The following is a 63,681-nucleotide window of genomic DNA, read 5'->3' as shown; positions in this document are numbered from 1 at the left end:
ATCTAATCCATTCAGAACAAACCAATGTCATTTTCAAATGTATTTAATGCATTACAATGTTCAATGAACCGTAATCCACAGGCCAATCACCTGCTGGAAGCTTTGATTGAATACTTAATTAACAGGTTGGGGGGGGGGTTATTTACTCATGACCCAAGAAAATGTGTCCACGACCCATTATTGAGTCCCGACCCATAACTTGGGAAACGGTGGACAAGGGTCCATTTGGTTCCATGTGTTTCCTTAAATATATGAGGTTCCTTTGAAAAATAACGTTTTATTTCTGTACATTTCTTTCTTTTTTTTATTGTAGGAAACTAAAAGGAAAAAGAGGAATATTTACTGACTGTAGCTGGTCTCAAAAACAAAGCAAAACTGGCAGAAAAAAAGACAACCTCCACAAACTCCTTAGACGGAAACAAAGAAAAGCTCTTTTTATTTTATTAGTTTCATGATCATAAAGTGCTCCAAGGGATCAAAGTGAAAAGTGCAGCAGCAAACGTTTAGGTCATAGGACCATCGTCAGTGCTATATCATCAGATCTAATCATTTGCGGTTAAAGCTTCATTACGTCAGTCCACATCACATATGACCATAGTGTATGTCTGGTGTAGTGTAGTGTAGTGTAGTATGTGATGTGGATTTATGTCTCGTTTCATTTTGCGTAATTTGATTTGCGTCTCGTCTTATCATTTCACGTCACTTCAGTCATGTGCAGGTAAGTCTTCATCACGTCAGTCCACATCACATATGACCATAGGCGCTGTATGTGATGTGGATTTATGTGTTGTCATTTGCGGGTAAAGCTTCATTATTCACGGCGGTCAGTAGGCGAGGCACTGACGATGGTCCTTTGACCCAAAAGTTTGCTGCTGCACTCTTCACTTAGCTCTTGGAGCACTTTATGAGCATGAACAAATGAAATGCAAATATATTTTCTTAATCTCTAAGGAGTTTTCCTTAAATTTTGTGTGGAGTGAAAACATGGCTACCTATTTATGGCCTGTTCATGAATTTTCCATGGCCAGTCATTTGGGATCAATAAAAGTAGGAAAAAAGGCTGTTATTCTAGTCCGGACCTTTTCCTTTAACATGGCAGCCTTGTTAAGTGGATAAACTAAATTGGTAAATGGATGAACTGTGACGGGATAGATGAGGGAGGTCAGCAAGAGTTTTTTTTTTTTGCGCAAATATTAATTTGAATATCTGTTAGTTTATTGTATCTTATCTGTATTTTGTTTTAGTTTTTCTCCTTTTTTATTGTTGTAATGTTAATTATTGACATGTATTTTGGGTTATTGTTTTCCTGTTTTCTTCTTGGTCGTCATGACTTCATAGGCTTGTCAAAATGACATAATAGCATTAGTCTTTGATGGATAATATCATTGAAAATTATGTAATATTTGCACAAAAAATATTTCAGTTGTAATGTATGTTTTGTTTTGTTTTTTGTTCTTCCATTTACTGTATTTGAATGTGATGTTTTTTTTAATTGTATTTATTTGTTTATTTATTGCTTTTTTTTATAAAGGCGCTATATCACTAAACATTACCGTATCTGATCTCAATAGGCTCATTATCTGTAACTGTACAGCTGTGCTGCTTCAGGAATTCTGTGACCAACAGCATAGCTCATCATTGTTGTAATGTGAAGAGACTCATCTTCAGACTCCACCTCATCCTGTAGCACTTAGATGCATTTTGAGCTTGTAGATCTACTATTTTCAAATGGTCAAAGTTTAAATAGGGTTAATGTTTGTATGTTTTGTAGTAATAATCAAAATCTACAAAGTAACTAAAGATTTCAAATAATTGTAGTGGAGTAAAAGTACAATATTTGCCTCTGAGGTGTGGTGGAGTATAAGTAAAAGTACTGAAAATTGGAAATACTCCAGTAAAGTAAAAAATACCTCAGATGCTGGGTTCATTTGTTGACCTGGCATCCTATAGTTTCTATGTACAGATTATTAATTTATTATACCGTTTAGACTGATGCTAGGTTCTTGGTTTACCTGTGATCCTAGTTTACTGAGACACTACACTGTCTCTGCATTCTATGTATGTGTTTACCTTGTTTATTGTGAGTCACTCTGGACAAAGAGTATAGATGAAGATCTACATTGAAAATTGTGAAGTGACTTTACTGTTGAAATGTAAATGAGTGAATGTTACCATGTGATTTGTAAATAACAACATAAAAACAAAGGCTCTGGTGTGGTTCTCCTGGTTTACCGGGATGGGGTTCAATTCCCTGCAGTGCCCTACTCATAGTGTTGTATTTACCATTTTATATGGTCTGTTTTATTTATGTTCACTAGACCATACCCGGTGAAGGGCGCCCTTCACCATACCCGGTGAAGGGCGCGCGTCCCCTCGTATATATATAAAAATTTGCTATATAAAAGAGCAAAATAGGCTTGCTTTTTTCTGTTGCCCTGCAGCAGGCTTGAGTATATTTTTGATGGCATTTTACACCACTAACAACATTAATCAGAGAATCACACGTCTTTGTCACAACTCGTGTTTTGTCTTTTTTACCCAACACAGTACAAAGTACTGGACACACAGATGACACACAGGTCATAGATGACTCAGGTCATAAACCTGGAAATACAGGAAAATAAACATTGTATTACCATATATTCATAGCATATATGATTCACAATTAAACAGCAGGTAATGTAGCACAGTCTATCACAGTAGAACCGAAATAGCAGAAAATGACTACAATACCCATGAGGCATTCTGAACCATGAGCCAACAACGCGTCGCCCCAGCTACCATTAAGTTACAGTGTCCAAGTTACAATACACAAAATACACCAAAATAATAATTTTCAATGGACTACTTGGGTAGCACTGATAATATTAACCACAGTAAGGTTCATAAAGTGTGTTGATGAAACGTTTACATTGTTGATTAAGTCACGATGACGACGTTAGCATTAGCGTTAGCCGCATGCTAGCGCCAAACGTCCGTTAGCTTAGCATCACGCTAACGGCTCATATGAACTTGGTTTGGCTAATAAACATTAATCCCAACTAACGCCAACACAGTAATGGATGTAAACATACACAGACATGCTTTGGACATTATTATCAGGTTGCATGTTGGTGGTATGGGGTTCGTTTGGTTTGGCCTCGTTTTCATAGACCTCGTTGCTTGTTTCTCTCGCGAAACCTGTGGCCATGTTTCCCATTCAACCCGGAAAAAAACCCTACGTCCGCTGCCACTACTGCTCCCGGTTTGGCTACAATGGGAAACATGGCCACAGGCTGACTAAATAAGCGATTTAAACGGGTAGTTTCGCTGGCGACCTAAAATATTATGCAGGCGACCAAACCTTAAACATCCGTGCGGTTTAGAATCTACCATTAGTTTTGGGATACGATGTATACAAAAGGGTAAACAGCGGAGCCTTGGCGGACGTTCGCCCGATCCTGGAAGAGAACGACATAGAACCGTTCTTTATGGAGCTAATGTGCATCGTGTGTGGGGAAACAAATCTGGAGTGTTTACTTTCCACAGCAGAGAGTGGGCGGGGTCTATGGTGTAGCGTCGGCGTCGGTGTTGCCATGTCCGCCGATTGTAAGCGCTTTAGGGCCAATGTTGGTGTTATAGGGTTCGTTTGATTTGGCCTCGTTTTCATAGACCTCGCTGCTTGTTTCTCTCGCGAAACCTGGCACACAACGACGCATGCGCAGTTTGATCGGAGACCCAAGACCCCATCCACCCACCCACCCACCGTCAGCTTACTAGAATTATAGTAGGATAGTGTTGTATTTGCCCTTTATGGTTTTATGTTTTATTCTTTATGTTCATTGTGTTGTATTTACCCTTACATGGTTTGTTTAATTCTTTGTTCATAGTGTTGTATTTCCCCTTATGTGGTTTATTTTATCTTTATGTTCATCATGTTGTATTTACCCTTACATGGTTTGTTTTATTCTTTATGTTCATTGTGTAGGGTTGGGATTCTTCCTTATCATTATAATTGTTGATGACCAAATGGACCATTACAGGTCTGTAACTCTTTAGTGTACAAATGGAACCAAATGGACCCGTTATGGTGGTCCTTGAAATGTAAAAGTTTGAGGACCACTGGTATTGTAATGGTTTATCAGACGTGAAGTCCACACACCAGCTCTGACAGTGTGATGGATAAATTCCAAATGCTAACGCAGCTACAAGCTCTTAGCCTGTCTCAAAGTGGGGTCCGGGGACCCCCAGGGGTCCTTGGGGGGATTTCAGGGGGTTCCCAGCTAAAGTAGTTAAGGTAGCATCATAAACATTTTAACCACTTTATCCATTTATATGTTTATCGTGCCGCGCTGTGAGCTTGGACATCTGCTATTTTTTGAACATTTTCGAAGGCCCGCTCTTGTCCCCAGACGGCCAGGACGCGCTCGCCTCTTTCGCCGTTTCCACACTATGATCCCTGCCGAGACAAAGGGAAGATCTCCCACCACCCAGCTGGGTGGAGGGTTTTCCCTCGAAAAAGTCCGGAATTCTGTGTGCGATCGCTGTGCTGATGTCCAGAAGTGCTTGTCTGTCATAACTCCTTAGACACCCGACGGTGTAGGAAAAAAAGAAAAGGCTTAAAAATACTGAAAAGGAAAAACGCTGCCACGCTGAGGAGTGTGTACGGAAGCAGCCTTCCCCCTCCATTGGCGCTCCCATATAATGATGTCACATGTGTACTTTTTATAGAATGTCATATCAGAAGACAGAGCCTCGCAGCGTAAAGAATAGTTATACCCTTCCAGTCAGAGCTCCTATGTCTTGAAGGACCCATGTCCGTCCCGATAGAGCGAACTCTGAAAGCACAGAGATGACCGAAAGGAGCCTTGCCTTTAGGGAAGTGTGTTGTTAGGCTTATGTTCTAACATTAATCGAGTATTGATTCCAAGTCCTTGGAATCTATAAGCGAATAATAGTTGCCCCTTCCCTACCGGCGTCTGTAAGGTATATGTTGCATTCTGACTTTGACTCTTGCCTTGAAGACTACTGTGTCCGCCGGGATATGACTAGAGAGACTGGGAGACTCCTGTTACTGAAAAACACAAGTTGAAAATAACTTTATACCTAACTTTGGTATCACTTTACAATAATGACCCGTTATAAAGCATTTATAAACGTTTATAAGTAGTTTGTAAACTATTAACAAATCATTAACAACCTGTTTGTTGACATTCGTAAATGATTACTAAAACCTTTATAACTACAGTTACAAATCATTTGTAAAGTATTAGTAAGTAGTGAACTATTCATGAATAAGCCATTTATATACATCTGTAAAAGATTATTAAATCATTTGTAACGACCCATTCTAAAGCATTTATAAACGTTTATAAGTAGTTTGTAGACTTAACAAATCATTAACAACCTGTTTATTGACATTCGTAAATGATTACTAAAACCTTTATAACTACGGTTACAAATCATCTATAAAGGTATTAGTAACTATTCATGAATAAGCCATGTATAATACATCTGTAAATTATTATTAAATCATTTGTAACTGATGTTACATAATATATACAAGCTATTGGTAGCTTGTCCATGTTTAACATATGCTTTGTTAAACATTCATAAAGTATCTATAAATCCTTAGTACATGTTATTATGTGCCCTATAGTAAAGTGAAGACAGTTCATCATTTACAACTGTCTGTTAATGTGTTTGTTCATGTTTAACATGCTTTGTAAAACATTCCTAAAATATCTATAAATCCTTTGTACATGTTATTATGTGCCCTACAGTAAAGTGAAGACAGTTCATCATTTATGACTGTCTGTTAATGTGGACTTTCTCCTTACCTGTTGCAAACTACCTGGCTTTCATGAATGCAGACACCAAACAATTACTAGAATTATCATTCATGTTAAGCAAATGATGCGTAAGACATTCGTAAAGAGTATGTAAACCATTTGTGGTGTTGGGGACCAAAAAAGTCACTACAAAGTACTACCAATCAACTCTAAATTGCCTGAAACGTACTCCTAACAGGTTTTTGGGGGGACGATTTTGGCCTCCACACTTAGTGATTATTTCGGATTTAACTTTCGTTTCGGTGGTGACCAACTTTCGTTTCGGTAGTTTGATTACAAAATGTAAGTTGTGTAAAAAATAATCTGACTATACTAAGTTGTTGTTGTTTGTTTAACTCAGGCTATACTCAGAGTCATAAGTTTACAAAATGTACTAAAGTACAGTGAACGTCTGTGCGGTTTGTCTTTATCACTGAAAATAACGTACATGTAAACTGATGTCATGTGCAGTTGGGGTGAAGAAACACAACCATTTCACTCCTAATAATACCTATTTGATTTGACATCCTGACTTGCTGCTGTAGCTGAGGCTTGAACCTGTTACCTGTGGCTCACTAGTCAGTGACTCTATCCATTCACCTACAGCTGTTTCCTTGGAATCTGTGGTTCTGAAACGTTTTGTTGTCAACCCCCCAAATTGACATGTATTTGGGCAGTGGACCCCAATGTGAAAAGATGTAGTGTCAGGGCCCCCCATGAAAAAGATTTATATTTATGCTGTAACACATTTTTTTAAAGTTATTTGTCTTGTTCGTTGTTCAAGTCAAAGCACCAGGAAGGCTGTACTTGTCAGCCATCTGTTAGCTCAATGGGTTGAGACGCAGTATTCATGATCCAGAGGCCATGAGTTCAAATCCCATTGATGTCTTTCCTATGATTCTTTCCTTTGCAGACTGGCTTCCAGAAGATCAACTGAAAACTACCAGGAAGGCTATATTTGTCATCCAACTGTTAGCTCAATGGGTTGAGACACAGTATACATGATCCAGAGGCCATGAGTTCAAATCCCATTGATTTCTTTCCTATGAGTCTTTCCTTTGCAGACTGGCTTCCAGAAGATCAACTGAAAACTACCAGGAAGGCTGTACTTGTCAGCCATCTGTTAGCTCAATGGGTTGAGACGCAGTATACATGATCCAGAGGCCATGAGTTCAAATCCCACCGGTGTCTTTACTGTGATGCTTTCCTTTGCAGACTAACTTCTAGAAAAACAAGTTAAAACCACCAGGAAACCTGTAACTCTCAGCCAACAGCTTAGCTCAACTGGTAGAGCGTCTGTCCAATAACATGACTTGACTTGACTTGAGTGGGTTCGATTCCCACTCGAGTCAAGTGTCCCCGGTAACTTGAGGCAACGGATAAATTGACTGATATCCTTAGTGATGCTTCCCTTTGCAGACTAACTTCTAGAAAAACAAGTTAAAACCACCAGGAAACCTGTAACTCTCAGCCAACAGCTTAGCTAAACTGGTAGAGCGTCTGTACAATAACATGACTTGACCTGACTTGAGTGGGTTCGATTCCGAGTCATGTGTCCCTGGTAACTTGGGGCAACGGATAAATTGACTGATATTCTTCGTGATGCTTCCCTTTGCAGAATAACTTCTAGAAAAACAAGTTAAAACCACCAGGAAACCTGTAACTCTCAGCCAACAGCTTAGCTCAACTGGTAGAGCGTCTGTCCAATAACATGACTTGACTTGACTTGAGTGGGTTCGATTCCCACTCGAGGCAAGTGTCCCCGTTAACTTGGGGCAACAGATGCTCTACCAGTCGAGCTATGCTGTTGGCTGAGAGTTACAGGTTTCCTGGTGGTTTTAACTTGTTTTCTAGAAGTTAGTCTGCAAAGGGAATTATCACTAAGGATATCAGTCAATTTATCCGTTGCCCCAAGATACCGGGGACACTTGACTCAAGTGGGAATCGAACCCACACAAGTCAAGTCAAGTCATGTTATTGGACAGACGCTCTACCAGTTGAGCTATGCTGTAGGCTGAGAGTTACAGGTTTCCTGGTGGTTTTAACTTGTTTTTCTAGAAGTAAGTCTGCAAAGGGAAGCATCACTAAGGATATCAGTCAATTTATCCGTTGCCCCAAGTTACCGGGGACACTTGACTCGAGTGGGAATCGAACCCACTCAAGTCAAGTCAAGTCATGTTATTGGACAGACGCTCTACCAGTTGAGCTATGCTGTAGGCTGAGAGTTACAGGTTTCCTGGTGGTTTTAACTTGTTTTTCTAGAAGTAAGTCTGCAAAGGGAAGCATCACTAAGGATATCAGTCAATTTATCCGTTGCCCCAAGTTACCGGGGACACTTGACTCGAGTGGGAATCGAACCCACTCAAGTCAAGTCAAGTCATGTTATTGGACAGACGCTCTACCAGTTGAGCTATGCTGTTGGCTGAGAGTTACAGGTTTCCTGGTGGTTTTAACTTGTTTTTCTAGAAGTTAGTCTGCAAAGGGAAGCATCACAGTAAAGACACCAGTGGGATTTGAACTCATGGCCTCTGGATCATGTATACTGCATCTCAACCCATTGAGCTAACAGATGGCTGACAAGTACAGCCTTCCTGGTAGTTTTCAGTTGATCTTCTGGAAGCCAGTCTGCAAAGGAAAGAATCATAGGAAAGACATCAATGGGATTTGAACTCATGGCCTCTGGATCATGAATACTGCGTCTGAACCCATTGAGCTAACAGATGGCTGACAAGTACAGCCTTCCTGGTAGTTTTCAGTTGATCTTCTGGAAGCCAGTCTGCAAAGGAAAGAATCATAGGAAAGAAATCAATGGGATTTGAACTCATGGCCTCTGGATCATGTATACTGCGTCTCAACCCATTGAGCTAACAGTTAGATGACAAATATAGCCTTCCTGGTAGTTTTCAGTTGATCTTCTGGAAGCCAGTCTGCAAAGGAAAGAATCATAGAAAAGACCCATTGAGGCTCAACCCATTGAGCTAACAGATGACAAGTACAGCCTTCCTGGTGCTTTGACTTGAACAACGAACAAGACAAATAACTTTAAAAAAATGTGTTACAGCATAAATATAAATCTTTTTCATGGGGGGCCCTGACACTACATCTTTTCACATTGGGGTCCACTGCCCAAATACATGTCAATTTGGGGGGTTGACAACAAAACGTTTCAGAACCACAGATTCCAAGGAAACAGCTGTAGGTGAATGGATAGAGTCACTGACTAGTGAGCCGCAGGTAACAGGTTCAAGCCTCAGCTACAGCAGCAAGTCAGGATGTCAAATCAAATAGGTATTATTAGGAGTGAAATGGTTGTGTTTCTTCACCCCAACTGCACATGACATCAGTTTACATGTACGTTATTTTCAGTGATGAAGACAAACCGCACAGACGTTCACTGTACTTTAGTACATTTTGTAAACTTATGACTCTGAGTAGAGTATAGCCTGACTTAAACAAACAAATAACAACTTAGTATAGTCAGATTATTTTTACACAACTTACATTTTGTAATCAAACTACCGAAACGAAAGTTGGTCACCACCGAAACGAAAGTTAAATCCGAAATAATCACTAAGTGTGGAGGCCAAAATCGTCCCCCCAAAAACCTGTTAGGAGTACGTTTCAGGCAATTTAGAGTTGATTGGTAGTACTTTGTAGTGACTTTTTTGGTCCCTAACACCACAAATGGTTTACATACTCTTTACGAATGTCTTACGCATCATTTGCTTAACATGAATGATAATTCTAGTAATTGTTTGGTGTCTGCATTCATGAAAGCCAGGTAGTTTGCAACAGGTAAGGAGAAAGTCCACATTAACAGACAGTCATAAATGATGAACTGTCTTCACTTTACTGTAGGGCACATAATAACATGTACAAAGGATTTATAGATATTTTAGGAATGTTTTACAAAGCATGTTAAACATGAACAAACACATTAACAGACAGTTGTAAATGATGAACTGTCTTCACTTTACTATAGGGCACATAATAACATGTACTAAGGATTTATAGATACTTTAGGAATGTTTAACAAAGCATATGTTAAACATGAACAAGCTACCAATAGCTTGTATATATTATGTAACAACAGTTACAAATGATTTAATAATCATTTACAGATGTATTATACATGGCTTATTCATGAATAGTTACTAATACCTTTATAGATGATTTGTAACCGTAGTTATAAAGGTTTTAGTAATCATTTACGAATGTCAATAAACAGGTTGTTAATGATTTGTTAATAGTCTACAAACTGCTTATAAACATTTATAAATGCTTTAGAATGGGTCGTTACAAATGATTTAATAATCTTTTACAGATGTATATAAATGGCTTATTCATGAATAGTTCACTACTTACTAATACTTTACAAATGATTTGTAACTGTAGTTATAAAGGTTTTAGTAATCATTTACGAATGTCAACAAACAGGTTGTTAATGATTTGTTAATAGTTTACAAACTACTTATAAACGTTTATAAATGCTTTATAACGGGTCATTATTGTAAAGTGCTACCAAATTACTAAGTCCAGAGCTCGATGAATGTTAGGGACCAAAAAAAAAGTCACTACCAATCAACTTTAAATTGCCTGAAACGTACTCCTAACAGGTTTTTGGGGGAACATTTTTTTTTTCGTTTCGGTAGTGTCACTACCGAAACGGAAAAAAAATGACTAAGTCCAGAGCTCGATGAATGTTAGGGACCAAAAAAAAAGTCACTACCAATCAACTTTAAATTGCCTGAAACGTACTCCTAACAGGTTTTTTGGGGATTTCTTTTTTTTTCGTTTCGGTAGTGTCACTAACGGAAAAAAAATTACTAAGTCCAGAGCTCAATGAATGTTAGGGACCAAAAAAAAAGTCACTACCAATCAACTTTAAATTGCCTGAAACGTACTCCTAACAGGTTTTTGGGGGAACAATTTTTTTTTCGTTTCGGTAGTGTCACTACCGAAACGGGAAAAAAATGACTAAGTCCAGAGCTCGATGAATGTTAGGGACCAAAAAAAAAGTCACTACCAATCAACTTTAAATTGCCTGAAACGTACTCCTAACAGGTTTTTGGGGGAACTTTTTTTTTTTCGTTTCGGTAGTGTCACTACCGAAACGGAAAAAAATTACTAAGTCCAGAGCTCGATGAATGTTAGGGACCAAAAAAAAAGTCACTACCAATCAACTTTAAATTGCCTGAAACGTACTCCTAACAGGTTTTTGGGGGAACAATTTTTTTTTCGTTTCGGTAGTGTCACTACCGAAACGGAAAAAAAATGACTAAGTCCAAAGCTCGATGAATGTTAGGGACCAAAAAAAAAGTCACTACCAATCAACTTTAAATTGCCTGAAACGTACTCCTAACAGGTTTTTGGGGGATTTTTTTTTCTTTTCGTTTCGGTAGTGTCACTAACGGAAAAAAAAATTACTAAGTCCAGAGCTCGATGAATGTTAGGGACCAAAAAAAAAGTCACTACCAATCAACTTTAAATTGCCTGAAACGTACTCCTAACAGGTTTTTGGGGGAACAAATTTTTTTTCGTTTCGGTAGTGTCACTACCGAAACGGAAAAAAAATGACTAAGTCCAGAGCTCGATGAATGTTAGGGACCAAAAAAAAAGTCACTACCAATCAACTTTAAATTGCCTGAAACGTACTCCTAACAGGTTTTTGGGGGAACATTTTTTTTTTCGTTTCGGTAGTGTCACTACCGAAACGGAAAAAAAATTACTAAGTCCAGAGCTCGATGAATGTTAGGGACCAAAAAAAAAGTCACTACCAATCAACTTTAAATTGCCTGAAACGTACTCCTAACCAGAGCTCGATGAATGTTAGGGACCAAAAAAAAAGTCACTACCAATCAACTTTAAATTGCCTGAAACATACTCCTAACAGGTTTTTGGGGGAACATTTTTTTTTTCGTTTCGGTAGTGTCACTACCGAAACGGAAAAAAAATTACTAAGTCCAGAGCTCGATGAATGTTAGGGACCAAAAAAAAAGTCACTACCAATCAACTTTAAATTGCCTGAAACGTACTCCTAACAGGTTTTTGGGGGATTTTTTTTTCTTTTCGTTTCGGTAGTGTCACTAACGGAAAAAAAAATTACTAAGTCCAGAGCTCGATGAATGTTAGGGACCAAAAAAAAAGTCACTACCAATCAACTTTAAATTGCCTGAAACGTACTCCTAACAGGTTTTTGGGGGAACAAATTTTTTTTCGTTTCGGTAGTGTCACTACCGAAACGGAAAAAAAATGACTAAGTCCAGAGCTCGATGAATGTTAGGGACCAAAAAAAAAGTCACTACCAATCAACTTTAAATTGCCTGAAACGTACTCCTAACAGGTTTTTGGGGGAACATTTTTTTTTTCGTTTCGGTAGTGTCACTACCGAAACGGAAAAAAAATTACTAAGTCCAGAGCTCGATGAATGTTAGGGACCAAAAAAAAAGTCACTACCAATCAACTTTAAATTGCCTGAAACGTACTCCTAACCAGAGCTCGATGAATGTTAGGGACCAAAAAAAAAGTCACTACCAATCAACTTTAAATTGCCTGAAACATACTCCTAACAGGTTTTTGGGGGAACATTTTTTTTTTCGTTTCGGTAGTGTCACTACCGAAACGGAAAAAAAATTACTAAGTCCAGAGCTCGATGAATGTTAGGGACCAAAAAAAAAGTCACTACCAATCAACTTTAAATTGCCTGAAACGTACTCCTAACAGGTTTTTGGGGGGACGATTTTGGCCTCCACACTTAGTGATTTTTTCGGATTTAACTTTCGTTTCGGTAGTGACACAAAAACGTTTCGGTAGTGACACAATGGTGAAAAAAAAATTACTCCACTACAAAGTACCACCAATCAACTCTAAATTGCTTGAAACGTACTCCTAACAGGTTTTTGGGGGGACGATTTTGGCCTCCACACTTAGTGATTTTTTCGGATTTAACTTTCATTTCGGTAGTGACACAAAAACTTTTCGGTAGTGACACAATGGTGGGAAAAAAATTACTCCACTACAAAGTACTACCAATCAACTCTAAATTGCCTGAAACGTACTCCTAACAGGTTTTTGGGGGGACGATTTTGGCCTCCACACTTAGTAATTTTTTCGGATTTAACTTTCGTTTCGGTAGTGACACAAAAACGTTTCGGTAGTGACACAATGGTGGAAAAAAAATTACTCCACTACAAAGTACTCCCAATCAACTCTAAACTGCCTGAAACCTACTCCTAACAGGTTTTTGGGGGGACGATTTTGGCCTCCACACTTAGTGATTTTTTTCGGATTTAACTTTCGTTTCGGTAGTGACACAAAAACGTTTCGGTAGTGACACAATGGTGAAAAAAAATGACTCCACTACAACCAATCAACTCTAAATTGCCTGAAACGTACTCCTAACAGGTTTTTGGGGGGACGATTTTGGCCTCCTAACTTAGTGATTTTTTCGGATTTAACTTTGTAGTGACACAAAAACGTTTCGGTAGTGACACAATGGTGAAAAAACATTTACTCCACTACAAAGTACTACCAATCAACTCTAAATTGCCTGAAACGTACTCCTAACAGGTTTTTGGGGGGACGATTTTGGCCTCCACACTTAGTGATTTTTTCGGATTTAACTTTCGTTTCGGTAGTGACACAAAAACGTTTCGGTAGTGACACAATGGTGGAAAAAAAAATTACTCCACTACAAAGTACTACCAATCAACTCTAAATTGCCTAAAACCTACTCCTAACAGGTTTTTGGGGGGACGATTTTGGCCTCCACACTTAGTGATTTTTTCGGATTTAACTTTCGTTTCGGTAGTGACCAACTTTCGTTTCGGTAAATGGTGAAAAAATAAATTTACTAAGTCCAGAGCTCGATGAATGTTAGGGACCAAAAAAAAGTCACAAAAAGTACTACCAATCAACTCTAAATTGCCTGAAACGTACTCCTAACAGGTTTTTGGGGGGACGATTTTGGCCTCCACACTACGTGATTTTTTCGGATTTAACTTTCGTTTCGGTAGTGACCAACTTTCGTTTCGGTAAATGGTGAAAAAATAAATTTACTAAGTCCAGAGCTCGACGAATGTTAGGAACCAAAAAAAAAGGCACTACAAAGTACTACCAATCAACTCTAAATTGCCTGAAACGTACTCCTAACAGGTTTTTGGTGGGACGATTTTGGCCTCCACACACATTTTTTCGGATTTAACTTTAAGCGCCCCATGCATTGTGGACGCGGCAAAGGGAAACGAGTACAGGATACTAATCCTACATACTTACTGCTAGTAACCCCATTCATACTTTAAAATGTTCATCTTACTGTGGACATGTTTGCCTGAAAAGGAATCTTTGAAATGTTTAATAGTTTTAGAATTGTACTCCTTTAAAAGTTCAGAGATTTATAATGGGGGTCGATGGAAGAATTTGGGACCTCAAAAAAACATAAAAAAACACTTTCACCTAGAAACTCCATTCACAGTTCAGAAATTCCACCTTACTGTGGACATGCATGCCTGAGGTTTTTTCTTTGAAATCATTTATAGTTTGGGAGATATTTAACTTTAAGCGCTCCATGCATTGTGGATGTGGCAAAGGGAAACGAGTACAGGCTACTAATCCTACATACTTACTGCTAGTAACCCCATTCATACTTTAAAATGTTCATCTTACTGTGGACATGTTTGCCTGAAAAGGAATCTTTGAAATGTTTAATAGTTTTAGAATTGTACTCCTTTAAAAGTTCAGAGATTTATAATGGAGGTCGATGGAAGAATTTGGGACCTCAAAAAAACACTTTCACCTAGAAACTCCATTCACAGTTAAACAATTCCACCTTACTGTGGACATGCATGCTTGAGATTTTTTCTTTGAAATCATTTGTAGTTTGGGAGATATTTAACTTTAAGAGCCCCATGCATTGTGGATGCGGCAAAGGGAAACGAGTACAGGCTACTAATCCTACATACTTACTGCTAGTAACCCCATTCATACTTTAAAATGTTCATCTTACTGTGGACATGTTTGCCTGAAAAGGAATCTTTGAAATGTTTAATAGTTTTAGAATTGTACTCCTTTAAAAGTTAAGAGATTTATAATGGTGTTGATGGAAGAATTTGGCAGCTAAAAAAATATATTTTCACCTAACTCCATTCACAGGTCAAAAATTCCACCTTACTGTAGAAATGCATGCTTGAGATTTTTTCTTTGAAATCATTTGTAGTTTGGGAGATATTTAACTTTAAGCGCCCCATGCATTGTGGACGCGGCAAAGGGAAACGAGTACAGGCTACTAATCCTACATACTTACTGCTAGAAACCCCATTCATACTTTAAAATGTTCATCTTACTGTGGACATTTTTGCCTGAAAAGGAATCTTTGAAATGTTTAATAGTTTTAGAATTGTACTCCTTTTAAACGTTTAGAGATTTATAATGGAGGTCGATGGAAGAATTTGGGACATAAAAAAAACACAAAAAAACACTTTTACCTAGAAACTCCATTCACAGTTCATAAATTCCACCTTACTATGGACATGCATGCTTGAGATTTTTTCTTTGAAATCATTTGTAGTTTGGGAGATATTTAACTTTAAGCGCCCCATGCATTGTGGATGCGGCAAAGGGAAACGAGTACAGGCTACTAATCCTATATACTTACTGCTAGTAACCCCATTCATACTTTAAAAATGTTCATCTTACTGTGGACATGTTTGCCTGAAAAGGAATCTTTGAAATGTTTAATAGTTTTAGAATTGTACTCCTTTAAAAGTTCAGAGATTTATAATGGAGGTCGATGGATGAATTTGGGACCTCAAAAAACACTTTCACCTCGAAACTCCATTCACAGTTCATAAATTCCACCTTACTGTGGACATGCATGCTTGAGATTTTTTCTTTGAAATCATTTGTAGTTTGGGAGATATTTAACTTTAAGCGCCCCATGCATTGTGGATGCGGCAAAGGGAAACGAGTAACAATACAGTCACTACCGAAACACCAGTTATGTTGTCAAAAATCAAAGATAGTGAGTTATCAACCAATATTTTATGATAATGATTGGTTAGGTGTATGTGTTATGTCAACAATGAATGTTTAGCAAAGAGAGTTAAGTGATTATGACACAGCCTTGTAAACAAAATACTATGGTCACTACCGTAATAATACAGTCACTACCGAAATAGTGCAGTCACAACCGAAACACCAGTTATTTTGTCAAAAATCAAAGATAGTGAGTTATCAACCAATATTTTATGATAATGATTGGTTAGGTGTGTGTGTAATTTCAACTGTCGTTAATTCTGAAATCAATATAATCAACTTTATACATTTTACAAAGAAATATAGCATTTAATGTTGATAAATCTTAAGAATTCAATATTAAAACATAAGTTAGAATATTCATTTTAATGTATTTAATTGTAGAAACCACCTACATTAATTTTTTGAAATAGTCTGTATACAGGGGAGGATGAAAAAATAAAAAAAGGTAGTGACACATTTTGGGAGAGGAAAGATATTCCAAAAGATTATGAAAATACAATATGATAATTGACTGTACTTTTACTAAATATGTGTCCCTTAGATCTGGTGCAACGTGAATATGGTCAAAGTCTTTCCAAAATAGAATTAAAATTTCACACAATGTCCAACTCTGAATTTGAACCAATTTGGTTGAATGGCTCATATAGGGTTGAAGTGGGTAATGTATCTTTTGTAATAATAATGAAAATCTACAAAGTAACTATTAACTAAAGTTTTCAAATAATTGTAATGGAGTAAAAGTATAATATTTGCCTCTGAGATGTAGTACAGTAGAAGTAAAAGTACTGCAAATTGGAAATACTTGGTGAAAATAGCAGATCTACAAGCTCACAACGCCTCACAACGCAATGCGTTGTGAGCTTGTAGATCGGCTATGTTCACCTTTTGACAATTTGACCAGTTTGTATATATAGTTTAGTTTGGTTTTTAAATGTCCTTAAATTATCACAACATTTCAGGTAAACATACAGGACAAAGGTGAAAAAGGTCAGCAGGGCACCCCAGGGAGTTGAATCCCGTCCCGCTAAAGCAGGAGTACCATACTACCAGCGCCTTTTGCTTTTTGACACCATGTCCTTACCTGCATGTGAATCAGTGTTGATCCAGTAAAAAGCAAGTCATTTTATGTTTAGTTGCGCTCGGGTGTTGCCTCTGAAAATAGCCGATCTACAAGCTCACAGTGCGACGCGTTGTGAGCTTGTAGATCGGCTATTTTCAGCATGCAACCAGGTATGAAATCAGCCATTACGACACCATCAAGGTGGTGACTAAATCAACTGTAGATTTATTCGACTATAATCTTATATTTAGTCTACTAAAACTAGACAAAAACATTTCAGATGACTAAAATATGGAATTCTATTCAAAAGACTGTGACTAAAACTAAATCAAAATTTGCTGTCAAAATCAACACTGATTTGAATACAGTTTGTACATCACAGATCAACAGAACATGAAGAAAAGAACCATCACAGCTCTCCTTCAGTGTTTACTGATCAACTTGTAATCAAAGTATACAACTAGAAAATGTGCTCCTCGGAGCACAAGTCTCCGCCAGCAGAACCGTGCTATCATCTGTCATCAATTGTGATATCAGTTTGTACTGGAATGTACTGTTCTTGATTAATCCTGTCTAAGCTATTTATATTACGTATTGTGATGACACCAGTGTGTCTACATAATGTATTGCTCCGCCATTTCTCAGCCATTTCGTGATTATTCCTGTCTTACCTCGCTTTGAAAGAGACCAAGACTCTTTCAAAGTGACACATCTATTTATAGGCCGCTATACGTCATGCGTCTCACTAGCCAATCAGAGCACACTCTTTCAACGTATTGTCACATGTAACGTGAGGCTTGACCAATGTTAGCTTGGCCGAGGGGGGGGTGGACGGAAAGTGAAAACATAGTCTCCTGGCGGAGACAATAACACTGTGATTCTCACTTTGTGTTAATATAGCATCAAAATCTGTGTAGCCACTTCAAACCTGCATACATCAACCGTTTGAAAATAGCAGATCTACAAGATCAGCAATTGACATGATCTGTAGATCTTTTAGAACGTTTTTCAAAACCTTTTCAGATGGCCAAATATACAGTATATGATTGATTGATTTTTCTTTGTTAAAGTGTCATCCTTCCAAGGAAGCCCCGCCCATACGGACTTACAGGACACTTTTACATTTGACATGAACCGACATAACTCACAAACAATGAGAAAAGGAATGAATATTAACTTGACTTGAAAACGTTTTACAACCACTGCTGTAGCACACATGAACATGTATTCACATCAACAGATCTCTATCAGTCCAAAGCCTTAACTCTGTCTGTATATCTATATATTACACTAGTTGGCAGCATAATATGAACACATTATGCCCAATCATCAAGAACATTCCCTGAAGAAGGCCATAAAGGCCGAAACATGTTGGCTTTTATTGCTCAAAGATGAGCTAGCCTTTATATGAAAGCTTTTTAAACTTTGAAGGCTCCCCCCTTTTCTAACCAAAGAGCACCTTCCTACCATGTATCTAACACAGACTTTAAGAACACTGCAGCCCTCTTAAGCTTTTTTCTTAGATTTCTGTCCGTCACTATTGGTCCAAACTAAGCCTAAACTCTGTCTGTAGATATTAGTCGCCCAATCATGTACTCTAGACATAATAGAAAATATCAAATAAAGTAGTGTGGTTAGAATCAACATATCTGCTATATTGTCTATTGTATAAAATGGCCAATTATGTCCCTGCATGTTAGGGATGGGCAATATTATCGATATCGCGATATTTTATTTCGCGATACTGTATTGATACTCCAGTATCAATATCGCGATTTATTTATTTTTAAATTTAAATTTCAGATACAGGCTTTATGAAAAACATTCAAAGAACCTATCACAGATCTGCAGCTACTCAATATGTAGTGTATATATAAACAATAATGTAGTTGTGATATATGTATATATCGCAATATATCGCAATATGTATCGTATCGCAATACGTATCGTATCGCAATATATCGTGATATCACAATATATCGCAATATATCGCAATATCGTGATATGACCCAAGTATCGTGATGCGTATCGCAATATAATCGTATCGTGACCCAAGTATCGTGATACGTATCGTATTGTGAGATTGTTGCCAATACCCATCCCTACTCCATGTATCTGTCAAGTCCCCAACAACTGAAATGAAATAATGCAATAACATCAAACTTACCATAAGGAAGCAAACTGCCTATTAGACTAGTGACACATTAAAGATCTCCTTACCGGGGGTAGTAGAACCAAACACAAGGCTGTTTTTCATCATCTCTTACCCATACATGAAATGGATTCTTGTATAAAAATAATGAATGAAAAATCTGTGAAATTGGTGTATATTGTTATACACTCCCAAACTAAACAACGCTAAAATAAATACATAAAGCCAAACTCATGTAGATTCACAATGTCAGCTCTGAGAGGTTTAAAAATATTATCATCCCTCTCTATGTTAGAAAAAAACAGAAAGTAAATAACGTAAAGGAATTAGAAGTCATTTTAGCACCTACCTACAATAGACAGAATATCTATGTAGAATGTTCTCCTTTACTTTGTATTGACCATGGGTTGTCATAGCAACACATATGATGTCGTAATAAAATCTATACTATATCACACCCATTATTAGTATTATTGTCAGGTGTGGAAAAATATAAATAATTCACTTGAGCAGAACTCCCTAAACTGTATGAAATGTCCCAAAGAAAATGAAAAATGTTCATAAAATATTCATCAAATATATGCAACTTCAACAATAGTGCAGAGAAAACGTAGGCCTACAGTAGAACTACTAGTGATTTATCTGGCCTGGCTGAGGGAAACCAAGGTTATGCTCATATATATAACAAGTCAATCCACCATAAGAAGTGTCCATGGCACAGTCACTACAAAGTGAAGGAGAACATTCTACATAGATATTCACATTTTACACTTCATGTTCCCTTTATCGTAGGTAGTAGTGGAAAAAGTACTCAATACTGCAATGTGGAAGTACTCTGTTACAAGTAAAATGTATCTATAAAATGTATAAAAATGTACTTAAAGTACCAAAAGTAAAAGTACTACAATGTTTGAAAATAGCAGATCTACAAGCTCACAACGCGTCGCGATTGTGAGCTTGTAGCTTGTAGCTTGTAGCCTATGTGTGTGTACACAGGCAGGTAGCATAGTTAGCATTGCTAGCATTCTCAAACCAATCTAAAGGCAATTTCCAAATGGTAAAATATAAAAGAGCAATAACATCATCAAGAGAACAAGATAATAATAACACAGCACACAGTTAGTAGAAGTAACTTTACCTTTACAAATAATAGGTTGTTGGCTTGTGTCTGATGAGCTGTATGTAAACACTATGGAGACAAATCCATAGATATATAGAAAGGCTAGATGGCTCAAGGGGGCGTCGCAAGCGTAGCTCAACCGCGGCCATCTTGCAACAGTCATTCATAACATTATGTCTATGGTGCATGTACTTTGAAATAACCATAGCGTGCGCAATTTTCATCCGATTTTCAAACGGTTTGGTGTTTTGTAAACACCAAAGATGTAGTTATGATACTGCATACTAATAATTATAATCATGTTTTTTTTTTTAAAGAAAAAAAGAAGTATGCAGTATCATAACTACATCTTTAGTGTTTACAAAACACCAAACCGTTTGAAAATCGGATGAAAATTGAGCACGCTATGGTTATTTCAAAGTACATGCACCATAGACATAATGTTATGAATGACCGTCCCAAGATGGCCGCCATGTGGCAATGTCGTACTCCATTGGCCAGCAGCGCCGGTGAGTCATCTAGCCTTTATATATATCTATGGACAAATCCACTGATCCACTGACTGTTGACCTCTATACCTCTATGGTTGACCTGGATGTGACATCATACACAAGGACCAAAAGACAGCACGCGAGCGCCATCTAGTGGACTGGCTGTATTCCAATATTTAACAGTGGTTTATAACATAGACATATAAAGGTAGACCGACGCCTCCTTCGGCTCTGAAGCGTTCGTATCTCGGGCGCGCTTCCTTGTTCCGCAGGGCTAGCCCATATAAGGCTTGGGCTAGCCTTCCACTTCCTTCCGCTTCAGCAGGGCAATTTGGAAACTTCCGTGTGCGTCACAGAAGGGGGCGTTTGGTAGGCCAATCAGTGGCAGGTGGACGGGTCTTTTCTTAAGAGGCGGAAAATCTATCCTGACGCAAATGGGCGTGGCCTATATGGGGAGTTGCGTCATGACCCAAGGAATCTAGGGAAAAAAGATTTTTATTTTACGACCTACGGTTCAAGAGTTATAGGCCAAAGCGTAAAGGGGGCTTTTATAGCGCCACCATGAAGCCGACTGGTGTACTTTTCTTTTTGATAATTTCGGACTAAATTATGCACCTCCCCTCCAAGTCTTGTAACTCTAGCCCTTACAGTTTCTGAGAAAAAAATACTTGAAATGAGTTTTTTCATTTTCCCATTAAAGTGGATGGGGAAATTGAATGCACTAATAAATTAATATCAATTAAACTATGTAACCAATCTCTTAGCAAAATACACACGCACGATTCCCGGTGAAGCCTGTCATTTTGACATATGGCATGTGGGATAATGAGTGTCCTAGTCTCAAAACTCTGCAGCCGCACTGAGGCCCCCGGACATTACCTGTTTGCTTTCTAAACTCGATCTAGCCTTTGATTGCCTTTCAATAAAACCATATTTGATAGACATAGGTATCACCTACACGTTACTGATTATAGGGAATGTTATATTATTGTAATCCGTTGTTTATTTCCTGAGCAATGGAATTATGTTGCAGCTAAAACTCTTGGGGTTGCAACATGGCAACCCTGTTTGCCATGTTGCCATGGAGACCTATGGAGCTTTATGATTGGGTAGTGGGAAAGGCCTCACGTGATTGGCTCAGACCCGGACGTGCAGAGTGCCAAAAATAAAGTTTTGCAACTTGTAGAAAGTTTTGCAATCTGTAGAAAGTTTTGCAATCTGTAGATAAACTATCGTTCATTGTAAATATAATTCTACAATTACAACATGTTTAACACATGTTACAAACACACAAAAAATATATATAGCAAAAAAGTTTAAAATCTTTTCTTATGGACATTCTTACGAATAAAAATCTTTTGCTTACAAAATAATATTGGCACTAAATTGAGCCCATAAACACGTCATATATATGTGTATAGACCCCGTAACAGACGACGTCACACTGGTTGCAAGCGTCATACTGGTTGCAAATGAAACCCATTCTGCCAGGTCTCGCTAGGGCGCGCAGCACTAGCCAACACACAAGAGGGGGCTGGGGTGCCCCCCAAAACAACAGGTTGAAAATTGATTGCATGAAACAATCACCTGTGCATCCAGTCTCAATGTTGGTAAACAAATAATTGGTTTATATATATATGTCACAGGGTGATTATATATATATATATATATATATATATATATATATACACACACATATATATATATGTGTGTCAGACATTTTTTATAATATTAAAAAAAATCTGTAATATATTATCAAACATCTAACAACAATATGTGTTATCAATAGTGTTAACAGAGTGACAATGACATATCACATGAGTCATTGTGAAACAATTATGATTCATTGTCACACACTATTTCAGTAATATAATTAATTTGATTATATCTTATTGCATTTATTTCATTTTATTTGAATGCAAGGTCATTAAAATGAGTCCATATTCAAACACATGTGTTGAATTAACTGTGGAAAAACTTGAAGAACAAGGCACTGGATTAAGTAAGCGTGGCTGTTAGCCTGCTCCTGACCAGGCTAACTTCACAGCTAAATTGCCATAGTAACTAATTAAGGTAGGCTTGCTTCAATTCTCTTTTGTGGAATCGGATAAGGCTAAACTTAGCCAGGGTGAACTGGCTAAACTAATCTTCAAGATAATTCAGCTTTCGTGGAACCGATTCAGCCCTAATCCTGGCTAAATTAAGCCAGGATAGGTGTTAATTAAAGCCAGGCTTTAGCTCTAATTCACCTTTTGAGGAACAGGCCCCAGGAGACACTGTAGGTTCTGACAATTCTACAGTCCTCTCCAGGCCCATAAGGGGCCATATTTCTTCACTGTATCCCCACTGATGAGACCATCTTCCCCATACACCTGATGGCCAAGCACAGTCCCTGAATCTGGAGCTTATCAAATCTGTACAGGGGAGAGTGACAACCCAGGACTCCCTGTACTTCCTTACCTCCACACCCACACCCAGGACAAGTCCCCTCTACCCATCTGAGGGCCAGACAGATGGGTAGTTCAGCACCCCTCAGTCAATACCCCTAAAAAGACAATGCCCTAAATAAACACGATATGCCTTCAGCAGTTTAAAGGTTCAAATTCAACCAGGACATTTTCCCAACTTTTATCTGACTCTTGTGGTCTGTATCTAATCTTTCAGTGAACAGCCTGCAAGAGACCAGAGAAACTATGAACCATGGTGGAGCAGTGGATAGGATACAGGCCTTGCACACAGAAGTTTCTGAGTTCAAAACCAACAAGGAATATTTTCCAACTTTTACGTGGCTGTTTCACCTTTATCTAACCTTTCAATGAAGAACATGCAAGTGAACAGAATTAGGATGAATTACAGTGGTGCAGTGATTGAGATACAGGGTTTATAACCAGAAGGTTACTGGTTCAAATCCAACAAGGACATTTTTTGAACTTTTACCTGACTCCTGCACCTTTATCTAATCTTTTAGTGAAGAACACGCAAGTGAACAAAGTCAGTAATAATCACTGTGGTACAGTGGTTAAGATACAGGGCTGACAACCGGAAGGTTCCCAGTTCAAAACCAACTAGGACATTTTTCCAACTTTTACCTGACTCTTGCACCTTTATCTAATCTTTCACTGAAGAATGTGCAAGAGACCTAAAAAAGTATTAACCATGGTGGAGCAGTGGTTAAGATACAGGCCTTGCACACAGATGGTCCTGAATTCAAAACCAGCAAGGACATCTTTCCAACTTTTACTTGGGGCTTTTACCTTTATCTAATCTTCGCCAGACCCAAGGGGTCGGCCTACATGAGGCTTTGTACCTGTTTTCTCCATACATGGGCATGCTCCCTTTGCCCTTAGGTCCCAGCCATAAAAGTCTGTCCCCCTTTCGTCCATACATGGGCATATTTGTACCTGTTTTCTCCATTCATGGGCATGCCCCCTTTGCCCTTAGGCCCCAGCCATAAAAGTCTGTCCCCCTTTCGTCCATACATGGGCATATTTGTACCTGTTTTCTCCATACATGGGCATGCCCCCTTTGCCCTTAGGCCCCAGCCTTAAAAGTCTGTCCCCCTTTCGTCCATACATGGGCATAGACACAGGCTGACACGTCATGTGAAGTCCGGCTTAGCCGTGACGTAGTGCTCTGATCTTAGTACTTATTCTGGGTCTGGCAGAACCAGGTCTCCTGGTCTTGTTTATTTTTTATGGGGGTTTTATGACCTCAAATACACCCAAAAAATCTGAACTTTGAACATTCAGTAGATTTTCTGTTGTCTGGGGTTTTCTGAATAATTAGGCTGAAAAGTAATCTGAGCTTGGCCCTTGGGCAGTGAAGTCACAGGCCATTAATCCTGCCCACTCTCCTCCTCACCCCACCCCTGCCCTATCCTTTCCTTTGGGGGGGGGCGGAGCAGAGGCGATGATTGACAGGCAAAATCCCTCAACAGCGACACCCGCAGGCAAAGATTTCTTTTTTCATTGCAGTTGAAAAGGCTTTAGAAATGTGAGAGAAAAACACCTGCCATGGATTAATGGAGTGAATTTTTTTGTTAAAAGTTTTTATACACGTTTGAAGGATCATGACAAAGACTTTTAATGTGTGGTAAAACTGAACGTCATGAAACCTTTGAACAAGCACATTTTCTGAAATTCTGCCTAGACTATTGAATGACCTTCACAGTACAGTAGATAAAAGGATGTGTAACATTACTGTTTGTAGTTAAAAAGCCAAAGATCCTTAGTTTACAGTCGTTTTAGTCAGCTAAAGCAGGAAGTCTTCATATTTGAGAAGCTGGATGCAGCAGAATTTGAGCAAATGTCAAAATGAAATTGAGAAAACATTACCGCAAATGTAATAACATTCATGAACTGAATAATTAATATGTTGACACTGTTTGGATCCTTTCGGCTGTTTATTCATCTGAATTCTGCATTTGCAAACAAAAAGAAAAAAAAAAAAGAAACGTAATTTAGTGTGACTTTTGTGCCTGGACAAGTGAAAGAAGCCTATACAGTATATACTGGGATTTGTTCAGATAAAACACGGAAGCCTTCCACTACAACATGGTGGTGGCACCCTCAGAAAGTTCTAGATCTCTGTAATACACACTTGCACACGCAAACAGATTTTATAGAACTTTTGTCAGTGTCGGGTCCGGGGTACAAGGAGCACAAATGGACTCTTACGGGTCTGTACCTCTGAGAGTGTATAAATGGAACTAAATGTTGGTTCCATTCGTACACTCTCAGACACTCTCACTGAGGGATTTACGGTGTAGATTGGGGTCCCAAAGATATAATATGGTATGAAATGGGGGTCCATGGCCTAATGCATATCAAACTGGGGGTCCTTGAAGCGAAAAAGGTTGAGCATGACTGTTACAGGAGGTTTATAGAAAACCCTTAGAGCAAATCCTCTGTCAGAGCCAGCACCATTACGAGCCTGTCTCCACCTGAACCCTACTGTATGTAACAGATTAAATTAGATTTAAATACATGGATGGCACACCCAATTACATTTTTGGGATGGATAGCTGTCATTAAAATGAATATACTCCCTAGAATATTGTGTCCTATGCAAATGATTTTGTAGAGAGCGCTGAAATAGACAGTGATGTTACACAGATCTGGGAAAAAAACTGTGGAGCTTGCACAAAAACAAATTTCACCCACTGTTTTACACCTGTGATGTGACAATAAAGATGATTCTGAGGTAAATAGAGAAAATAGGCAGCTTAGACTCTGTAAAATGGGAAAAAAAAGATCACCCATTATCCTTTTATGAATACCCACATAATGAGTGGAGTAATCAAGAGATTCCACTTGATTATGAATTATTCTGATCACGCATGCTTTGGGAAGACAGGGTTGCAATGGCTTGTCTCTGTGGAGGAGTTGGGTGACATTTTCATATCTATGGATGGTGACAGACAGGGTACGCATGCAGGAAAAAAATACTTCAAAGCGGGTAGCTTTCTTCCAACATGACTTCTCAAAACTTAATCGAGAGAGAAGCCAATCTATGAGTTTATAGACCTGCCATTGAAAAAAAACGTATGAAAGTATTTATTTTGCCTGTGACCAAAATCTCCAGGTTGAAAGTGGTTAAGACAATAAATCTGCCTTCTCCATCACACCTGCATCTACTGAGGACCCTAGAGTCTAGATCTGCAACTATCAATCATTTCTTAGATCTACAAGCTCACAACACATCGTGAGCTCATAGATCTATTTTCACTATATATATATATTCCTTTTTTTTTTATTTAAAAAAAATTCACCCATGACATGCCCACATTTTTGATCGATTACAAATCGATTTAATCAAATTATCGATTACTTTTTATAGTTTATGAAATATTTTAGTTCATAACTGTTGCACCCCAACTAGTCTGATAGAGCAAGAGTGGAGGAGGAGAAATGACCGGACAAGATGGGTCTAGACTTTCACCAACAGAACAGTGCAGTGACAAATGAACAGACTGATAAGAGGGCATACTGAATGGCAATCAGGAGAAGAGATGTGAGCTGCATGGGCAGTCGTAATTAAGAAATAAATGAGTCAATGTGTAGCTGCTGTGGCATTTACACACTGATAGTAGAGGAAAAAAGTGAATAACAATAACATTATATATTATGTGGGATGAGAGTGATAGCCTCAGGGGGAATTAAAGGAGGATAGAAGATCGACAGGTTGAAATAAATGCTAGAGTACTAATTGGAAAAACCTTGACTTTTAACCGTATTTTGCTTTAGAAGTAAAATGACAGCACAGTTCCCCTCTTACTGCTTGCAGCCCATCAGAGACGCTGTTAGAAGAACCTCTTCACGCTATTTGAAAGTTAATTTCTCATGATTAAAAAAGGCTGATTATCAATGCTTTGAATGAACACACAATGTAACCTTTCAGTGTGTATCAGGTGCCACTGCCTGTTAACGTCAAAACATGGTAGAAATGAATGGGGAAAACCAACTGTCCTAAAGCAACCTGGAGGGGTAATGTCTGGCTTATACATGTGATGCATGAAAATCAGTTGTCTAAAAACTTTGTCTTAATTCTGTGATATTTCGGTGCCCTTAAAGACAGCATTTATTCTTCTTTCCTCATTTAGTCATCCCTAGTTGAACCATGGTCATTAGTTCAGACATGCATGTATGATTAAAAAATGTAGATTATTTTTGAAAGATTTTACAAAATCGGGACACATCAGCTACATACAAATTGCTGATCTAGATGTTGTCAAAAAAGTTGAATAATGGCTGATATATCAGCCAAACCGACACAGGCGTCATTTCATAAAAAAAACTAGAGGGTGGGAAAAAAGTGACCACTTAAGCCCGATTGAACTTGTAGATCAGCTATTTTTGAAATAGCTGATCGCTTTTGTAATGACATGCCCAAAATAGGGTGGCCTGGGTCAAAAATGATTAATGAATGCATCTTTGCAGAAAGAAAAGTGTCAATCTAAAATCAATCTGCAAAAAACATTCGAAGGTGTAGGAAATACGAATAAAAGACCAAAATGTTGACACCACTGCAAACCGATATCGGTCTGGCTCTACACATTACACCAGGACCAGGCTGAGTAAACTCTTTCCTGCTATGGATGATGACCCTACTTTAAGTGTGTCACCTCTTGAAGGCAGGTTTACCAACTAAACTAAACTGTGTAGGCACTATTAAGCCGATTAGGGGAAAAAATCACTGGGATTCAGCCGTATCATCCAAATAGTTTTTTTTATTACAAAAGAACACTACTCAAGATTACTAAAGATACACACAACTTTACCACCAGCCTTGGCTGGGGATAACAAGCCACAAACTAGCGTGGTAGCATAACATCAAACCCAACCATCCTCTTTGGAGAATGACAAATAAAAGAGAGACATAATTGTGTGTTGACCGGGCAGTCAGACGCTGCCGTTGGCAGGGGGCTGGGCTGCAGCCTGCAGGGTTCTCCGGGCCATCTCCAGGGCTCCTTCCTGCTTCTGGTTCCCGCCAATAAAGCCTCCGGCATGGACGAAAATGCAGCCTTTGATCCCACTGAGCTTCGACAGCTCCTCATCCCGAACACCCCGCCACTCCTCCAGCAGGGGCAGCCTGGAACAGAGAGGAAGAGGATGACAGATGGACATAGTGATGTCACTTTTTGTCTCCTGCATGCCAACACATACGGCCCTACTGTACCACGCGCTAGAGCACAACAAACAAGAAAAACAACCTTCAAATGTATTGCACTCATACGGCAAAAACAACGCTAGAATCTGCTTTAGCCACTTTCAACCTGGCGTCCCTATGTTGGGCATTTCATACAGTAACAGTAAGTGAACATTTTAAAAAATAATGTCCAAAAATGTTCAATAGCCAAAATAGAAGATCTACAAGCTTACAATGCCTTGTGACGGGTATAAGTCTTTTGCACACCTACAAAGGCGACAGGTGCGTAGAAGACCAAACGAGGGCCCCAACATACTGGGGGGAAAAAAAGATAACCTGATGAAGGTCTAACAGACCGAAACGTTGTTATTCTCATTAAAACGTTTTAATTGCATTTGAAGACAGTGTGCGGGAGTTTCTTTCGGCACTATTTGTGGTACAAATATAGGCCTTAACCACTTAAACCCCATATGGGTAACCTCAGGGCTCAACACTAGTGTATTTCTGTTATTGTGGGGAAAGCTTTCGCTGAAAATAGCAGATCGACAAGCTCACAATGCTACGCAACGCGTCGCAAGCTTGTCGATCTGCTATTTTCAGCGAAAGCTTTCCCCACAATATGGATGCTGGGGTTTAACCCATTTAGACCTGAGGCCGATTCTAAAAACGCCTTCTAAAACCTAACCTAAGTATTCTGAAAACGCTCAAATTCTTACTAAAATAAAATATTATGTTGCTATATGCATAGCAACAACTAATGAGATACAGAGGTGGCTCCCGTATTGATACAAATGATGTCTCTCACTTGCACTAGAGACTGATTCTACATCTGTTGCTATAAATACCTGCTGCTAAGTGTTGTCTACACTTGCCCAAGAGACTGTGATATTCTGCCTAATTTATTTCTAATTTGACCATGAAACTTATGTACAGTATATCTGACTTTGAGTCTTATCTAACTTCGTTTCTGTTAAGAATTGTACTATATTATTAATTAAACTAATGAGCTGATTGCTCAACTGGTGGCAACCTCCCACTGAGTGTCCAGTAAAAACACAAGATTGACATCCGTCATGTACAAACATGACTAACCAAAACAAACAACAATGTTGAATTATCAGAAATATAGGCTACATGAAATACTAACAAATATTTGCAGAATCAAAATAGCAAAGTGATTAACTACAGCAAACAAAAATACTCAATTAGTTGCAGGCACACTTGGTAAAATAGAATGTCCAAGGGGGGAAACATTTTAACAGCAGACTCTAATCAAGCATCAGGCACTGATTGACCACACCTGGCTTGAGGGTCATGGTGACGTGACAACCGATTGTGTCCCAGCTTCCATCAATGGAACTAATGTAGTATATATACTTTAAAGTCCTATTCTATTCATCTGCATCACAATGAAAATATATATAAATATCATCAATACAATCTTAATGTTTTGTCAATTATTTAGGGGCCCAATTGCAATATCCTGATGGCCCCGACCCATAGTTTGGGAATGGCTGTTCTACAGGATAACCTGGGATGGAAAGCATGACAATCCGGTAATCCCTGTTAACCTTAAAAGAATCCACCGATCAATAGCGCCACAGTATGACAATAGAAAACAAGCTCCTAGGAAAGGTCAGTGCTGGTAATGAGGGAACGCGTGGGAGGGGGATGGTGGTTGTTGTGAAAATGATGACAAGCCAGGAAGATCTGATTGGCGAGATGACCAATCTAAAAATAAGCTCACAATTAGTAAATGAGCGTCTCGTTAGAGAAAACTATTGACGGGTGCTCTCACAGCAAAAAACATTTAAATTAGTCCCTCATAAAAACTGCTTTCACAGTCACTTGTGTTAAGGCATGTCGGCACTGAAATTAAGCTAACGATGCTGTACAGAAGTGGGTCATTGTCAGATGGATTCTGTTCCGTCTTCCTCTCCAAGACAACAATAAGTATCAATTGTGTAAAACCTATGAAAAGGTGTTCGTTTTTAACCTTCCATTGGCTTGCTGAATCACAAGCCATGACACCATACCATATCTGACTCGAGTGACTTCACAGATGGTCTCTTTCCGATGCTGGCCCTATACTAAGTGTGTGCCCGCCAACAATATCACAGAGAGCCAAAAAAGAAGAAAAACACACAAGGGAAAAAAGCTAGGTTTGATGTTTACCTGGTGTCCTAGTTTGTAGCGCACAATTATTTTCTTTGCACCCTATGTGACCATTTACCCTGTCGCTTGTTTACTAGGGTTCATGCCAATTGCTCCTGCACTTTGCAAGTCCCTCTGGATAAGAGCATCTGCTAAATGCCTAAAGACTAATTGTGAATTTACAACAGTGAAACATTGAGAATCAAAAACCAAGGGTGAGTATCTGGGGGTGGGGGGATAATTTCACGCTTGAGTCGAGCCAGCAAATAACATTGGATCCGCCTCAGCCAAGAAACAACCCCTACCCTCTCTCCCTTTCTCACATTTTCATAGCAATGTGACCCTAAAAATATACTTTTTTCCCCTCCAGGTGCAGTAGCAGGTACAACATAACAGCATTCCCTCGTTTAGAATGGAGCTGGCGCATGCCGTACAGGGAGGGAGCAGCCCACCTGGAGAAAAAGCCATCTGGAGAGCTCCTACATCTCATTCCATCAACAACCCCCATGCGAGCATCTTTGAAGTGCTTCACAATCCAAACAGGTACCTGTCTTTTTAGCTGGAAGCGAGGTCACCCTAAGCGGCAGACAGCACTTGATGAGATTGTCCAGTAGAGTGGAAAAGCTGGCCAACGAGACAGAGGCAGTAAATGCAGGCTACATCGGATTTATACTTAGTTGCTCGCTGGTGTTGTGCAGCGAAAATAGACGATCTACGAGCTCACAAAGCGTTGCAGTGTGATGCCCTGTGACCTTGTAGATCAGCTATTTTCGTTGCGCACGACACCGCATGCAACAAAGTACATCAATCCCTTTAGAAGGGAAGGCGGGAGAGATGGTGCGGAAGGTGAGAGGTGGCCGAGAGAACAGAGAAATGTGAAAGAAATGAGATTACTCCAAGTGTTCGGAAAAAAGAGAGCAAAATGGTGAAGTGAGAGAGGGTCGACAGCAAAAGGCAATATTATTTATAGATGGACACTAGGTCTGCAAGTATTAATTACTTTCTTAGCGATTATTCTATTGACAAATTACAATTGATTTCTTCTAATTCACTAAATCGATTAGATGATTAACCACAATTTCTTTACATTGTCAATCAAGTGTCGCACAAAAATAGCTAAAATGGCCGATCTACAAGCTTGAGTGCTATTTTCACTTCTTTTTTTTAAAGCAAATAAAAAAGAAAAGAAAAGTTTGATGGAAACAGGGAAGGGTCTAATAACGGCCTGGTTTCCCTGTAAATCTCTGATCTCGCCCAAATAAGGATTATTCATTCATAAAATGTGAAAAATATTAACACACAAAAACAAATATTCACAATAATGTGAAAATATATATAACTAGAAAAAGTTCTCCTCGGAGCACAGGTCTCCGCCAAAATCTAGGAGTACTGTCAAAAAATGTGCTTTACAAAAAGCAGCCTCCTGGTGGCGCTATAAAAGGCATCGTGATAATTTGTCTTTCGCTGTGACGCCATGCTGTGGAAAACACGCCCATAGGCTAAGCTCTGCAGGACGTGCTGTGATTGGCTAGCGAGACACATGATGAAATTAACTTCAAACTTCGCAGACGCGCTGTGATTGGCTAGCGAGACGAGATTAGGTGTTCACAGACAGACGGACACACACACAGACGGACGGACGGAGGGTAAAACATACTCTCCGCCAGGCCGAGACAATAAAAATATAGGGATTTACTTCCTTGTGTACAAGAAATTAAGCGCTGATCACTCCAGTGGTTTGCCACATTAGTTACGGACACACGAGCGCGCGCACGCATGCACTTTTAGACGGCTCACACCCTTGGGTGCCATGCCGGGGAAAAAAATAGATTCGAAAGAGATGGAACATAATTCTGATGGAGTGGGAGTCGGGCGCGTGGGGGGAGATCATGACATGAAATGGAAACAGAAATCCTCTGACAGAGCAGCCATTGGTCAGGCGCAAGATTGATTCAATTTGTTCGCAGCCTCCCTGCTGAAGTGTATTATGTACCCAAGAGGACCATACCCATCTTCAATCAATGTCTCTTCAGCGCACAAGAGACATGTCAATACCAGGATAAGAGCAGGGACAATTAAAGAGGGGAAGAAGCAGTACCAGCATCAGTACTGTGGCACTACTGAGCATAGACTTGGAAACCAAATGCTCGTAAGAACGAGGGTTTGATATACAAGCTCAAGCTATATTGTTACCCTTCCTTCTCCTGGCTTGTCCATTTGGTTCCATTTGTACTCTCTCAGAGTACAAATGGAACAAATGGATGGGGGGGGGAGAAGAGATCCAGAGAAACATGTCCGGAAGCCATTTGAAGTGTTGACGGGTATTTCTTAACAAGCACTGAGCCTATATCTGTTTCAAGCTAATCCGATGCATCCCAGCACAGCAGCAACACAGCAAACAAATATGAATTTGAACGTATTTTTAAGTTAAAATAAAACATAAATTAGAGTTGAAGTGGTTAAACTGATTATGACGCAAATTAAGTCATTTTGCTGGGGACCCCCTGGAACCCCTTCAAGTACCTCGAGACCCACTCATATAAACAAACATTCACCATCCACTGGGATGCACAGGACCGGATGGAGCTGTAGTGGGATTTACAGCAGCCATCACAGCTAACAACACAGTAACTACAAGGCTCCAGAGGGACTCTGATGATGTCATAAAGGGGGACACAGAGAGTGAAGCAGGTAAACAATGTCCCTATGGACGGGGGACGGGGGTGTGTAACCAACGGTGACATGATAGGTGATGACAATCAGCTCATGAGTCACAGCATCCTTTTGTCTTTCCTGTCAAATCCCTCCATTGTGTGAAAAGACAGCTTCTTTAATATGGTTTAATGAGCTTGGGCAAAAGCGAGACTAAACTAGAAGAAGTGCTCACCACTTTTTAAGCACAGGTGTCCGCCAAGTCAGGTGGTTTATTGTGGGCCAGCAATGTTTGGAATTCTACAAAATTTGTAGGAGTAATATACTTTTTTTTTTCACAAACTCTGCCTACTGGTGGCGCTAGAATAGAATATGTTAAAAGGGTGGGAATCGGACGCTTCGTTCATGATTTGTGGACCACTCCTGCAAACTTTAGAAGTCAATATTAGCCAATCAGGATGGAATATGAAAAATCTAACAGATCCGTCTTGATCACATGACTATAGAGATCATGTGTACCGTGTACTGATTTGCGCGAAATTTGGATAAAATCAAAAAGGAGTGATATAAAAAGAAATGTTTTACATAAGTCGGCCTACTGGTGGCGCTATAAAAGGCAGATGTTAAAGATGCAGGGCAAAGGTCTTTCCTTGGCCTCTAGGGAGTGCGCGTACAAAGTTTTACACAGATCGGTGCAGTTATAGGTAAAAACAATCAGGATGGAATATGAAAAATCTGAAAGACCCGTTTTGTTTAATGACTATAGAGATACTATACTGATTTGCGTGATATGTAGGAATACTGTCAAAAAATATGTTTTGCTAAAAATCAGCCTCCCTTGGCACTATAACCAATAGCCAATGTGAAAAATTTGGGGCAGAGGTTCTGTTTTGGCATCCAGGAGTGTGATCAAGCCAATGGTGCCGGAGATTAGCTGGTCACGGACGGACGGACACACGTCCGAACTTTCATGGGGAACAATGGGTTTGTTTTGTGCCATTCAATTCATGTATAGGCTTCATTTGGATTCAAGTAACATCAGTTGAAGACAACACAATGTGTGTGTACATTAGTGTGCACGTGTGTGATCATGTGTGTGAATAGAAAGACAATGAAATGGTATATTTCAATTGTGAGTGCATGCAAACACCTTAAGCCTAAATACTTTGTTCTAAGATCGTGTCACATGCCAGAAATACTGAATGCCAACTGTAAAATGTGATGCATCTAAATTAGATTACAGTCTGCACCACTTCATCAGGTGATGTGAGCCAAGATCTACAGTACCACATACACATACATGTGTATGTGATAGTATTACTGAAACCATTCGGCAATACCCTGGGTCTATTTTTACACTCTAAAAGTTAAATTAACACTGATGAATTTTACTGTGAACATATTGAAGATAATTGTACCTGATGTGTACAATACATATTTGTGCCATTATGTGCCTTTTCCGTTTAAATACACTGGATGTCTTTATAGTACTGTAAACAGTCCTGTCTCTCAGTTCAACACTGATTTGGAAATGACACTTAAAACTCTTGCATTTCATAACCATAACAGACAGACATGTGCATACAATTTGAGAGTTTTGTTTACTGGTTTTATCCAACAGAACTCTATGGGGGAATTATTCAGACTCCAGAACAGGAGAATTGGTAGTGTGAGGTTTGTTTGACACCTTAGAGACTTATTTACTTGCTGCAGCACAACTACAGAGTGTATTCTAATCACATCAGGGATGCACAAAAATATATTTTAGCATTTAGAACCCTGAAGTAAAGCGTCATGAACTTTTATTATTAGCTTCACCTGTTATTTCTGACATTATAACAAATATGTTTTAACCAAACCTTATTAACTGATAGTATTCCCACTCTGTGGAAAACAGCATATGTATCTCCTCTGCACAAATGTGGTCCTACAGATGACCTCAATAATTATAGACCAATTTCTAAAATCCCTTGCGAAGATTTTAGAGCACCTGGTCAATAATCAACTTAAATCTTTATTGCTAAATAACATCTTGAACTGCCACCAATTAGGTTTTAGACCTGGACACAGCACTGCGTTAGCTGCTCCAAAAAATATTAGTAAGGGGGTATCTCAAGGTTCCATTCTAGCCCCATTCTATTTACACTTTTTAATTAATGATTTTAACAGTGGAGTTGTAAACAGTGCATAACATCTTTACGCAGACGTCATCTACTCAGTCGCCCCCCTCAGTTGATTCAGCCTTTCAAAACCTTCAAACTTTCATTTAATTCAGCCCCAAAAAAAATACATGGTCTTATCAAGAAAACATTATGCTACTCCAACTATCATAACATAACCAACCACTATAGAGGGGAATCCTATTGAAAGAGTCTCCAGCTACAAATACCTGGGCATATGGATAGACAACAAACTATCCTTTAAAACTCACATCACAGATGACACTTTCCCTATAGAAACACAGCTTGCTTTGATTCCAACAGTAAAAAGCAGTTGATACAAGACACTAGTCTCTAGATTATGGCGATATTATTTACATGCATTCTGCTCCCTCCTCACTAAAGCCACTTGATGCAGTCTACCACTCAGCCCTCCGGTTTAGAACTGGAGATGGGTTTCTTACCCATCACTGTAAGCTTTATGAAAAGGTCGGTTGGCCATTGTTGGCTATGAGATGAGAACAGCACTGCACTGTTTATATCTACAAAGCCTTACTTAAGACATTGCCTAATTATCCTAATTAGCCTATAAGAACCTAAAGTTGGCCTTCACCACACCCATTCTCAAGATTAGTTTGTTTTAGAAATTCCTTTGGTTAGTTCTGACCTGGGTAAGACAGCCTTTCGTTACTATACAGTACCATTCCATACCATGTGGAACTGTCTACAATCGGTTTTCAAACTGGAGAACATGATTTCTCTTGATCGCTTTAAAATACTTGTGAGGAATATCTGAGATCTAACTGTACTTGTACATTCTGAAATGTCTATTATCCTGTAATGTATTTGTGTTTAAATTGTATGCTTTGTTCACTGTAATCAGGGCATCATTGGAAAAGAGCTGGCTCTCAATTGACCTTCTTGAATAAATAAATAAACGTGAAAGAAAGAAGAAAAAGAGATTTGGTGTAGAGGGGGAAAAGGAGGGGGCCCAAGTACAGACCCCAGGAGGACCCGGTCAACCAAGTATATCGTCGCTGTTGGGCAAAAACCTTGTACTTCCATGTTTCAAATTAATGCCCTGCTATGCCCTATTAATGCAAGAGTGTCGCACAAGAGAAGTGAAAATAGCAGATCTGTTGTGAGCTTGAAGATCGGCTATTTTCGCCATTTTAAAATGCTGTTAAAATATTTAAAAAAAAGTAGCAGTTTTGGACATACAAGGTTTCCACCCGACAGCAACAATATTGCAATGGCTTGTGTCAAAACTGTTGCATAATCTACCTGTTCTGGAAGGTGTGAAGTCCGGCCGGGACACACTGGACCCTCCATTGTCCATTCTGGTCTGGATAGAGGACAAACTTGATGGGGGTCTCCACACGAAGCTCCTCCTCCAGGGCAAACAGGTGCTCCTTCCAGGGACAGCCTCCCTGGGAGAACACCACCACCTCTCCACTGGGATCCACCTGAAGAAGAAGAACACATATGTCAACCACTCCAGCCTCATTTATACTTTGTTGCAATCCGGTGATGCAAAGGCCTGGAAAAATTACATAATCAACTGATTGCAATTATTTGAGCTAAGCGCAATTGTTTTTGCATAATCATTAGAATCGTTTCCATTCATCTACCAAAAACACAAATTGCAAGAATTTAAATGACAATTAAAATGTCATGATCTGACAGCCCTAGCCGCTCACAGAAATTAAAGGATTTTCAAGCTAACACCACAAAGTATGAATTAATCTGGACTAGTAACCCATACAATCATATATGAATATCATTGTGATGTTGTTAACACTTTCCATCAAGTGTTTATTAATCACAGCATAATTATAACGTGATGGTAGATGAAGTGTTATGTTTATTGTGTTTATGGTTAAGTTTAGATTAATATCACACACCATATGCACTTATGCAATGTCCACCAGCAATTAATGTCATTGATTCTGCCCCCCCCCCCTTTTTTTTTTATTGAAAAGTATCGATTCTGGTACCGTTTCGGTACCGGTACGGTTTTAAAAGTATCGGTTTAGCACCGGTATCGGATAACACCCTTACATACGATAGTTATGCCCTGGCCTATCCTATCTAAATAGCCTGATAGAGATGTATGAGTGGTATATAAGTGACCTAAATAAAGCAATTATAAGCATTTGTTCATGATGATATATGCCACAAATAACTTATTTATGTGTGTTTTATAAATCTGCAACTGTAAACACATCTGGAATTAATAAGACTGCATGATCGCCATGTATTATAAATGTTGATAAATCATGTGCATAATGTAGCAGTTTGCACTTCTCAGAGTGTCCTGTCCAGTACCTGATGTCTCATCTTTATTGCCTCCTCCACCACTGCACGGGCCGGCAGCCAACCGTTCTGGTAGAAATCCACACGGTCCAGAAACTCCGCCCCTACCAGCGCCATGGCCTTCTTAAAGCCCTCCTATAGAAACCATATGTGACATGGAAGACGCACATAGAAGCAAAGACACACATGCATGTCACAATGAGTACAAGGTGGCTGGGAAGTGCCATATTACGAAAGGATGCATTAATACTTGAATGTATCAAGTATTAATGCACCGACAGAGAAAGTACATTGTTGCATTATTATAAAACTGAGGTAGAGCACTAAACCAACATTTGCTTTTAAGTTATGGGAAACTTTAAACCTAAAACCAATTGTACACTATCTTTTCTGTGTATTTCTCCATGACATGTTGATGTCTCAAAGCAATGATGCCAAGCGCATTGTCTTACACCGACTTTGATCTCCTCCCTTCAGAACAATGGGATTTAGGTTGAAAATCTGTGAAGTGTTCCTTTAACCCATTAAAGCATCCATGTCATTTTATTTTTTACACACACACACACACACACACACACACACACACACACACACACACACACACACACACACACACACACACACACACACACACACACACACACACACACACACACACACACACACACACACAGAGAACACTTGCTGGGCATTGCTGCCGGACACACCTCTGACGGTGCCATAGTGCTGGCTGCAGGGTCATCAGCCATGAGCCACCCTTCACAGATGTTTCGCTCCTTTCATCCCGGAACATCTCTCGGTGGTGGAGCAGCGACAGGGACGTCTCCCTGCCGCTAGCTGAAGGATCCTCATTCTACCCACACTCTGTCCCCTGTGTTATTGCTTTTGTGTCTGTGGAGTGAGTGCCAAGGGACTATGCATGGCAGGGACGTCCATCTCCCCGAGTCAAGCGTGGGCCTGACCGCATACCAGAGCATCTCAGGGTGATGAGTAGCAGCAGGAATGGTTCCCTACTGATCCCTGTCTAAGCTCCTTGCTTTCCCCACACCTTGTCATTTCTCCTGAGCCACAGCCAGAAGCTCCCTTGTTCTGCCTCCTCTGCCAGGACTTTGAGGGCCTTCTTCAGCTTGGTGCCTTTGATCCCAAGGGACTTTAGGAGCCGCTGAGTGGATATTCCAGTGTAGCCTCAACACCCGACTTCCACTGGGTAAGTGAAGGCCCTCCATCCCGCTTGTGAGCACTCGAATGCCAGCTCTGAGTATTTTTCTCTCTTCCTCTCAAAAGGCAGCCTCCATTTCCTCTTCCCATGGCATCGTCAGCTCTACAATGATGACCGTCTTAGTAGAGGTGGACCACAACACAATGTCTGGTCGTTAGGTTAGAGGTTATGGTGATCTCTTGCGGGAACTTCAACTGACAGTCTAGGTCAGCCCTCATGTTCCACTCACCTCCGGCTGACAGGACAGGAGGGACTGTGTGCTTTTGCTGCTGCTCTGAGGCTTGCCCCCTTGCTTGACAAACCGGATCGACGTTGCGCTGTTCCCGGACTAGCACCGTTTTCTTCCATTCTGCGTGCCTACAGGATTTCAGCTAGTTTCCGCAGAACGTGGTCGTGGCGCCATGCATATCGGCCCTGTGTAAAAGCCACATTACAGCCAGAAAGGATGTGATGCAAGCTTGAGTTCTGGGAGTCAAAGAGCTTGCAGGTCACCTCTGTCCCGTAACACACATGCAGATTCCAGGGACTGGGAAGGGTATTGTACGTGGCCCTGATGACAAAGCTCAGCCTCGCTTGAGGCATCTTCCACATCTCTGCCCACGTAATGATCCTGTTGACTACGGCCACCCAATTGGTCCATCTCCCTTGTTGTTGTTGGCCCACAGCCTTGATCATATAGCTCTCCTCTTCCATCTTCACCACTTCTGAAATCACAAGGTCTTTCCTTCTTTGAGGCTTTGGACCAAATCATGGGTGCTGTTCCCCATCCGAAACCGGTCCTGCCAGACTGCAGTTGTCCTACCATCTCCTGATGTTTCAGTCGGACATACACACACACACACACACACACACACACACACACACACACACACACACACACACACATATATATATACAAATACATACATACATACACACATATATATACACACACACACGAAAACGTTTGAGAACTACTTAAAAGACTAACAATAAACAAAATCTAAGGCAGTGTGTTGGGAACATTTAGGATTTTAAAACTTTGGATTCCTTAACGGTTCCCTCTTAACAATCTAATTCCTTAAAGGGATTCTAGGCAACATTAAGCCTAAATTCAAAAAAAAGAAAAAAAAATATATATTTTGCATTTTTTCCCCCTCTATCAGCCACTATATAATGATGCTGGGGTGTTTTCCTGCATTGAAAGTCCTCCAGTCCTCTTTCTGAAATCCGTATTTTTCCTACTATTTATGTTTGTCCGGGGCGTAAATTAACGCACGCATGTGCGCGTCCGTGCGCGTCCATGTGAACTTTTTACTTTTAAGATAGCGTTTGGATAGAATTTAGTTGTTTAACTTCATATATGTGGTCAATTTATCATGAAAGAGCCTATTTAAAAATAAAAATTCAGAGAACCAGCAGGGGCGGGCAGTAACACGCATTGTATCCGCATAAAGCAACCTATTTTCGGCATGGCCCCTACAGAAGTCCCCTAACTCTATGAAAGTCCCTCCTGCGTCACCCCCTGGTGGTCGGGGAAACGAACTGCTGGAGGCGCGGTGTTTGTTTATCTGAACTTGCCGTCAATCCCTTTAAAGGACCACTTCAGTCATGTTCAACCTTCATATAATTGGCTCTCACTAATATTCATTATATCGTATATAATGATCTTTGTGAGGAACGATTATATCAAGATTTAACAAAAAAAATACTGTATACATAAATCTATACATCTAAAATAATTTATAATTTGCATAGTTCCTCAATGGAACCAGTTCTAGTTTCCAACCCATCAATTCCAGAAAATACAAGCCCTCAGACATGCGATTATTCTCACAGAAATATAATAATACAAAAATCTACATCAGATACAAGTGCAAAATCTACACATACTGACATAACAGTGCACACAAACAGAAATAGTAGGCCTACTCAAATATTATTGCTCTTTAACACACAGCAGTCTAGTCTGCAGCAAATGTGTGATTGAAGCGACCTGCAGCAGCTGGGCGTTTTAACGGTCATGGCTGCGGGAGATGAAATGCTATCATTATATTCAATTACCACAAAACTGGCAGTGCTAGAGTTCGCAAGGTCAGTCTGCCACCAATCAGTCTAGAGCTGCTCAATCAGCATATTAAAAAGGAAACCTTTACAGTCACCGTCTGCCACGCAATCTAGCCAGCTTGAGCAGCTTCGAGTATTGGAGGAAACTGCAAGGACAGAAGACAAAAGTTGAGATGTGTGAAAACAAACAGCAACTCCACTGAGAGAGCTTCAGCAATGGGGGGGGGGGACTCTAAATCAGCAGCCCAGTACAGTCAAAACAAAATGCGAGGCTGGAGAGCTGTCAGAAACCCAGGTGCCTTGATCCTCTGGGAATTCCCCTCCTGCACTGACCAAGATGCAGAGAGAACTAGTCACACCAGGTTGTATACTTTGTGCCGAGATATTTCTGTGCACCTCTTAAAATAATTTAGTACTGATTGCACCTTGTTTTCATGTATAATCAACCTTTTTTGTACACGTTTTGTCGCTACATGGGGCCAATTAATTCTGTTCCCCAGGGAAAAAAGGCAACTCTTCCACGCTCTAATAGAGAGAGGAAGACAGCAGTGGGAGTCAAAAGCCTGTTTATTTCCTGGAGCAAATTTTGCAGCCAAGCAAGAATATCAGTTATTTTGTTGTCATTATATTTTAATGCATTTCTGATAAAGAATATTGATGAAAAATAAGGAATACTGAAGAATGTATCCATCCCATTACATTTTTGTGTTTTTGAACAGCATAGCCTGTGAATGCATATTTATTTGTAGTTATTGAGGTTCTGGCAACAGATATAGGCTATACACTGTATGCTTCTATTTACATGTGTTCATAAACTCTTTTCCATAGCTTTTAAACTATGTTGGCAAGACACAAAATCAGCAGGAATTTTCCAAAGAATATTCCAATTCAAAGCAACCAATGTATGCTTTTTTATGCTTTATTTGAACTTTGAAATTGCACAGTTAATCAAGTGTGGGGTCACCAAAAACAGCCCCCATAAAATGGAGTCCTGGTATAAAAAGGTTTGAGAACGGCTGCATTATTTTTAAACCCAGCAAGACTTGTAGGCGAATTGTATATTAGACAGACAACAAATGTCTTATATGTTAAATTACTTCTATCATCTTTCAAATACTCAGAGGATACAATCAGTACCTGTCAAACTACTTCTCTAGACTGAGTGATACCCAAGGGCATAATACCAGAGGGAGCTCATCTGACCTTGTTCCCCAAAATTTGGCTCAAACATGGGGAAAAATGCATTATACTATGCTGCCACCTAAATTAAAGCTATCGACTCCCTACCCAAACTCAAAACTAACCTACAAGAATGTCTGACTTATACAATACTATAGGATAGCATAGCAGTGGCGGCCATTTTCTGGTTCCACTTCAAAATACTCAATGCATTTTTCCCATTGACTTTTCCATAAATATTTATATCAATTCATTTAAGCCTAGAATCAAGCCATCCAGGGTGGTGAATCATGACCATAAAACGTTTTTTTTTCTGTGATTTTATTTTATTTTATATTTAATTATATTATATACTGTATTTAATAAATACCCTTTGTTTTGCCGTTTTCAAAAAAGTTTTCACAGAATCAAACGTTTTATGGTCATGATTCACCAGGACCCTGGATGGCTTGATTCTAGGCTTAAATTAATTGATATAAATATTTTTGGAAAAGTCAATGGGAAAAATGCATTGAGTATTTTGAAGTGGAACCCGAAAATGGCCGCCACTGCTATGCCCTATTGAGCTTAGAACATCTTTGAACTCCTTGGTAGTAGCATTCTCTGCCCCCTGCCCCTGCCCCACCCCTCCTTTATTTTTTGTCAAAATATACCTTTTGCTGAGCTTTTACCGATATGTATTGTAATGTGTTGTACATATATGTATTATATGTATGTATTGTATGCCTTACTGATGAATTGAGTACAATGTACCATAATGGAAACAAGCCCCTGGGGCTTTGTGTTATCCCTTTAGCATAACTTTTGACTGCACTACCGACTGTACTATTAACAATCTTGTTAATAAAATAATCAATTAAAGCAGCTCAGTTTTCTTTTTTACACAAATATTGTCATACCGCCCTTTGAAACGTCAGGAAGATATGTTATGAAAAAATAGATACTGCCCAAGCCTTATTTAAATATATGACAGTTAAGAGAAGACAGTAAGGTAAAGACAGAGGGACAAGATGCAACACGGCTGGCAAGGCTGAACTCCTGTCTATAGGACTATTTATCATTCTTGCTGTTCTCATGTGGTTGACACATGACATGTCATGTCGTGCACCTCCCCAACACACACACACACACACACACACACACACACACACACACACACCTCCTAATGCATTCAAGAAACAAAAGAATTCAAAGCAATACATGACAGCGAAGACAAATGTCTGAGTTCTTGGTCATGCAACTATAAATTAGTCTTTCCAGATAGTTTTAATGGAGCAGGTCAATAAACATTGATAATAGCTTGTCCGTTGTCCGTAGCTGAAAGCTGTGTATCAAACCCGCTTAATGGTCCCCTCTTGATACATATTGATGAAGGATGAGCGGATTCAATCTGGCAATATGTACTGGTGTCACGCACACATGTACGCACATGCAAGCACACCTCTATAGCTCTGAATGGTCCTTCAACACCAACACTAGTTCCAGTGTGAAACTGGTAAACACACACGGCTCTTGTTTTCACATAAGAACCAGAAGACTGTTCACAGGAACTAGGAATTGTGCACAGCTAGTCCATTTGGTGATGCCCCAACTAATAATTTACTAAATACTAGTCATTTATATTATTATCATAATTTTATTGCAAAACACACTTTTATTCTCGAAACGCTGCCGTAGCCGCTCTCCTTCAACTTCATGAAGTGCTCAAGGTATCTTATTTTCCCACGTTCCTTTAAAACACCACTTCTCAGCATTATGCAGTGGCCTCCTCAAGGGTAAATGTATGGGGGGGAAAAAGAAAAACCTACGGTCCCCTTCCTCAGCATAAACACGCTAGCATAGAGGATGAACATCAGAATTTTCAAACCATGAAGGATGGGCGCAAAATGCACTATTCACACTATGTACAATTTATAAAAGCGCCTCTGGCAAAACCTCCCAACTCCATTGGATCCTCAAACTGTCCGTCAAAACCATGCAACTCCCCCCCCCCCTCTCCCCTCCTGCTGCTGTTCTACAGCTCAGAGCACAGAGCACTGTGCAGTGAGTGAGTGAGTGCACACAGACAGAGGAGGAGCAGCACATAAACAAACAGTAACAACGCCGGGTTTTCCCCCCGTAGTCTGTTAAAACTATGCAGTGTACCTGTTTTGCATAAGTTATTGTAATATTTAAAGTCCTGTTTATTATTGTAGGCTTACATAATAAGTGTCATGAAGCATCAGGGCATTAATTCACACGTTGTGATGCATTGTGAGCTTGGAGATCCATTGTTAGCTTTTGGGAATTTAGACCCATTTGAAACCTCTCCCTCAGCAGCGACTGGAGCTATTGTCAGCTGTTCGGACTCCTAACTAGACTTAGGCTGGATTTCTGCCCGAACAAAACTCTTTACTCCACTTAAGCTGGATTTGGGTAAAGTGATAATATAATGACACATGCAAGTATCTGACAATATATTAAGTTACTATACCAACTTTGATGAGGCAGTATTGCTTTGTTTTTAAAAAAATAAGAGAGCGTTGTGGCGTTCCCTTAACTCATTCAGTGCCCAGCTTATTTATGGAATTTTGGCTCAGAGTGCCACAGCTAAAATTCATGGTAAAAAAAAAGTGCTTAGGAGCCAAGATACAGCCTTTTTAAGTTAGAAGTTAAACAAAGAGTGAATGGAGCAGCAAATCTTCAAATCATCATATCTTGGGTTCTGAACATGTTTTTTTTTTGTGTTTTTTTTATGACGTCTTAGACGTCATGTGGCGCACGGGGCGTCAGGCCACGTGACGTCTTAGACGTCATGTGGCACTGGATGAGTTAATTGTTTGACTAGTTGTGTAGTCAGTTTTGAAAAGCATCAAGTCACTGCCCACATCCCTGACATAAACAGCATTTATGGTAATGTGAGGCCTTTTGTTACTAAAAGATCCCCATTTCATCTCCATCCTATTCAGATCGTCAATCGTTTCAGTTTGATAAATATGTAATAACAGAGCATAACACACACACACACACACACCTCTGTGTCTTGACTCTTGCTGTTCCAGCGTGGATTCAGGTGGCCGACACGTGCGCTCATTGTGGTAGAGACAGCATAGCGGCCCTCTCCGTCATACTGTGAGATGCCGTTGTCTATGGCATCCACCTCCTCAACCAAGTTCTCATAGAGCTGTACATCATGGAAGGAAAGATGGGGGAAAGAGAGGTTAAGAAACTCTAGGGCGCTCGGGTGGCGCAGTGGTAAATTGCCTGCCCACCACCGTGGAGGTGGTGGGTTCGAATCCACATAAGTGGTACATCCGGCTTTGTCGAGCATCTACACGAACACCTGTCAGCAAGGAGTGTTGGCCGGGAGAAGTAGAATGAAGGCTCCACGTCCTCCCGGTGGGGGCTCGTCCCTGGCAGGTGAGTCAGTAGGATACAACAGCAGTGATAACAAGTAGCTTACCCAATTTCCAGATAATGAGGCTCTAGCTCCAGTGTGCTTTCAATGCCCCAAGACAGACTCAAGCGAAGGAGTCACGTGACAAAAACAAGTTCTACAAGCTAACAATATTTTCCAAAACATTTGATTAATTCATTCTAATTTAAAAATATTTCCAGGAATTTCATGAACGTGGGAACCCTGTATATCGGATCCACTGGAACAGGTTCGTCCAACTGTATTCTTCAGTTATAAGTGACAACATTTAGAACTGGAATATCATGATTATACCATTATGAATAATCAGAAACACTAAATACTGTAATGGAAATGGGCTCCCTTGCAAGATGCATTCCTCAGGGGGAACGTATTGAATGCGAGAAGGGAGTAGCATTTTTATTATTTCCTCCTAATAAAATAGTGTATAACAAACATAATTTCTTCAAGGCAATGGTGCAACACACAGGACATACTATACAAAGGACTGAACATGTTCTCAAGGTGGTAAGTGCAACACAGTGCAACATCTATTACACCCTGTGATGTTTATGGAAGGCAGGCTGGTTCTTTTTTTTGCCATTTTGAACCAATATAACTACAGGATGTTATTACCAGATAGTCTAGCAAACTAGCATTTCACATCAAAGTAATTGTAACAGAATTTCTTTCACCATACGTCATTTTTATGAGGTGTTCAGCACAACATACTAAAAGTCCTAAGAAATCCTAGTTGGGGAAATATGTTTAATTGACATTGACTCACCATAATTTTATATGGCTTTTTGAGAATAATTGGTGGATCGATGCCAATTAATAAACATACTTCCGCAACTAGGATTTCTTAGGACTTTTAGTATGTTGTTCTGGTTGTTCTATAGAATATCTGGTAATAACATCCTGTAGTTGTTATATTGGTTCAGAAATGGCTACATTTTTGTTTTTTATTCCTCACCTCAAAATGCAATGGACCCTTCGCTAAGCCCCACCCACTCCACTCTGTCTCGTCTCCATAACACCTACACCTGCTATCAAAATATTAACAGCCTAAACTACACGTGTTCCTAAACATGTTTATAATAAATCTAATAGTGATTCAGGATACACCATGACAAAGCAACTATCTGCGTCAACACATCAGTATCAGATCACTGAGAATTTGTACATTTGTCTGTTTTATATGATTTGCACCTTTTGTTACGATTACGTGACTAGTATTATTGACACCACCTGGGTGGGTGAGTCGTGTAACTTTCCCGACGTCAAGCTGTGTATGTGTTCAACAACACAGCCATGCAGCCTTGCAGTTAAAGTGCAGATTTCAGCTTGGGAAAAGGGGTGAAAATCACGCCCTCCAACCGTTTTCTGGGTACGTGGAATCTGTTGCTGGTTCATAGTCACCATTGCGTTATCGTGGTATTCCTATTCTTGCTATTGTGTTGCAAATGATTGTGTGTGTGCAGGCGAAATAACATTGACAGCTATGATAGGTGACGGAAGCTTACCAGACCATATGCCAGCTTAGCAACAGTTGCTAAGCTAGCATTGAACAATAGCTTTTGGGGTGGGGTTTAGCGAAGGGCCCATTTGAAATCTCAGACAAATGAAATTTGGACTCAGCGTCATTTTATGTCTTTTTGACAATAATTGACGACCATTTTGGATTGATGCCAATTAAACATATTTCCGCAACTAGGATTTCTTAGGACTTTTAGTATGTTGTTCTGGTGACTTCATAGAAATGGTCTGGGACGTAATTAATTCTGTTACCATCATTTCATATGGCCTTTTGACAATAATTGGCGGCCATTTTGGATTGATGCCAATTAAAAAAAAATCCGCAACTAGGATTTCTTAGGACTTTTAGTACGTTGTTCTGGTGACTTTATAGAAATGGTCTGTGAAGAAAACAATATTCTGTTACAATTACTTTGATTTTTAGGTCCAAAATGAGCTAGTTTGCCTGGACTATAACCCTGCTCCCCAACTTCAGGAACAAGAGCAGAAGCCGATTAGATGAGAAAAGAGTACCCCTACAGACCAATTACATGATATAAGACTACTGTGTGACAAAGTAGATAAGAGCAGAGTGCAAACTGATACATTAGAATGGAAACAGAAAGGGCAGAGAACAGTATCTAGTGACCCACAGTGAGTACTCTGGGTTTGATTTAGCAGTTTTTGTAATCTTTGCAATGAGAGTGGTGCAATGCTAAGTATCTCCTAGTCCCCCATAGCCAGGCAATTGTAGATCTCTGTCTAACAATACGTCTGGTGACATTTACATGAAATGCAGTGGTTGGAAATGGATTGAAACTCCTCAGAGATTAAAATAAAATAACTGCATTGCAGAATAAACTAGAAAGAGTGCTTCTCGGAGCACAGGTCTACGCCAGGTCAGGTAACTTGCACATTCGGTGCGCATTTAAAATGTATTAAAATGGTAAAATGTACTATTTGTAATCATTTTAGATTGTATTTCATCCATTCTGTTGAATTTAAAATAAAAATGTTTTTTTTTGTATTACCCAAAATAATTTCGCGATCCCACCGTCAATCTCCCCCAACTTTGGGAACCCCTGAGGTAGGTTAGTGTGGGCCAGCAATGTTCTGAATTCGCCAATCAGGATGGAATGTGAAAAATCTGACGGATCCGACTATAGAGATAATGTGTACCAATTTGTGTGATGAAATAAAATAATAGTTTTGTAAAAATCGGCCTCCTGGTGGCGCTATAATAGGGTAATGTTGAAAGGGTGGAATTTGTTCCTCAACGTAGTGCGAATGTGCGTGTACAATCAGACATCGCGTTCAAGATTTGCAGCATTTTTATTCAAAACTTTATATGTCAATCTTAGCCAATCAGGATGGAATATAAAAAATCAAACGGATCTGTCTTGATCACATGACTATAGAGATCATGTTTACCGACTTGCGTGAAATTTGGATAAAATCTGAAGGAGTAATATCCAAAAATGTTTGACATAAGTCTGCCTCCTGGTGGCGCTATAAAAGGCAGATGTGAAAAATGCAGGGCAAAGGTTTTTCCTTAGCCTCTAGGGAGTGCACATCCAAAGTTTTACACAGATCGGTGCAGTTATAGGTAAAAACACGAATCGGCCTGTTATAGCGACACCATGAGGCTGATTTGAAAATGTTGTGGCATTTCTTCCTCGGCCTTGTGGGGATGTGCGTGAAAAATGTCACGGAAATCGCATACGGTGTTTATGATTTGAGGATGGAATATGAAAAATCTGAAAGACCCGTTTCGTTTAATGACTATAGAGATACTGTGTACCAATTTGCATGATGTTTGGACAACATCGGACACAGAAATATAACAGGCCCGTGTGAAGAATTTGGGGCAGAGGTACTGCTCTGCATCCAGGGAGTGTGGGTGTGTGCACAGTTTCGCTGCGATCATGCCAACGGTGCCGGAGATTACAGCAGTTTGACAGCAGTTCTTTTCTTTATCTCTGAACTTGCCTACAATCCCTTTAATTTAGATGTCACCAGATGTATCGGTGTAGATCTTCAAGCTCACAACGAATCGTGCTGCAAAGCTCTATGAGCTTTTAGATCTGCTATTTGCAATTGAAAGGTTTGTTAACCCTTGAACTAGTCTTAAGTGTGCCTTCCCAATCTTCTCACCTTGTCATAGAGCACTTCAAGGTGCCTGTCATCCTCCTTCAGCTGCGTCAGCTGGGCGAGCAGCCGTCGGCCAAAGTGTACATAGACGAGACCTGCAGAGCTTAGCTTGGTCACCCAGCGTTTCTCTGGAAATAGACTGTGGAAGCTCTCTGCAAATGTCCTGAAGGAGAGGATGAGTATGTGCTATTAAACTGTACACACACACACACACACACACACACACCAACAACATAATATTCATTACAGGTTGTGTTCTATTTGCAGCCTACAGTTTAATAGCTGAAATAGTGTACAAATCATGGGGGGGTTGGGTCCTTGATCTTTGCCTTGAATCTAGAGTTAATGTGGACGTTATGTGTATCAATGAAGGGGAGTTCTACTTCAGCAGTCAGACTGAGCTATGTCCATAAGTCCATGTCAGCACACAACATATAGATAACAAGTGGATTACAATTACCATTAAGCAATTAACTTAATTGACCGGGGTAAATAAAGCTCACAACTTGTGAGCTTAGATTGGCCGAATGCTCACCTATTATGACTTTCACAGAATAGGGATGCTAGGGTTCATGTGGTTAACTTACTGTTGGGTCCATGCTATATATTCTTCACATGCAGTCTCTGTGAGCTGTAATACTGTAATATACTGTAATACAAGATTGTAACCTAAATCATTAACACCCATGCATGCATGCATGCTATGTAATGTTCACCACGATCAACTCCATCGACCAAGCGTGGTAGATTGATGACAACCATAATAAACAGAGAGCAGCCTGACTGTGTATGCAGCACCATTTTATTGAAGAATATTTCATTTTTAATTAGTTTCAGGAAAAGCATATAATGTTCCAGAGAGGGCAAATGATTTATCATGTAATCCACTTGTTCCATAAAAAATGTTTTATTTCATTTTAATTGAAGTAATTATGTTGATTTGCTGTCAGGGTATGGGGTCAAATCAGCATTCAGTGTCATATCGGTATTGTGGTCTGGACCATTTAATCACTTTGTTGTAAAAAATTGAAACATGCATGCCAGGTTTAAAGTGGTTAAAGAGCAAATACACTGAAATCTATGATCAACTTTAGGTCGGTAGCAATGCAAAAGAGACACTAGGCTATTAAACACCCAATACAAATATCATGCGTACAACTACCTCAACAACGCCTTCTTTCATATGGCCTTATTGCTGCAAAAAAATTGATACTTTTATTTTGGAAGAAGAAAGAGACCCCCACAATCAAACTCTGGCTGAACGAGATGACAGAGTCCTTACATTTAGAAAGAATCAGATATATACTCAAAGATAAACTGAAAGATTTTGAAAAGATTTGGAAGCCTTTAGTCTCCTTTCTTAAAGGTTGAAAGGCTAATCCTTGTGGATGACCCGTGTCGCACGTAATCTGGGGCAGCACTTCTGGGGAGGGGGAGGGGAGGCGGGAGGGTCCCTTTGTTTTTTTGCTTAAGTGTTTGTTTTTTTGTTTTTTCATGTTACCTGTCTGTTTTGTGTTTATGTCTGTTTGTTTTTGTTTAAAAAAAAAAAAGGAAGCTAAATGTACAACTATAACTTGTGCTTCTCAATAAAAATATTTGAAACAAATATCATGCTGACATCTTTCTCCATTAGCTTTATCCAAAAAGACTTTCCCTCAAATCTCAGAGAGACATGCAGATATGGGCACCATGTCAGTTGGTGTATTTAGCTACACAGGCCTTTCCCCATGAATGCTGTCTTCAATTTCTGACAACAAGAGCGGACTGACCACAGAGTGTGTGCACAAGATGACTTACGTTAGTGAGCGTAGCCTGACATGAACAAAAGGCACCCTAGGAGGAGACATTTCCTGCGTGAGTGCTGAGATGGGTGGGTCGGTTCTAAACAGCACGGCTGGTCATTTAATTACGCTTTAATTGAGATGCTTTGGCTGCGACGCAGTGGAATCAAAACCAATGAATAGCATGCTGGGGGGGGGGGGGGGGGGGGGGGGTAGATCACAAGTCACAACCATTAAAGAGCTCTAAATTGACCAAGCTGAGCATCTCCGCACTGATTAGCAGGAGATGGAGGCAAAGAGGGAGAGAAGCTGATGGGGGAGAAATAAACCAGACGAAGAGGAGACCGTCAAACTCTCTCTGCTTGCAAAGATGGTGACAAATGACCTATATTAGACCTTCTGCGAGCATACAGTATGCCAGTTATGTGGCATATTTTTATTCATCTTTATTGATAAAGAGTACACAGTAAATTCCTGAATGTTAGGCTAATTTAACTCGGAGTGCTCTTTAAAGCAAAACCCTGGCACTAACTTGCATGTCCTTTTATCGTGGGAGGGAACCCCAAGGGAGAACATGGAAACTCCACAAAGAAAGGCCCCAGTTGGAATCGACCCCAAGGACATTCTTGCTGTGAGGCAACAGTGCTCATCACTGAGTCACCATGCCATATTAAAACAACTCAACAGCACTCATAAAAGGTTAAAGTAAATAAACTGCAGTTAACAGGTACTGCCCAGGAACCATAGAATACTAGTTATCATATTGTACCTGCTTCACTGCTTCTGTTTACTTGAGTTGATAATGTTCACTTCAGTAGTCTAATTGCACCATAAAAACAGAGTATTTATACAGACTGACTATTTAAATCTTCTTAGAGAAAATGTGTATCAAGGTTCAAGGTTGTGCTTTATAGTTACATCTTAGGTACAGGTACATAAACATAAATCTTGTTTTTTGTTCTGCTTCCTAATGGATGCCCTCTATTCCCAATAATAATGTCTATTTTGAATGATATGTTTTCCATAAAGAAAAAAAAAGATTCAACTAGTCCAAATCCAGCCAATAACCAATAAAACCACGGTGACGGTGTTGATGTCCAGCTGGGCTATGGGACCGCAACTACCGACCCAATAGTCTATGGGGAACGCCATTACAGATCCCATAGCAAAAATGCCAAAAGGAACTTCAACAAGTAATTTATCAGAAAATATAATTAAATTGTTCTTGGGTTCAGGAGACTCTGGTGTTAAGATCAGGAGTTTTGTGTACTTTTGAAAAGAACCCATTCCGTTTCCAAATCCATGATTTAAGAAGTCACGATAGACATGCATTTGATCCAGAAGTACTTAGCTTCTTCTGTGTGTCTGTGAGACATTTCTTTATAAAACATTAAAACGCATAATTTAATTTTCCACTAGACCATTATTGATCCTGAGGGAAATTCAGTTGGCATGGCAGCACCACAGTAAGGATGAAAAGAGGATGCAGGTAAGGTAAGGGTAGAGAATAAGTACAGAATAATTAGGGGGTAACACTAGCTAAAAAAGTATAACATAGTATTCATATAATCATGTGCATTAATGTGACCATTGGTAGATACAGTAGAATTAGAGGCATACTGTAGGTATTATGTGCATAATAGCACCAATATAAACTGCATATCGATCACTTAACCTTTAAGACTTCTTATCATATACAAGTTTAAATGCCCATGTGGACTGGTACACACACTGGACCATGAAACCTCCAGTCACTGAACACGACAGTACTTACTGTTAATTAGTCCCAAACGGAGAGTGATTTTTTGTTGTTGTACACTGTTAATAGTTTAAACATCTCATCTCTAAATACGGCATGGTATAGCCTGTTATGACTGCTCTATAGTGTGTATAGACATACTGGATTACAGGATGGTATGCCAACTGCCAACAGCAGCAGACATAAAGGCATAAAAGACTAGAAAATAATTGGGACTCTCCCTGCCCTCACTGGAAGACACTTAAAACATCACGCTGCCTCCACAGACCCAGTGGTATTTTGAAGGATGAAGCAACTCATCCCTCTCATCATCTCTTTTCTCTGTTGCCATCTGGATGGTGCTGCGGGGCCAGACCCATACTTCCTTGCTCAAATACTGCTTTTACCCCAGAAACATGACTGAACTCCACAAAAGACTGAGAACGAAATTTGAGTACATGCCAGATGGTCAGTGGACACCACCAAAAAAGAGGAACTCATGAAACTACTGCCAAGGTGAGCATCTAAAGAATTAGGTGCATTTAAAGAAAAATAAAAGGCTGCACTTTCCATCTGTGCAGTCAGACTTTCATTATTCAACACAACAGTATTGGTGCCAGCAACCCTGAAATGGGTCAGACAACAGTTTTCCTCCTATACTCTACCTCTGGTGATGGTCATAGCGATGCTTCTTTGGGTCAAACTCCCCTCCCACATCCACCACTATGTCACACTTGGCCAGTTGTGCTGGGTCCCTGGTACGGATTATTTCAGCATCCTGTGCAATGAATTAAAAAAAAAATTACTGTCACATTCGTCACTATATGAATGGTAGAATTCATGTTTAAATGAGAAATTATCTAATAAGTAATGACCAATCAATAGGCTAACCTAATGTAAGCTTATTCATAATTAACAGAAACAGGCATGCGACCTAAAGCTCTTCACTTTAGTGTCCCGATAGCACACCCAACTGGTACGTTAAAAGCACTACAGAGATCACCCTGAAGAACAAAACCCTACATAGAGCTACCGATGCGATCACTTGCAACAACAGATCTGCAAGCTAATGCCACGCGTTGTTAGCTTGTAGATTTGTCATTTTAGTTTGCAAGCGCACCGTCGTATGAAGAAGTATGAAATATAAATTAAGCTTAATATCTCTACAAACTATAAACTCCACCATTCATCGAAGCTAGCTCCAATCAGAACATCTCTCCCTCCGATAGCTCCGAGAAGAGGTTCCACAGCGTATGGTAATGGTACCGTACCCCTTATTCCGCACATCGTATCGAAAAATTAAAGGTATTCCCCCTTGCTCTCAGATGTTTGACATTTTAGCGGTCAAGAAAATGTAAGTGATGGGTTGAAACAAGCGTTTCAATTGCTTATTTAATCGGCCTGTCGACAGTCAACCCCCGTCCGCATGCGCACTGCTGCCGTGTAGATTGCATTGGGAAAACATGGCACAGGCTGACAAAAAAAGCGATTTAAACGCTTGTTTCAACTCGTCGGTAAAATTTCCTTGACCGCTAAAATGTAAAACATCCGAAAGCAGAGGGGACGACCTTTACTTTTTGGATACGATGTGCGGAAAAAGGTAAGAATCAACCATATTGGCCACCGTTCGCCGGTGTCGCACTATTCCGGTCCGGTAGACCTCATCTCGGAGTCGGAGCTATGTAGCGGTAGCGGAGGGAGAGGTTCCAAACGGGGCTTTCATCATCATCGAAGCATGCTCTGCTCACCTTGTACGCTGGCAGTTGACGCAGGAACCAACACGCCAGCACCTCGTCGCAGTGGAACGTTCCGTTGTGGGTGCCGATCTGAATGGACATGTTTTCGGTTCTTCGGAGTCGCTTAGCTTCGCTGGACATGTATCGAAATATTTGTGACCGACTGGCTGCGGCTGTAGACAGGGAACAGTTATTAGCGTGTACGTTTGAACATGCGTTTGAATGTAGAAACACACTCGCAAGTTTACGCCTGCTCAAAAGTGACGAGAGTTTGTTGACATTTGATGGAATCATGCAGTCGTACAGACGTTCACGACACGCGACACCGGGGTGGGGGACAGTGTTTTTAGTCGGACCGGAAATTGTAATAAATGGGTGCGCCCGTTTTGTTGACCGGAGTGGTTCTATGCCAGGTTCTAGGGTTCTATGCATAAGTTAAAAAAGAATATGAGTATCTCTCTGTTTCATCCAGGGAAAGCTGACTGAGCACGACTGGTCTTTTACAGTAATGCTATGTTTCAGACACCTGGGAGCTGCCCAGTACCAGTACTACCCAGTTGGTTGTTGTATGTATTCATTGTGTATCAAGTTACTATACATACAATAACTATTTGAGGTTACCGGAAGAGTAGGCACCTGAGAACTCTGGGCAGTGGGTGGGCAGCATTATTATGTTTTTTTTTGTATTTGTTTTATTTATATTATAAGTGTGTGTGTGGGGGGGTACATAATAAACATTTTTAATGACATTTCAAAACTAATATTTCTACAATTGCTACAAACTTCATTTTAGGCATAAACAAGAAGTTGAAGGGTAAATTTAGGTCTGATAATGATTATAATGATGTGCATGTGCGAATCATGCATACTTTGATTCTGACTATTTTTCAAAGCATACATTCAAGCTTTACTTTTTTACATGTTGGAATAAATAAAGTATTTACAACAATTTTCCAAAGCAAAGGCCTACATTTATTTTAGAAATTACATTTTAGAATGAATGAATAAATAAATAAATATTGGCCAGTCTTGGGTGGTGGTGGAGTGTAGGCTGGGTTGTACGCGGGCTGGGCTAGGTAGTCTAGCTGTGCGGGTGGTGCATTGGACTGGGGCTTTGCCGGAATGTTATTTTTCAGGCAGTCTGGACTATTCTTTACAGCAATGGAGATTTACCCAGTAATCACACATTATTATTTCAATGCATTTATATTTAAGAAAAATAAATCGCTATACTTTCCATCGCAGTCAATGCCAAATTATGGTGTTTCTGCATCTCTAGGGCCTTGAACAGGTCTGCACTCTGCAGTGAAGTACACTTACTCATAAATAGACTTGGAAAAGGTTCTGTGACTTTGATAAGCTGGAGCCATGTGTGTGATTTTATTTCAAATATACTTTCATCACGCAAGTGGACATGACATGCATTGCTGAGCAACTAAATTAAGCATTCAACTGGGATGCTGGTGAAGTAGAGAAGAAGGAAATTCTCACATTGCAATGTGACATTCACCTCATTACTCAACAAACCGTTGGTGTCTTGTAGAACCAGAAAAGTACAAATGTGTATGCATGCACAGCAGCTATAAATGTTGCCTGTCTTTTTGGTTCAACCTATAACCTTTTCTGATATGAACTTCGGTAGGCCTAGGGCTCTACACTAAATCTTCACTGAAAACAGCTGATCTACAAGCTCACAAAGCATTGCAATGTGACATTCACCTTGAGGCCCACCAGGACTCAACAAACTGTTGGTGTCTTCACTTTGCACAAAGGTGTATGCACTGCACAGCAGCTATAAATCGTTGCTTTCGGGCAGAAACCTCTTATCTCCATATTTTAAATAGCAGATCATCAAGCTCGAAACACAGCGCAAAGCGACACGTTTTGAGCTTGTCGATCTGCTATTTTTGAATTTGAATCCTGAAAAGTAACATATGGACATATGGACAGTCAGTAACATATGGACATATGAGGTTTCCACCCCAACAGAGACAAAATGTTCCTTGTGGTTCAACCTATTTGTGAGAATCAGCCTTTTCTGATACGAAAAACCACTTGAACCCACACTGTATACTAATCTCCCTCTTGTTTCCATTCCACTCCACAGTGAATCTTTGCCAAAAACAGCTGATCTACAAGCCCACAAAGCATCACAGTTTTGAGCTTGTATATCTGCTAATGTAGAATAGGGATGCTAGGGTTAAAGTGGTTAAAAACAAACACCTTACTGATGCACATCTAGAAGACTCAGAGCGACTACAGTGTCAGGTTATAACCCTGATTACAGTGCACTTGTGAACAGTATGCAATTCCAAGCTTCTGACAAAAAAAACCTAATGGTGGCCTTTGTTGTGGCAATAATTTGTATCCATTCTCTGCTACTGCTACTTCATAAACAGACTGAGAAATGAAAGATGCATTGTGTAATACTGCATTCTCTAAACAAAAAAAATAAAAAATAAAAATAAAACGTACTAACACTGCCATCTAGTGGAGAACAGTGGACAGTAACAACGTAACATTTTTAGTCCTATAAATGTACTTCACTTTTTTTGTATTTATGGATAGATATGACTTTCACTCCCCTGCATTTCAAAGATAAATAATGTACTTTTGACTTCACTACATTTGTAGGAAAGGAAAAAGTACATTATGAATTAATAACTTAGTCTGATTTCAAATATAGTGAAATTAGCATATCTATAAGCTAACTACACATCACATCATGATGTGCTGTGAGCTTGTAGATCTGCTATTTTCACTATTTCATGTTTTTTGAAAATTTGTGAAAAATCTTTAAATGGGATTGGATTTACATTTTAATACAGCAATGCATAATTTGATATTAAAAAAGAAAATGTACTTTGTAATTTGTACAAGCAAGTACTCGGTACTTTAACTCAAATACAAATCTGACAGATCAACTTTCACTTATTATATTTGACCAAAAGTATCTATACTTTTATTCAAGTAAGGAGGTTTAGTACTTCACACCTCGATTCCCTCACCTCATTGATGAAGCTTTCAGGTTTATGTTTTCCTTCACTTGAGTTTTTCATTGTCAGTAATGTTGCCTGTGCTTGCTTCATGTCCATTGATGTTCATTTGAGTTAAAGTGAATGCTGCTTGCTAGCAAAATAACTGTTATGTGACGTTTCGCTATGCTGAAACACAACCCGTTGTCTTACAATTCTGCTTCACTAAATCACAACAAAACCATTTGGAAAAAGAAAGAAAAAAAGATGGAATGGTAATTATTTCCCAAATAATTCCAAATATACATCCAGAGGAATGCATCCTTGGCAGTGTTAATGTGTCGCTATAGGGAACGGCTGGGTCCAAGCTCAGTTTGCAAAGACAAGCACAGGGAAGTACAGTTCAATACAAGAGGATTTTAAACCCAAGAAAGCACTATGGCTTGTTTCCATTGGGGTCCTTTGTACTCAATTCATCGAAAGATATGCTACAAACACTACAAAGGGAAATAAACTTGGGCCCATTTCAGTGCTGTGTGACATTTTTGGGATAGGGGCTCAAGCTAAAAAAGGATGATGTCAGTCAAGTATGATGTCAGTATTGTCAGGCATCAGAGGCATGCCCTTATGGGCATAATCCAGGCCTACTGTGAGGAAACCATTGACTAACAGGGGATCTCCATATATGGGCATGAAACCATTGCCTAACAATGATGATTTGCGCAGATGGCAAGGATCTCCAAATATGGGCATAATATGGACACGCATCCATGTAGGCTATATCTCCGTATATGGGCATTTGACGTGCCAATTTGTGCATGTCCATATTTGGGCTGATAATGCGGCCCATCCTAAATAGCGTAAAGCCGGTGCCCGTTGTAACTATGCTACGCCATTGGGCAGCTGTCATACATATTTTTTATTTTTTCACTTTCCCAAAATGTAAGCTGTTAATTAGCGTAATGTAAAATAATTCGGGCTATGGGATCTATCATCGGCATGCGTAAAGCCGTCGTTACGAGTTGCACTCGTTGCGAGTGTGGCAAGCCTGAGCAGACTGCCGACCATATAATCACTACCTGTCCTCTGTACAGACCTCCTTCAGAGGCTGGCCTCTTCCAAGTGGGACCAGAGACGAGAGCGTGGCTCTAACCTTAACCCTAACCTCAGTAAAACTATGCCTGCCAGGGAGCCAATCAGACAGGTAAGGAGGATCCATAATCACGCACATATGACAACAATACACGAAAGAAGAAGCCGTTGACATGGTTACAGACCCCCAAGCTATGGGAGGAAGGGGTCCTCCTTGGGGCCAAAAAGGTTTGGGACTTTGCTGTACAGCACAGCACATAACCCCAAAAAGGTTTGGGACTATTGCTGTACAGCACAGCACATAACCCAAAGTCTGTCAATACTTTGACTGCACACATCCCTGGGTATGGATCATAACTAGAGGTTTGGGCCGCTAGCCAGCCCGGCATCCCTCACACACACCTAGTCATAGTGTCGGGGCTTTGTCAGAGTACCCGCTGTAACCGTCTGTCCCTTTTGTGCCCATATATGGAGACCTCTGTATCTGTCTGTCTACCTGTGTCCCTTTCATGCCCATAGGGAGATTCCTGATGTCATCAGTATTTTCCCATTTATTACCATGCCCATATGTGGGCATTTCGATTGGATCGGCGGTTCTGCACAACTGGATATCTATGGATATATATGGACATAACAGTCAGATTGGCTGTTCTGGACAACCGCCTATCCGAAAGACTCAACGGTGGGCCCCGCTCTCGCTCGTGTCCTCTCCTCAACGATGCCTGTGCCGATTTTGAAGTCGATCGGTCCCATACACTACAGTATATGAGCATGACCATATAATAATTACAAGACCCTTTCTTGGGGGAAAACATCAATTAAAAACAAATTAAAAGATATACACTATATGCCCGTATATTATGGGAATTCCCCTTTTTGTGCCCATATATGGAGCTGACTGATTTGTTTGTGCCTGATGCCATGACGACACCTCAAGGTTAGACAACACAATTATTAGGAATTTCATAATTCCCCCCCGGAATTTTGGAAGATTAGTACCTTTACAAACAGATGTTTGTAGATAAGGTTTTTGCAGCATTGTGCGGTTAACTTGGCCAACTTGGTATCTATCTGTGGTAGATATGAAGGACGCATTGGTGCTCGTTCAGAGGTTCATTGCACATCCAGACTATCGCTGCTGGTTCGTGGCGTGGAACCCCGGCGGGACGCTGCTGGCTTCATGTGGAGGCGACAAGGCCGTCCGGATCTGGGGAAGAGAAGGTGATTCATGGGAATGCAAGACGGTCCTTCAGGATGGACACCAGCGCACTGTGAGGAAAGTGGCATGGTCCCCCTGTGGGACCTATCTAGCCTCTGCCAGCTTCGATGCAACTACGTGTATTTGGAAAAAGAAACATAACGAGTTTGAGTGTTTGACTGTGCTGGAAGGACATGAAAACGAGGTCAAATGTGTGGCTTGGGCACCTTCAGGGAATCTGCTGGCCACATGTGGCCGAGACAAGAGCGTCTGGGTTTGGGAAGTGGATGAGGAGGATGAGTATGAGTGTGTTACTGTAGTGAACTCCCACACACAGGATGTCAAGCATGTTGAATGGCACCCTACTCAGGAGCTCCTGGCTTCAGCCAGCTACGACAACAACATTTGCATTTATAAGGAAGAGGATGATGACTGGGAGTGCAGAGCCACCTTGGAAGGACACACATCCACTGTATGGAGTTTGTCCTTTGAGCAAGGTGGAAAGAGATTGGCCTCCTGTAGTGATGACCGCACGGTGAAGATCTGGAAGGAGTGTCAGTCGGAAGATGGCAACACAGACAAGCCTTGGAAGTGTGTTTGTACTCTGTCTGGGTTCCATGCACGGGCAGTGTATGACATCTCTTGGTGTCAGCTGACTGGTGCCTTGGCAACTGCCTGTGGAGATGATGCAGTGCGTGTGTTTCAGGAAGACGAGCCCACTGATCGAGACCGGCCAGTGTTTTCCCTGGCTGCCTGTGCAGCCAAGGCCCATAACCAAGATGTCAACTGTGTTAACTGGCACCCAAAGGAGGCAGGGATCCTGGCCTCCTGCAGTGACTATGGAGATATCGCAATCTGGAGATACCAAACTGAGGGCTAAACACTGAATCTGGTTTCTCATGACAAACTATTCGTCATGCTGGTGCAATGTGATTGGTGAGTAAGGCTGCACAAGCTTGTTTTTAGTCCTGTAAAACCTGCCAACCAAACTCAGTTTTAAGACTTTTAGTACTTACGTAATCTTCTGGTGATGTGGATATTCTGTGATTCTATGTGTCATGCTGTAGTTCATAGTTTCGGATGGGGTCTCGGTGGAGACATTAGGAGGGAAGGTGTCTCAGTGGAGACACTAGGAGAGAGGGTTTAGTGGGGACATACAGTAGGAGGAAGGAGTTGGAATTCAGCATGGTCTTAGGGGGGAGGTGTTATGACCCTAGGTTTTCCCGTGTGTTGCCCTGTGTATGTCTTTTCCCCCCCTGTGTATGGGTGATTGAGTGGTGCTGATAAGTGATTGGCGACAAGTGAGCATCCAGTTTTGTTGATATGAAGTGTCTATGGTTGCAGATATTGCCAAACAGAGTACATAGAGACCGGTCTGACATCATGGACCTCCATATTTGGACAAGACTGACCTGTAACTCAATACTTGGGCATGGCTGACATCATAGTGATATCATTGTAATGACATGCGTGCATTAAATAAATGTCATCAATTTCATTTCATTTCATTTGGGGTTACATGTTCAAGGAAGTCTTAAGTCAACAGACAGGATGATGGAAGAGATGCAGGATATACAGCTAACTGAGATCAAGCCCCTGCTGAAAAACAAGAATTCACTCAACTTTCAGGACGATGATTGCCAGCATGACATTGAGACGCCCCATGGGGTCCTGCATGTGACCATGAGGGGCGTGCCTAAGGGCAACCGACCTGTCATCCTCACATACCATGACATCGGCCTCAACCACAATTCGTGCTTCAGCACCTTGTTCAACTACAAGGACATGCAGGAGATCGCACAGCACTTTGCTGTGGTCCATGTCGACGCACCTGGACAGCAGGAGGGCGCTCCACCCCTCGCCACTGGCTACCGTTATCCTACTATGGATGAGCTGGCAGAGACGCTGCCCTCCGTGATGACTAAGCTCAAGGTGAAGAGTGTGATTGGCATCGGTGTCGGAGCAGGAGCTTATATCCTCACCCGGTTGGCGCTAAACCACCCCACCCTGGTGGAAGGCCTTGTCCTGATCAATGTTGACTCTTGTGCCGAGAGCTGGGTTAACTGGGCCGCTTCTAAGCTGTCAGCATGGACCAGTAGCCTGGTGGACATAGTGATGGCTCACCACTTCAGCACCGATGAGCTGACAGAAAACCGGGACCTCGCTCAGACCTACCGCCTGCACATTGCCCAGGACATCAATCAGGACAATCTGGCCCTATTCTGCGTCTCCTACCAACACCGTCGGGATTTGGAGATTGAGCGTCCAACTGCAGGTCTGAATGCAGGTAAAGTGAACACACTAACCTGCCCTACTCTGTTGGTGGTTGGAGACGCATCACCTGCCGTGGAGGCTGTGGTGGAGTGCAATTCCAGGTTAGATCTGACCAAAACCAATTTGCTAAAGATGAGTGATTGTGGAGGCTTCCCGCAGGTTGTGCAGCCTGGCAAACTGACTGAGGCTTTCAAGTACTTTGTTCAGGGCATGGGATACATTCCGTCAGCAGGAATGACTCGTCTGGCTCGCCCATGTACCACTTCGTCCTACAGCACCACTTCCATGGACGTTGAGAAGCCCCATGGTGTCCGCCACTCACTATTCTCTTCCGTTGTTATTCGTTAATTCCTTTTACGGCATTGGCTCTGACAGAGGCTAGCCGTCTATGAGAGGGTCTGTGTGTCTGTGTGTGTGTCCGGAGTTAATCTTGCAAACTGCTACTGCAATGATCGGCGCCAAACTTTGTATGCCACACTGTCAGAAGACCACCAGGGTTAGTATTAATATAGTAACTAAAAGTAATAATGAAGAAGACTTGAAAAAAATACATTTTAGTTAAAGGACCTCTTCACCCAACCCATGCATCTTGATATAAAAATAAAAATTAGGCTTTACAAAAAAATATTTACAATAATAATAAAAATATATTCATAATATTATTAACCAACTGAAACTAACTAAAATAACTATTTAAAAAAAGAAAATGTCCTTTAGTCTTTGTCAATATTGAAGAGGAATTGAAAAAATACATTTTAGTTAAAGGACCACTTCACCCATTTTCAACCCATGCATCTTTAGTCCTTTATCCTTTAGTCTTTGTCAATATTTCATACATAAGCCTAATATTTTGTCCGGTTTTGTACCAGTTTTAGTAAGCTCTGTCTTTTAAGAAATCTTCAAAAATAGTAAAAAAATAAAAATAGCATATTTAATAGAAAGGAAATCTCTGCTTGTTGAATACTTGACTTCTCTGTGACTTGGAATATGAAGTATTCTTTTGATTAATTAAAGGGAAATTTCACTTTAAAACATCTCTGGGGTGGGGTGCCAATAGTTGAGTGGTTAGGGCATGTACCAGACCTTTGCTGCATGTCAGGTTATGTTTGGTTCAAATTGAACGTACAAATTATACTAAGATCCCCAGACCTCTCTCCCATTCCTGTGGTGTACTGTGGAAAAGGTTTGCTTTGATAGCCTTAAGCTCATCTGTATAGTTGAGTCTAGTGTCTCACATCTTCCTCTTGACAATCACAAAATAGATTCTCTATTGGACGATGCAAAAACGTTGATCCACGCTTTTGTGTTCTCACGACTTGATTACTGCAACGCACTTTATTCTGGCTTGCCAAAGAAAACAACCGACAGACTACAACTAGTTCAAAATGCGTCAGCCAGAGTTTTAACTAAAACTAAGATGAGAGAACATATTACTCCAGTTTTAGCATCACTACATTGGCTCCCGGTTGTTTTTAGGATGGATTTTAAAATTCTTCTACTTGTTTATAAAGCTCTCAATGGTCTGGCACCCTCCTACCTCTATGACCTCCTCCCTAAATACGTTCCAAACCGTCCCCTCAGGTCTTCTAGTGCAGGCCTACTTGAAGTGCCTGAAATGTCATATAAAAAATACGGTGAAGCAGCATTCTGCTTCTATGGTCCGACGGCTTGGAATAAACTCCCATTACACATAAGACAGGCACCCTCTGTGGACAGTTTTAAAGCACAGCTCAAGACATATTTCTTCACTCTTGCTTTTAGTTGATTTTTTCTCTTCTAAATCT

General features: G+C 40.2%; 3 protein-coding genes across 3 annotated transcripts; 2 read left to right on the top strand and 1 right to left on the bottom strand.

Moving 5' to 3' along the window:
• Positions 1 to 27,876: 27,876 nt before the first annotated feature.
• On the bottom strand, positions 27,877 to 54,702 carry myg1 (myg1 exonuclease). Its single transcript, XM_084062002.1, has 7 exons — positions 54,371 to 54,702; positions 53,288 to 53,400; positions 49,107 to 49,266; positions 45,054 to 45,203; positions 37,609 to 37,731; positions 36,565 to 36,746; positions 27,877 to 28,258 (listed from the first exon to the last, which is right to left on the bottom strand). Exons 1-7 carry the CDS (start codon positions 54,650 to 54,652, stop codon positions 28,069 to 28,071), a joined length of 1,200 nt encoding a protein of 399 aa, XP_083918128.1. The 5' UTR covers positions 54,653 to 54,702; the 3' UTR covers positions 27,877 to 28,068.
• Positions 54,703 to 59,507: 4,805 nt separating this feature from the next.
• LOC311049138 (putative cytosolic iron-sulfur protein assembly protein ciao1-A) lies at positions 59,508 to 60,534 on the top strand (the record flags this gene model as incomplete). Its single annotated transcript, XM_084062613.1, has 1 exon — positions 59,508 to 60,534. The coding sequence occupies one exon, from the start codon at positions 59,508 to 59,510 to the stop codon at positions 60,501 to 60,503; it is 996 nt and encodes a 331-aa protein (XP_083918739.1). The 3' UTR covers positions 60,504 to 60,534.
• A 640-nt stretch (positions 60,535 to 61,174) lies between these two features.
• LOC311048507 (protein NDRG3-like) lies at positions 61,175 to 62,245 on the top strand (the record flags this gene model as incomplete). Its single annotated transcript, XM_084061766.1, has 1 exon — positions 61,175 to 62,245. One exon carries the CDS (start codon positions 61,175 to 61,177, stop codon positions 62,243 to 62,245), a length of 1,071 nt encoding a protein of 356 aa, XP_083917892.1.
• Between the last annotated feature and the right edge of the window lie 1,436 nt (positions 62,246 to 63,681).

The sequence above is a fragment of the Gymnoscopelus microlampas genome (assembly GCF_963454915.1).
Source record: "Gymnoscopelus microlampas genome assembly, chromosome: 7".
NCBI lineage: Eukaryota > Metazoa > Chordata > Actinopteri > Myctophiformes > Myctophidae > Gymnoscopelus > Gymnoscopelus microlampas.
Note: the sequence above shows the minus strand (reverse complement) of the source record. Positions and strands in the feature narration are given on the sequence as shown.

What these genes read in the sequence shown, in the direction of transcription:
- myg1 (XM_084062002.1), bottom strand. Translation starts at nt 54,652, where the DNA reads ATGATTCCATCAAATGTCAACAAACTCTCGTCACTTTTGAGCAGGCGT. An exon ending in TTGAAGTGCTCTATGACAAG is followed by an intron (nt 45,204 to 49,106) that starts GTGAGAAGATTG and finishes CATGATGTACAG; the next exon opens with CTCTATGAGAACTTGGTTGA. An exon ending in GCAAGAGTCAAGACACAGAG is followed by an intron (nt 37,732 to 45,053) that starts GTGTGTGTGTGT and finishes TGGTTTCTATAG; the next exon opens with GAGGGCTTTAAGAAGGCCAT.